This window comes from Microchirus variegatus, assembly GCF_963457635.1.
Source record: "Microchirus variegatus genome assembly, chromosome: 8".
Lineage (NCBI taxonomy): Eukaryota > Metazoa > Chordata > Actinopteri > Pleuronectiformes > Soleidae > Microchirus > Microchirus variegatus.
In genome coordinates this window covers 15,728,547-15,800,635 of record NC_139809.1, presented here as the reverse complement: position 1 = coordinate 15,800,635, position 72,089 = coordinate 15,728,547, and the positions used below count along the sequence as shown (strand labels likewise).

General features: G+C 41.6%; 3 protein-coding genes across 3 annotated transcripts; 2 read left to right on the top strand and 1 right to left on the bottom strand.

The window, feature by feature from the left end:
* Positions 1 to 18,654: 18,654 nt before the first annotated feature.
* ankrd34c (ankyrin repeat domain 34C) lies at positions 18,655 to 20,250 on the top strand (the record flags this gene model as incomplete). Its single annotated transcript, XM_083894434.1, has 1 exon — positions 18,655 to 20,250. The coding sequence occupies one exon, from the start codon at positions 18,655 to 18,657 to the stop codon at positions 20,248 to 20,250; it is 1,596 nt and encodes a 531-aa protein (XP_083750560.1).
* A 9,738-nt stretch (positions 20,251 to 29,988) lies between these two features.
* idh2 (isocitrate dehydrogenase (NADP(+)) 2) lies at positions 29,989 to 43,970 on the top strand. The gene is made up of 11 exons (XM_083893822.1): positions 29,989 to 30,199; positions 38,090 to 38,181; positions 38,509 to 38,674; positions 38,955 to 39,115; positions 39,216 to 39,359; positions 39,822 to 39,958; positions 40,059 to 40,210; positions 40,367 to 40,479; positions 41,004 to 41,101; positions 41,201 to 41,293; positions 43,498 to 43,970. Exons 1-11 carry the CDS (start codon positions 30,082 to 30,084, stop codon positions 43,580 to 43,582), a joined length of 1,359 nt encoding a protein of 452 aa, XP_083749948.1. The 5' UTR covers positions 29,989 to 30,081; the 3' UTR covers positions 43,583 to 43,970.
* Positions 43,971 to 45,251: 1,281 nt separating this feature from the next.
* On the bottom strand, positions 45,252 to 49,916 carry znf710a (zinc finger protein 710a; the record flags this gene model as incomplete). Its single annotated transcript, XM_083893800.1, has 5 exons — positions 45,252 to 45,659; positions 46,718 to 46,892; positions 46,981 to 47,172; positions 47,754 to 49,247; positions 49,755 to 49,916. The coding sequence occupies 5 exons, from the start codon at positions 49,914 to 49,916 to the stop codon at positions 45,490 to 45,492; spliced, it is 2,193 nt and encodes a 730-aa protein (XP_083749926.1). The 3' UTR covers positions 45,252 to 45,489.
* Positions 49,917 to 72,089: the final 22,173 nt, after the last annotated feature.

Below are 72,089 nucleotides of genomic sequence, written 5' to 3'. Positions count from 1 at the left end.
TGTGTCGCGGCGCACCTGGGTAATGACATGCACACTGAACCTTTTGATCAGCGCTAATGACACCGCGCGCCGTTGTCCGCTCAGCATTCACGCCGAGCGCCGGCTGAATAGAGAGCAGCATCTCAGGTTCAGTCTGAGGACAACACGGCTGCCAGAAAAGAGGAATTATGTAACAGTAAACAGACACATCACGACTTTTCTTAACTTGAATGTGTTGCTATGGCGTTGCTATATCACTGTAAATACATTTTGATGTATTTAAAGATGTGGATATGGTAATGAATGAGCACCTTTACAAATATATATATATATATTTGTACGGCAGACGACACAAACGAGCACAGATTCGTCGTCGTCTTCTTCTTCTAACCTCACATTAGGAGGAGGTGCGGGAGCAGACGAGTCATGCGTTGGAAAACATCCCAGCAGCTCGCTGTGTGTGTGTGTGTCTGCATCTCCATAGGAAGTGTGCAAAATAAACAGAGCACAATAGAGACAACAACAAAGGAATAAGGGGAGTTACAACCTAGTTATGATATAACACAATATTGACAATGACAATAAAGAAATCTTGAATCTTTGTGACTTCCAAGAGATTACAGAAATCACAGTGGATGAAAAAAATCTGTGGCACCAGATGGAGCTGGATTGAGTCTAATAAACATGTGTCGGAACTTTTTCATAGTCTCTATATTTAGGTTGTGGCAATCCACCATCGGTTTATGAACTGGCATTTTGAAGCCTCATAATCTCCATCTGCTGTCAATCAGTCCGTCAATAGTTATGTACGAAAGAATGTACTGTAAAGGCAAGAATGTCTGTCTGTCTGGCTGTGCATGTCTTCATTGCATAACTGTCCAACGGGTAGCTGAAGTGGTTTGGATGAGAAATTAAAGAGATAATGTAGATATGTAACAGATATATTGATAAAAGTGCCATTTCCGCCCCTTTATACCCCCTAAAAAATCTCACATCTGACAAATGGTTTGCTTGACAGGCTTCAAACTTGGTAGGCGACTTACTAAGGGATCCAGTATCTGCTGTGCCAATGTTGAGACAGTTTGGATTAGAAATTTAACAGATATCTGTAGATATGTAACACATATCGATAAAAGTGTAGTTTCCGCCCTTTTAATCCCCCTAAAATCACATATGTGACAAACGGTTTGCTTGACAGGCTTCAAACTTGGTAGGCGACTTACTAAGGGATCCAGTATCTGCTGCACCAATGTTGACACAGTTTGGATTAGAAATTAAAGAGATATCTGTAGATATGTAACAGATATATCGATAAAAGTGCCATTACCGCCACTTTTTACCCCTAAAAAAATTTATCTAACAAATGGTTTGCTTGACAGACTTCAAACTTGGTAGGCGACTTACTAAGGGAGTCAGTATCTGCTGCGCCAATGTTGACACTGTTTGGATAAGAAATTAAAGAGATATCTGTAGATATGTAACAGATATATCGATAAAAGTGCAGTTTCTGCCCTTTCTACCCCCTAAAATCACATATGTGACAAACGGTTTGCTTGACAGGCTTCAAACTTGGTAGGCGACTTACTAAGGAAGCCAGTGTCTGCTGAGCCAATGTTGACACAGTTTGGATTAGAAATTAAAGAGATATCTGTAGATATGTAACAGATATATCGATAAAAGTGCAGTTTCTGCCCTTTCTACCCCCTAAAATCACATATCTGACAAACCATATGATTGCCAGGCTTCAAACTTGGTAAGCAACTTACTAAGGAAGCCAGTGTCTGCTGAGCCAATGTTGACATTGATTGGATTAGAAATTAAAGAAATATTGGTACTGCACTTTAGTGAAATCACAACTTGATTGCCCATCATGAAACAACTACTACAATAAAACACAATATTATAATTTAGTTTCCAACTGGAAGTAGCCACGTGTAGAACGACTCAGACTAACTAGACTATTACGAACCAACACAGTCACCCACTGATAGCCAATCAAGAATAGGTTCCCAGGCTCCATGCCCAAAGACTAAATCACTACATTTTAATAGTCTACGGTCACGACCATAAACAGCAAACATGAGGGTGTGCAGTTGGTGAGAATAAGTGAGCTCATCAGACCTCTGTAGCCCACTCCAAATCTCTGCTCAAGGCTCAGCGTAAAAAAATCACCCACTGAAGTGTTGGAGGTTAAGTCGTACTGTGAGCAATGAAGTACCACATGATCATGTGCACTCAACGGCCTCTTAATTAGGCTCACAGGACGACACGGAGGACACGGGGCCAGACGTGTGGCACCTGGTGTGGTCCTCTGCTTTTGGACTTCTTTAAAACCCGGGTTGTAAGAACTAAAGTGGTTATTTGAGAAGATATTTTTACTCAGAGAGCTGTCTCTCGCTGGATATGATTTTTCTTTTTTTTATCAGTGTGAAAATCTAAGTAGATCTACAGGCTTCAAACTTGGTAGGTGACTTCCTAAGGAAGCCAGTGTCTGCTGTGCCAACATTGACACTGTTTGGATTAGAAATTAAAGAAATATCTGTACATATGTAAGAGATATATCGATAAAAGTGCAATTTCTACCCTATTTTTAACCATCTAAAATCACATATCTGACAAACGGTTTGCTTGACGGGTTTCAAAATTGGTAGGTGACTTCCTAAGGGAGCCAGTGTCTGCTGAGCCAACGTTGACACTGTTTGGATAAGAAATTAAAGTGATATCTGTACATATGTAATAGATATATCATTAAAAGTGCAGTTTCCGGCCTTTTTTACCCCCTAAAAATCACATATCTAACAAACGGTTTGATTGACATGCTTCAAAATTGGTAGGTGACTTACTCAGGGAGTCAGTGTCTGCTGAGCCAACATTGACACTGTTTGGATAAGAAATTAAAGAGATATCTGCAGGTTGTGTGGTTACAACATGGTCTTGTGTGCATTATTTAAATGGAACGACGCTCAAAAGACTCGAATCCTGTGATTACTAACAATGACTGACATTCCAGGGCACGCATGTGTGCTTTGGAAAGACAGAAATTAGTCGGTGAGTAAAAAAATGTGTTGTGAAAGATGGTTTGACTGAATCTCAAGCTGCTGCTGCTGCTGTTGCTGCTTCAAACAGTGATCTCCCTCCAAGATGTGGAGAGCTGTGAGGCAAAGATAACTGGTTCTTATCTGGATCTGCTCAGTCAGGTATGAAAGCTGCTGGCCCAGGGGAGCATGAGCGAGGATGTCGGTGTGTTGTTCTCTCGCGGCGCATCGGGAGCCGGCTCTGCACCGCGGATTGGAATTTTCGCCTTCCCCATTTTTTTACTTTGATAATGTCGTCCTTTGCGTCCACCTACTGTTCCGGTGCTTTTGAATTAAAAATCAGACAGATTTAAACGCCGTGTCTCCTCGTCGCCGCTGACTCCGTGCCGTGAGTCAACAGCAGGACACACAAGACAGGCTGCTCAGCCAACTGTGTCAGATAAACCTCTCAGATTTAGAGTAAGCAAGTACGTGAGGATGAGCAGGTGGTACTACACACCAGGATGGTGACTTGTTTATATATATACCTATAAATATATACATATATATATATATATATATATATGTAAATATGAATATATATAGATATATATATATCTATATATATATATATACGTAAATATAAATATATATATATATATATATATGTATTCTGGTTAACAGATCATTTTATTACTTGACATGGAGCAGTGGTTCTCGAGTAGCACCTCAGAGAAAATATTGACCTCTTGAAGTAACACCGTTTTAGCCAGTCAGCTTTGGACTTTGGCTTTCACAAGAGGCAGATTCATTACCAATCATGATCATTTGCTCCTCTTCCTCAAATATCACTGGCCGGAAAAAGGCGAACGTGACGTCATGTCTACGTGACTCCCCATCGTTAAAATTAGTCTCTAAAGTAACGTTAAACTTTAAAAACAGAGGCACACGTACGCAGTACACAGGTGCGCTGGTTATTTGTAGCGCTGCTCTATTCATTTGATAAACGGCGCTAAAGGAGCTAACGCAGCTAATGGAGCTAACTGGCAAACGGTGCCTGGATTCGTTGACATTGACTCCGTTAACCGCCGCTAACACATTAGCCTGTAGACGAATGTGGTGTCATGTTTGAGTGACTCCCGATTGTTTAAATGAGTCTCTAAAGTAACGCTAAATGTTAAAATCAGAGGCACACATACGCAGCACACAGGTACGCTGGTTATTTGTAGTGCTGCTCTTTTCCGTTTAATAAACAGCGCTAGCGCCGCTAAGGGAGCTAACGCAGCTAATGGAGCAAACTGGTAAACGGTGCCTGGATTCGTTGACATTGGCTCCGTTAACCACCGCTAACACATTAGCCTGTAGACAAACGTGACGTCATGTTTACGTGACTCCCGATCGTTAAAATTAGTCTCTAAAGTAATGCTAAACTTTAAAAACAGAGGCACTTATACACAGTACACAGGTACGCTGGTTATTTGTAGCGCTGCTCTTTTCGTTTAATAAACGACGCTAAAGGAGCTAACGCAGCTAATGGAGCGAACTGGTAAACGGTGCCTGGACTCGTTGACTTTGACACCGTTAACCGCCGCTAACACATTAGCAAGCCCAGCACTAGTTAAAGGTTAAATAATACACTTTAAACCTTCCTGTATATGCTACGTAATGGGGCCTATAACCTGACGTGCGCTCATTGCTAAAGCGATGAGTTCCTGTTGTGTGTGCCAATCTGGAATCACGTGAAAACAAAAGTGCCAAACATCAATGCGATGATGACGATGATGATGATGATTTAACGTAGTAAGGTTTTACACAGATATGCGTCTGCAGCAGCAGACTCTGCCGCCTGCGGTGTTCACAGCCGAGCCAGACGAACTTGGAAATTCACTCAGCGTGACAGCTTTCATTGTCTCAGCCGTGTCTTTCTTACAGCACACAGCAATAATTACAGACTCATGTGTGTGTGTGTGTGTGTGTGTGTGTGTGTGTGTGTGTGTGTGTGTGTGTGTGTGTGTGTGTGTGTGTGTGTGTGTCCTCTCTGGTACCGACCAAGCTCTTATTGCCACGTCCCAACACAGTGGATCAGACTGAGCTACGACAGATGCGTCATCCGATCAGGAACCACTGAGAACAATCATCTCTCTGATGAACACTCATCGGCCTTATGTTGTCAGGAGCAGGATCACGGCTAAATGGATTTATTAGAGGAGATATATATATATATATATATATATGTGTGTGTGTGAAGGTGTGATTCAGCTGATTCACTGGCTCGGGTTATTAATTATTGCCCAGCAGAGCACGATTCAGCCTTAAATTAATAGGTGGTGATGTGCATAGTATGGAGCCTCAGATCTATTGTTAGTTCTAGCACCTAGAGAGGAGTCATTCTGGCTGATCCTGTTTGATCCTGTCACGTCTGATTCTGCAGATGATCCTTAAGGACATGCAGGAAAGGGTTTTTTTTTTACGTCACCGACGACAACGACGGCAGCTCTCGCTCTCTCTCTCTCTGGCTCTTTCTCCACCTTGTGCTGCAGAGGAGGTGTATTTTGGTCAGAGTGTCTCATGGTGTCAAAGACGTCACAGCCTTCACGGGTGTGAACCTCCGCGAGCGCGAGCGGAGTGAAGCTCGCTAACTCACTGTCAGAAACTCCACATCCAAACTTCTGACACACGCGGCGCTCTGAGGCGCCATCAAAAGGCACATCTGCACTTCCTGCCAATTAACTGCACTGTAAACAATACACTATATACTGTAAATATATATATATATAAAAAGAGGACATCGTTTCACAGTTTTTAAAGGGGAAATAAGTAGTTTAAAGTGCCATCTAGAGGAGAGGCTGAAATTTACAACAAAGACCTGCTGCTCTGCTCACCCCCTCCCTTCCCTGAGCGCTACGGTATCCTCAGCTGGTCAAATGTCGTCCTCGTCGTCTTTCTCCGTGTCAGCAGATGAGGTTCGTGAGGTGAGGGAGAGGGCGAGCTACCGCGGCCGTAGCAGACGAAGCGGAGAGCGAGGAGGCGGGACTTCCGCTACAAGTAAATAGACGCTTGTTTTGTTCTCTCGCGTTTGTCCTTACAGGCTCCGGTAGAAACATGGCGTCTCGCTGCTAACAGTGGCTATGCAACCGCGGTCCGCGGTCATGTTATTTTACATGACTTTTTGAAACACTACGAAAATGAAACAAAAATTATTATACAGCGACTAGACAATGCAGGAGCACATAATATGTATAAAAAGGTGGATTTTGGGTTATATAAACCCATAAATACTACATATTGTACCTTTAAGTGAAGCCCAGGAAGTAGAAGTAGCACTTGTTGCTCAATTTTCTTGAGTAATCATTTTCTCTGACGAGTCAATCGTCTCCATTTCTAATTGTGTGTGTTTTTGTTTGTCCAATTCAACTCCAACACATCTGAAACGACAAAAAATAAATAGAGAACGACTTAAAAATGTGGATATAAAACCACGCTGATGACGCATTAGCGCACTTTGCACGACTTTAGCTACGCAACCTTTTGTGGTGATCGGAGAAATTCCGACGGTTTCCGGAAGCTGAGAATTTGCACGTCACAGCCATTCACATTCCATTTTTTATGGAATGTTTTTGACAAAGAGACATTGAGAAACTCAAAAAAAAAATTATTGTAAATATGTTTTACACTGTTAAAATGTCTGTTGTCCGTGCACAATTGCAAAGTTTTTCTTGTTTTTCTTTATTTTAAATCATTAAAACAGTATTTTAACGTGCAGTAAATTGTAAATACCTGCCAGATATTGGAGGTTATTCTGGAAAAATGGGCAAAACGCCCTTTTATCCAAACCAATTTTATTCATAAAGCACTTACAACATGAAATGGAAATAACATCAAGAACTTAAACGGGTGTCGAAGAGGTGAGTTCTAGGAAGAGATTTTTTTTATTTTTTAAAACATGCAGGGAAACAGCAAAAACAACAATTGTATCAAGATATAAATTTTCAAAATTTCGGTGAAGGGGGAAATAAATCATTAAATCGAATGATGTCAAAGGCTCCGTACTCCTGATTTGCAGATCCCCTGCCCGTATATCGACGTCTGTGTCCTTCGGTTCCAGGGTTTTTATCGGATATGTGATAGCACGGGGAGCTACTGCTCTCGGGGTTCAAACATGTTTTGATTTGGTGCTGTGAACAGAGAGTGTGACAGACCCCGGCACAACATCAATTTTACCTCTAATTACTTTTGTAGTCAGGGGCTCCAGCTGGACAGAATCTAAAGCAACTGCCTGAGGAAAACACAGGAGGAGGTAGACGCGAGGAGAGATCGGCTAACGCTAACAACACTGTCACCTGTGGACATAACTTGAACACTTGATTAGCGACGAGCCATTAAGGCTCCTCCTATTTCCCCCGATATCCAAATAAAGACGTAAAAAATGTGGATATAAACCCATGCTGATGACACTCTGCGTGACTTTAGCTACACTCCTATTTCTCCAATATCCAATTAAAGTCGTTAAAAATGTGGATATAAAACCATGCTAACGACACTTTGCGTGACTAGTTATGCAATGTTTTGTGCTATCGGAGAAATCTCTCTGGAAGCTGAGAAGTTGCATGTCACACCCAAATTTCTACTTGTGCTGTTTCAGGAAACAGTTTTTAGAGCGTTGTTAGCGCTAGCTATTCGTGCTGTTTCAGTGTGTTTTTTAGAAGCGAGGAGAGAGTGGCTAACGCTAACAACACTGTCACCTGTGGACATAACTTGACCACTTGATTAGCGACAAACTATTAAGGCGCCTCCTATTTCCCACGATATCCAATTAAAGACGTAAAAATGTGGATATAAAACCACACTGACAACACTTTGCATGACTTTCGCCACGCGCCTACTGTTTATCCAATATCCAACTAAAGACCTAAAAATGTGGATATAAAACCATGCTAGCGACACTTTGCGTTACTTTAGCTACGCAACACTTTGTGCTAGCGGAGAAAATCCTACGGTTTATGGAAGCTGAGAAGTTGCACATCACAGCCACATTTCTGCTCGTGCTGTTTCAGTGAGAGTGCGGCTAACGCTAACAACACTGTCATCCGTGGACATGACTTGACCACTTGATTATCGACTAACCATTAAGGCGCCTCCTATATACCCCGATATCCAATTAAAGGCTTCTCAACAACTCCTAATAATAAGTGGTCGGCGTCGAGCTGTTAAGCAACCAATTCTGCGGCTTCATTAGGAGGAAGAGCGTGGAGCTTAAAACAGAAAAACAATCCCAGCAGCCGAGGACATCAAAGTGCCCACTCTGCAAAATGAGTAACAAACTCCTTATTAGACATGCACCGATCTCCTAGGATACGGCCAACATGTACACAATGGTCATCCGTGGAGAAACTGTGGCCCTGTATAATGCTCTTGAATAATGTTCTCGTTCAGGCGCAGGTGTCGCTTTGCACGAGTGAGACGCGAGAGAACAGAGCGAGTGACGAAGGAGTGAAGCCATTTTTTTAAGGGAATTCAAAGTTGTGTTATAGGCAGGTTTTAAAGCCGCACTGGAGGCTTTCTCCTAAATCTGCCGAGGTAGGAGGGCGGGCAGGCATCGTCGCAGCTCTGTGTGCGCGAGAGAGGAAGCAGCGGGGTTCGTGCCAGTTCATCGCTGTCGCAGCCCACACATTCGCTTGATACAATCGCAGAGACACCAAATGCCATGAGAATGTCAAACTTGGTCTTTAAAGAGACAACGATGCAGCACAGGAGGAGGAAATGCACGGAGGAAAAAAAAAAACAGAGGATGTGTGTGAAGAAGAAGAAGAAGAAGAAGAAATCAAAACCTCTCTCTCTGTCGAAAAATACTAATGCAGTTGTTGAGATGGGAGCGATGGGCAGGAAACTAACACATCTCCCCCGTGAGTTAATTGTCGCAAAACGTTGCTCGGGTGGATTTCTTTCTCTTTTTTTTACGAAGCATCAAACGTCGTCCTCCTGTGTGACAGCGGCAGGTTTCTTTTTATAAAAGAGTTGTGTTTACACTTCTCAGTCAAAGGGGGAAGATCAATCAACAGAGATTTGACACAGTACTCATAATTATAACACGTTAACGGCAGTTAACAGCGTCAACGTTAACGCCCGTTAGCATGACGCGTTTGCATGACGACTGTCCCGTGACGCCATGTTTACGTGACTCTCGATTGTTAAAATGAGTCTCTAAAGTAACGCTAAACTTTTTTTAAAAAACAGAGGCACACATACGCAGTGCACTGGTATGCTAGTTATTTGTAGCGCTGCTCTTTTCGTTTAATAAACAGACCGCACCAGTTGGACTGTAGGCGCGCTAACAGAGCTAACGCAGCGAACAGAGCTAACTGCTAAAACGGTGCCTGGATTCTGGTGCCACGGTGCGTAAACGTGACCTCACACTTGTCTTTTTTCCAGTCAGTCATCATAGAATTGCATCATGCGCTAACGTGTGCTTTATACGTGTGCTAACGTGCTTATACGTGCATTAACTTTGACTTTTGTTAATGTGCCCAGCACTAATTTTAACCCTTTAAAATTACGCCAAGCGTGCGTATCGCAGAAGGCACACATTTTCGCAAGTGCACGCTGCACCACCGTAATTGAGAGATGCAAAGTGCTAACGGATAAATTCCAGCGGTTTCTGAAAGCTAAGCAGTCGCACGTCAAAGAACAACATTTTTAGTTATTACGGTAATTTCACTCGCACTGTTGTGAAATGACGTCTTTGTCACCAGTTCTGTTTCTTTCTAAATAAAAAATGTGTTTTTTTCTTTATTTTAAACTTTTAATACACCGTTTGAACGTGCGGTAAATTGTAAATAACTGCCAGATATTGAAAGTTTTGCTGGAGAAATGGGCAAAAACACTGAGTTTCAGGACATTTTTTTTGCCCCTTTTATCGTTAAATAAAGCAAAATACTTACATTTTGAGGATTATTTGTTAAAGCATTAGTGGTTCATTCTGTACCACTATCTTTGTACAGAAGCTCAAAATGGACAAATCTAACACTTTGGGCGGTGGGATTTTCATGTTTTTTTATACTACACTCTTAGAAATAAGGGTTCCAAAAGGGTTCTTCTACAAGGGCTGAGGTTCTACCTGGAACCATTTGCTTCTGAAAAACCCTTTCCCGAAGAGAGGGATTTTCAAGGGTTCTTGGTAACACTAATGGTTCCAGTAAGAACCATTTTGATCCAGAGAACCCTTTATAAAGGGGTTTAAAAGGGTTCTTGGTGGAACCCTCCAAAAGGGTTCCAGGTGGAACCTTTATAAAAAGGTTCTACCTAGAGCCAAAACGGGTTCTCCTATGAGGACTAGCCGAAGAACATTATATGGTTCTACTTAGCACTTTTATTTCTAAGAGTGTAGCTGTATCTCATTATACAGTTTGAATACACAACTTCACCCCTAGATGTCGCTAAATCCGGCACATGGGTACCATTAAAACCAGAAGTTTGATCTTCAGTTAGCGGATTGTTGTACAACGACACTTGAAAGCAACTTGAGATAAGAACTTCAGTTGCTAACACGTACATTTAGATTTTACCAGAGTATTATGTCTTGGCTCCGGTTATTAGCCGTCGAGCCTGGTAATTGCATTTTTTTTTTTTTGTGTGTTCAAAATGGTCATAAATAGCCACAGTTTTACTTCATTAAGTGATGTATTTTTATTTTGTTACGCAGCCTCCCTCCTAAACTTCCTGTGTTTAAGTCATGAATGTCGTCTCCCTGACAGACGCCTTGCCCCACATCCACAGTTAACGGCGCGATAAAAAGGCTTTGAAAAAGCAACACAAAGGAAAAAGTGCGGTGGGATGGCGAGGGTTAAAGTCTAAAAATACGACGAGTCTGACACATCCGTACCTTCTCTTTTTTTTTTTTCTTCCCTTGGCTGTCATCGTCGTTGTTGAATTTCCCACCGTCCTCAGCTATAACGTGTGAGTGAAAGCAGACATTTTTATTCAGATAAGACATCGAGATGAAAGACACGGTGGCCACATCAGAGAGTACTGTCCCATATTAGTCATTTTATTTAAAAAAACAACAACTTTATTTTAAAGGCTCACATAATACCCATGACTACAGTGGGAAGCCGGCTCTGAATTTAATAGGCGCTGATAACTTTTGCGTGTACTTCGTCAGGGGTTTATTAATAGTCGCGGGCACTCGTCTGTTGAGTAAAAAATCTCATAATGCAAAAAGGAAAAAGAAGTGGGTTATATTTAGATGGAAGGGGGGAGGAAGAGCATCAGCTGCGCTGTAAGATATCTGAAAATGGAAACCGTTCCCTGGGGTGGTGGCGCTTTATTCGCTCCACTTTAATTATTTATTTCCCACCTTTAATGCAGCACCACCATCACCTCCGGCGGCAGCAGCAGCGTCACAGGGGCAAAGATCGCGTCGAATGAAGACTGCTGACATCCCAGTGACGCCCCTGTGTTAATGAATATGTGGGAAAAAAGCAGCGAGTTTTGTTCTCGGCCTGGTCCAGGTCTGTCCGTGATACAGGTGACTAAAAGCGGACATAGAACGGAAGTTCAAATTAACGCTGTTTTTTTGGTGTGTATCTGCGTCATTACCTTGTTTAAGAAGCCCTGAAGGTTCAAAACAAACAGTTCAGCCATTGCTGAGAACGCTGTGTTTTATTGTAATCTCGTGCTCAGCGAGATCCGGTCCAGTTACGTAAACATCGGTTCTCCTGAACAGCAGATCGTCCTGCTCCGGGCACTAGTCCGGGCACATCTGGTTGCATACATTGAACCGCAGAAGAAGAATAACGTCCGTTGTGGAGGTGTTTCACGAGCGACAGTGTCTTCTGACTCTGGGTCTGACTCCGGGTCAAAGTCATAAAAGGGACTGCGGCGGGGAGTCGTGAAGAAACTATTTTTAAACACTGTTAAAACAATGTTTTGATAATGAGTAGCAGTGCATCCACCGTTCCAGAGGGGGGAGCTGCGCTTCTGAGAGTTGACGTGCTGATTACGTCACTTCCAGGTATTGGCCAATCACAAGACAGTGGGGAAAACTGTCGTTGGCTGGCCAATTACAACACAGTTCTGTCTTCTGGAGGTGAGATTTCAGTCTGAAACAGCACGGCTGAGGAGAGCTTCAGTGAGGAGAGATTTCTATCAGCTCGTTTACAGCAACTAGGAGGTTTTTGACCATAAAAACAAGTTAATGTATGTAAGTAGACCGTTCAGGACCACTCTATGGGAGCTTTAACAACATTTTAAAAATGTCCACAGGTGGGTTTTACAGGTGCAAAAGTCATCTTTTTGAAATGATAATTGTACTTTTCTAAAATACCAAACATAGCCTTTATATGAAATGTGATGTTGAAAAACCTTTTTGAAGCCTCAATAAAACAGTTTGTGCCGCTGGAAATTCACAGCCCTCACCTGTAACCAGCTGTCAATCACTCTGACATCCACTCGTACTGCTTGTGCCGCCATTTATTATTTATGTTCCACCAAACCTTAACATAATATATCTAAAAGTCTGTGTTCTATTAAAGAAGCCCTGAAAGTGGCAAGCAAGACCATTTACTGACCTATTCAATCAAGTGAGAAGTAGACTCATTTTCACATAGACCCTAGATTTTATAGTCAACTCCCTTAAAGCTCATTTAATGTCATGTAAACATGTTAGTCCGACTATAATCGAAGCTAGTCTTAGTCAGACTAACATACCTGGATTCATAGTCTGATTACTCCAGCATGTATACGCCGAGTCAGACTGGAGTCGGACTTGCGTGTTCTACACATGCACCAAAATTACCTTCTCAGTCTTTGACCGGGAAGTAGAACAGGGTCTCTGCAGGTTTCAACAAATTTAAGACTTTTTAAGACTTTTTTAAGACCATAATGAATACAATTTAAGACCAATTTCAAATCCGTACTGGTAAAAAAAAGTACAAAAGACATGAAGGAAAATTGGAGCCACAATTCGTTGAATTTACAATTCAGCTTAGCTGTGGGCTTTCATTAAGTTTTCTCCGCTGCTATGCTAAGCTGTAACACACCGCGGCGCGCACAGTACACTAGCTAGTGGTGCTCGATAAAGTCTCACCGGGCAGCACAGGTGGACTACTTTAGTTCCACATTGTAGTTATAAATGTTATCCCATCCTCAAAAATAGAAACATTTCAAAGCGAGACTGAAGTTTATGCATGTTTTAAATAAAAGTAACGTTAATAGATTTTTAAGACCTTTCAAAATTGTATTTAAGACCTTTTTATGAGATTTTTTATGAGAATTTTACATTTTAAGGCCTTAAATTTACATATTAAGGCCTAATATGTCACAGAGACTCAGGAATAATGTTCATATAACAAACTGAACTCACCAACAACAACAGTACAGACAAAATATTTGCATTAAAAAATATATTTTGCAGACTGCAAATCATGTTTACGTTTTGAAATCATGTTTTGGCATTTGGCGCCACCTACCGCCGTCTACCAATCTTTGCAGTCAGTAGAGTCTCCGCTGCCGAGCAACCACCGGTTGCCAGTTACGTCAGAAAACGAAACCTAAAAGACCTCGGTATTTTGAATTTGAATGCAGTAACCGTTTTTGGCCACATTCTTACATATGGCACCTTTAAGACTTTTTTAGACCCCGCGGATACCCTGTAAGAAGGGGAAAACGGCGGCGGCCATCTTTCTTCGGACAGCACAGCAAACACGAGAGCCGTGCTCCATCTAATTTGCATCACGATAACTACCTATCCAATTACGATAACACGACCCACCTCGCCGTTAGCTATTCGTTCCACGCGCTAGCTTATAGAGAGATACAGCGCCACCTATGGAGGCGGAGCCAAGTTGTCCTATTGCCTGTCTTAGTCAGACTACGGCCTTCAGCTTGATCAAAATGCACATGTGAACCTACTGAGTGGATTGACTGTAGTGAAAAGTTACGCACTACAGCTTTAAACAGTAACAGACATGTGCTCACCTGGTTTGGGTTGAAAAGAAGGAATAAAAAAACAAGGTTCTGATATAAAAGCAGTCTTTTATTTATTTGTCCGTCCATGACCCAATCAAGGCAACTTGTGGAAAAATCAAAAATGACAGAATGAGTGACACGCTTGCCTTGACAGTGTGCGACGTGTGCTATTTCAGACAGCCACCTTTTCCATGTGCCTCATGCGCGTAAACAACATGTCTCCGGGGACCACGGGTGGGTGGGGGGGGGGTGGCCAGGCAATCACAGGTGAGAAATCACTGGGCAGCATTGACGACTGGGAGTCCTGAGACGTCAAGTGTTTGGACGGATGATAAAGTGATTACTCCCAGGCTCAGAGGGAGAGAGCAGGGGTCAGAGAACTAATGATTGAACACGGTGGCAGCGACGGCGGTGGAAGAGGAAGAGGAGAGGCTTATATATACTTATACATAACGGTTTTTTGGGTTGTTTTTTTTTTTACACCAGCATCAAAAAGTATTTGAATAAATGCCATAAAAGGCTCGCCGGTCCTCGGTGGAATGTTATGTGTCTGATTTACCTGTTCCTTGCAGGGCTGAGAACATCACTGTTCTCATTAGAAACTGCTTCAGTGCTGTCTCATAGCAACCTAAAAATAGAAATGTCCCTATTAGACTGTATAGCTGTGATGGCTGCTACCAGTGTTGGCCTCCTTAATCGTGCAGTAAATATATATACTCTATATATATATATATATATATATCTTTATATATATATATATATATAGGTGTGAAATTGATTTATTCTCTTGAGCGAGAGTGAAACATGTCAGAGAACCCAGGTGGTGAGGTAAGATGTGCATAAATGATGTGAAATTGATAATAATGAGGCTACAAAGGTAAATCATCAGCTTGTTTTTGTCTTTTTGGACATTTTCTTTTAAACGCCCCATTGCCTCCGTGTGGCATTTCCATGGCGAGAAGGAGGAGTAGCAGTGGCAGCAGCAGCAGCAGCAGCCGTGTGGATGCTTAACCAGGACAAATTCATTTTTATTTCTTTTATTTATTTAGTTTCTCACACACACACACACACACGCTTGAAGACGAATTGTCTCAGCTGTTGCCTTTCGGGGGCATTCGCAGAGGACGGCAAACACACTCGCTGTGACGCTCCTAACACTGGAGTGATGTAACGGTCATGGTGACGATATGTTGATATATATATTAGGATACATGTTTTTATATGCACCGACACTGTGCACCCAACTACCAGTTATTAGGTGTTAATATACAAAAAAAGATCCATAAACATTGAATCGGATATTAAAAAAAACCTAATCTCCTCCTCCTATGATACAAAAAAACATATAAATACTTCACTAAGCACATTTGACTATACATGTTATGTTGCTGTGCCTTTAAATATGTAAAACACTTTGTTGTTGTTGTGTTTTTGTTAAATAAATGTGCTCTCGAAGTAAAGTTGACTTGACTTTACAAGTCTCGATTTGGATTATTTGAATTGTTCTTTATTGCACATTACTGACACATATATCTAATTTATATCTTAAAGGTGCCATATGTAAGAATGTGGCCAGAAACAGTTACTACATTCAAATTCAAAATACAGAGGTCTTTTAGGTTTCGTTTTCCGACGTAACTGGCAACCCGTGGTTGCTCGGCAGCTGAGACTCTACTGAGTGCAATGATTGGTAGACGGCGGTAGGTGGCGCCACATGATGACAACATGATTTCAAAACATAAACATGATTTGCAGTCTGCAAAATATATATTTTTAATGCAAATATTTTGTCTGTACTGTTGTTGTTGGTGAGTTCAGTTTGTTATATGAACATTATTCCTGAGTCTCTGTGACATATTAGGAGGATTTTATGGCCGGTTGCTTTACATTTATTACATGATGCACTGAGTGAAAAGTTACGCACTACGGCTTTACACGGTCACTGTTTTTGTCCTGCAAACTGCAAATGACTTTTTACCTTTTTAAGTTCAATAAAGTTCTGAAATCAGTCTGATAGCGATAACAAAACCACAACCTTGAGTTTGTACTGATTCCTCACTCAGTGTGATTTATTATATTATTAAAATATAAATGTATTTTTTCAGCTGTGTCACTAATATTCTGCTCCTGACATGACATTTATATTTTTTTCTTACACATTCTTACACATACAGGTGTTTTGGATTGTTTCTAATTTGACATTTTTGACGTGGGCTATAGTAGAACCGATAGATAATAGATATGGAGGTCTACTTTCATACATTAACTTGTTTTTATGGTCAAAAACATCCTAGTTGCTGTAAACGAGCCGATAGAAATCTCTCCTCACTGAAGCTCTCCTCAGCCGCGATATTTCAGACTGAAATCTCGCCCCCAGAAGACAGAGTGTGTTGTGATTGGCCAGCCAGCGTAGAGCCTTCCCAACTGTCTTGTGATTGGCCAATACCCGGAAGTGACATAATCAGCACACCAGCTCTCAGAAGCGCAGCTCCCCCCTCTGGAACGGTGGATGCACTGCTACTCATTATCAAAACATTGTTTTAACAATGTTTAAAAATAGCTTCTTCACGACTCCCCGCCGCAGTCGCTTTTATGACTTTGACCCGGAGTCAGACCCAGAGTCAGAAGACACTGTCGCTCATGAAACACCTCCACAACGGACGTTATTCTTCTTCTGCGGTTCAATGTACACAACCAGATGTGCCCGGACTAGTGCCCGGAGCAGGACGATCCGTTGTTCAGGAGAACCGTTGTTTACGTAGCCGGACCGGGTTTTTTTCAGAGATCTCGCCAAACCCGAGATTACAATACAACACTACGTTCTCAGCAGTGGCTGAACTGTTTGTTTCGAACCTTCAGGGCTTCGTAAACAAGGTAATGACGCAGATACACAATAAAAAAACAGCGTTAATTGAAACTTCCGGTCTAGGTCCGCTTTAAATGTGAATATTTTCTTTGTTTCTTTGCTCCACGTAACAAAGAAATCCTTAAAAAGTCAAAAATATTTTTTGGTTTGAGGACAAAACAATCGGTCATTTCCAGGTTTGACATTTTATGGACCAAACGACTCATCAAATAATCGACCGATTAATCGATTATGGAAATAGTTGCAGCTCTGGATTATCGCATCAAAGTGATCCCGATACAAAGTATCAAATTGGGGCATGAATTTGAAGCCAGATATTCGCTGCTTTCATCTACAAATAATGCATAATTAAAACACACATAGAACATGTCCATGTCTTTGAGAGGTGGTCAACACTGGTTGCGTCCTGCTGTACATTCTGTGTCGATGTTTTTTTTTTTTTTTCTCCCTTCCCTTCATCAGACGCGATGTATTTTTGGCCGAACTCTGACGTCAAGAGAATACACGTTTCATTCAACAGGCAAGAAAGTAAGTTATTTATAACCCGCAGCAGCGTCTCCAGGTTGTGATCCTTGAGTGCGCAGTGAAAGAAATACTCCCCCATTGGACTGATGCTGGCGCGTGCATGTGTGTGTGTGTGCCATCCCTAAACAAAAGCCACTCACACACACCACACACACACACACACACACAGCTCGTGCATGCGTTATTAACGGTGCCACGGACGGAGTTACGCGTCCGTCTCCGTGGAATGGAACGAAACCTTGAACCCAGGACGCGTCGATGGAGAGAGAAATAGGGTGTTTTTTTGTTTTTGTTATTTTGTGTGTGCGAAGAAGAAGAAGAAGTGCAACAAACTTTGTCTGTTTTTTTATGTTTTTTTTTTTGTTTTTTTTGTTTTTTTAATCCTCGAGGACGCACTTTGAGCATGGGAACGCGCTCCTGCGACCAGGTGAGAGGATTGAAGTGCGTCTGAGAGAATGATGTGACAAGAAATGAAGATAAACGGTGATGATGGGGAAATTCGTGTCGTATCCTTTTTGCGTCACCGCGTGGTTTCTCCATCTTAAATGTTGAGGATTATCAACACAGATGTACAGCCTATACTTTATATGTATATGTACATATATACATTCCAGTATAAATAGGATTTTTCAAACGCAGAAATGACAGAGCAGCGCGTGCCATTTGTGATGGAGCGCGCGCCAAGTTCTCCCAAAGACAGCGACTCTTTCTTTATTTCTCATGATGTTATTTCTCATGATGTTATTTCTCATGTCGACACATGTTCAGTGTTGTATTTATTTATTTGGATTTCCCGAAAATCCACGACACGAGACGAGTGTGAGGCTGATTTTTACTCGTTTTTTTCTCAGTAAATATGACAGAAATGGAAGCTGTGGTTCATTCATCCACTTTTATTTTTAAATATTCCTGGTTGTATTTTTCTTGACGCCTGATCATCTATCATCAATAGTGTGTGTGAATGCTTGTGTGTGTGAGAATCTACAGGTGCTGTCTCGTGCATGCACACATGGCCATATATGATGTGCATCCTACATGGAGGCAGAAAGAAAATACATTTATTCCGCCTGTAACGCCTACATCTGACCTATTATATAATAATGCTTACATTTCCCTTATCATAAGTCTGTAATAGTGACTTACATTTGTGTGTGTGTTGATGCTGTGACAGGCTGCCACCTGGTGGCGGTGGTGGTGATTAAGGGAAAATAAAACATAGGAGAATGAAGAAATGTGGTTGTGAAATGACAACGTTTTTTTGTCGATTCCAGTGAGTTCGACGACCGACGAGATCCGAGCTGCGACATGGCCGACATACTGGAGCTGCGGACGGACGGGAACTCGCTCCTGAAGGCGGTGTGGCTGCGGCGCTTGAGACTCACGCGGCTCCTGCTGGAGGGTGGCGCCTACATCAACGAGAGCAACGAGCGCGGCGAGACGCCGCTCATGGTGGCGTGCATGTCCAGGCACGCGGACCAGCAGAGCGTCAGCAAGTCCAAGCTGGTCAAGTACCTGCTGGACAACCAGGCCGACCCCAACATCCAGGACAAGACGGGCAAGACGGCGCTGATGCACGCCTGCATCCACAAGGTCGGACACGAGGTGGTGGATCACCTGCTGAGCAACGGCGCCGACCCCAGCCTGGAGGACAAGAGCGGCGCCTCGGCGCTCGTCTACGCCATCAACGCGGACGAGAAGGAGACGCTGAAGCTGCTCTTGGACGCGTGCAAAGCCAAGGGGAAGGAGGTGATCATCATCACCACGGACAAGTCGCCGTCGGGCACCAAAACGACCAAACAATATCTCAACGTGCCGCCGTCGCCAGAGCTGGACGAGAGGCCCTCGCCGATGTTCTGCACCTCGCCATCGGACATCGAGGTCACCGCGTCGCCCGCTCCGGAGCAAGAGCAACAAAACACCGTCTTCAGTTTCCAGTCCAAGCTGAAGACTTCCGCGTCAGCGTCGAAGCTCTCCAGCGGGCCCACGTCGCCGACGCGGCGGACCGCCAACCCCAAACGTGCGCGTTTGCCTCAGCTGAAGAGGCTGCAGTCGGAGCCTTGGGGGCTGATCGCGCCGTCCGTCCTGGCCGCAGCCGCCGCCGCCGCCCATGAGGAGGCGAAGAAGTCCAGCTCCGACGACGACGTCGTCACGGGGGTGAACGGACTCTCGCTGAGCAAGAGGTCGGTTCTGTCTCGACAGAACAGCGTGGACGGGAAGGAGAGCTTCCTCCCGATCGTAGGCGAGCAGGCCTGCAAGGTCGCGACCTCGTTGCCGGGCCCGCCGACGTCTAAAGCGCCGTACGAGAGGTCTCTGGGCCAGCACCAGCCGCTGGCGCGGCGCAGCACCGTGCCCACGGAGCAGGAGAACAGCGGCTGCGCCGGCGGAGCGGCCAGCCTCAGGGACACGGTGCAACGGCGACGCCTGGGGAACGACCATTACGACTCGGACTCGCAGCTCTACTCCGACTCCGCCCTGCTGGACTCTCCGAAGGTCCCCGTGGAGCGGAGGAAGCTGAACACGTCCCCGCTCGCCATGCTGACCAGCTCCAAAGAGTCTCTCGACAGCAACGCCAGCACATCGTCGCCCAGCACGGCGCGCAGGCGAGCGCCGGGCCTCCTGGAGCGGCGAGGCTCCGGCACGCTGCTGCTGGACCACATCTCGCACACCCGGCCGGGCCACCTGCCGCCGCTCAACGTCAACCCCAACCCTCCCATCCCGGACATCGGGGTCAGTTGCAAGGCCTCGTCGCCCCTGGCCACAGGTATTCGGTCCATCGCTCCGGTAGCACCAAACACACCAAAGAGAGGCAGCCTCAAGTGCAAGAAGAAGCTCGTCCGACGGCACTCTATGCAAGTGGAGCAGATGAAGCAGCTTTCGGATTTCGAGGAGCTGGCTCATTAGGATCGGGGACGGCGATTATGCAGCATATTCCTCGTACGGAGCAGAAGTGGCCACATCATAAAATTGTCAGGAAGTTACGTCACCACATAGGTTCAGTTCACTCTCTCACAGCCATCTAGATGTTGAGAAATGTCCTTTAGATTATATATATAATCTAAATTATAGCGTGTGTGTGTGTGTACGTGTGTGTCTTGAAACTGAGCAATATAGATAGATTTCCTCCCCGTGTGTTTTCAACCAACCTTTTAAAGGTCCACTTTGTAAGATTTAGCAGGGTTTAAATTGAACACGCTGCCCTTAACCCTTTAAGGTACGCACCAAGAAAAAAGCAAAGGAAAATTTATTTTTTTTGCGTTTTTTTATTATTTTTTATGTATTTATTTATTTACTTATGATAACAATAACGACTATCAATATTTACTTGTTTTTAAATTAGTCCCTACAGTATTTCAGATACAGGCCTCTACCAAACGGTTGAGATGTCTGTTCATAATAAGCCTGGTTTGCATAATTCATTAAGTGTTAGTGAGTTCAGCTTGATGCATTTTTCAATGAGATATAGTGACTTAAAGGGTGGTCGACCAAAATGGTGGGGTAGTATCTTAAAGGGTAAACTATGTTTATTTTTGTTACCTTTATTTAACCACGAAAGCCTCACTGAGATTCAAAAAAAAAAAAAAAGCTCTTTCACATTAAAAAGGGATATACAGGTGAGACGGAATATATATATATATATATATATAGAAGCAGTCAGATTTACACACAGACGTATCGTATTCATAGTGTTCATGAAATATTCACCCAAAGGAGAATAAAAATACAGAGTCATAAAATATTGAAATGTACACCCATAAAAATTTATGTGTGATTCAGTTGCAGCCAGATACGCGAGTTCAAAGTCAATCTGATAACATTCTTTTGACACCAGGATATATATATATATATGTACATATATATAAATATATATATATGTACATATATATATACAATCATTCATTCTCTAGCGCTTTTATCCTCCACAATTGAAAAAGGTGAAAGGCGGTCGTGGACAGATGGCCAATCCATCACAGGGACTCAAATTATATAGATTTTCAAATTATTCCAAGCGAATGGAGCTGCAATGTCCAATATTTATTAATAATGAAAAAGAACAAGAGAAAGTGGTGATATTTGTAGCTTCCGATTAAGCCTTTTTTTTTAGATATTTACTTTCATACTTTCTGCGTTTTCGTGTCCGTGGTAGAGCTGCTTTGTGCATACACGCGGTTCTGTTCATGCTAAAACGAGGCTAATCTAGTGATCCAGGTGTTCACCTTGTTGTTGTTGTTTATTTTATTTTACACATTTACGGCACATTTTCCACGACACACGTTTCAGCGCAGCTCGACTTGACTTTTTTTGTTTTTCTGTTAGCGATAGCATACCCCGGTACCTGGTACTCTGACGGTGTTCCAAGCTAGCTAGCTGAGGCGATACGAAATGTGAGGCTGTATATCAGTTAAAAAAGACTTAACAAATCCTGAAAAAACATCCTGAACAACATAATCTCCAACATTTAACAAAATCTCTGTGAGTCTGGTGTATTTTAGCAACAACAGCTAAATCTGAAAACCACCGATCGCAACCGCTGAGACGCGTTATGACCCCCTTCCGCCCTTCCACCATATTTTAGTTCAGAGTGCTGAATGATTTTGTGAATTATATGTAAATATGATTCAGTTACACCGAAAACAACCGCTTTACTAGTCGCCAGTTACTAGTTTGTGTGCGTGACGCGTTAAAAAAGACGTAGCAGCAGTTTCATGCTAGCCATGCTATGATAACTCTGCTCACTACAGTAATGGAAAACGAACCAAAAGTTCAAGTTGAGACGTGTTGTTCCGTGCCGGGGACTGTATTGTGGAAAATCACCATAAGTTGCTCAAAGGTGGCTACCAGCACACTTCCTCATATAACCGCAAGCTAGTTTCCATGGATACAGTCTTTTTCCCATTGTGTGACCAAAACAAGAAAGCGCCACCATCTGGACCACAGGAAGCACAATCACACTTCCAATTGGAATGGAAGTACGCACGCGTTTCCTGTTCGTCCATGTAGGGTACGTCACGTATGTCACACTGACACCGTCTGACCTCTGACCTCGAAAAGTACGACCTGGCCTTTAGGCAAAGATCATGTTTTACATAAGGCTGCCGTGTTTCCATAGCAACTCGAACTCGCAAAGTTCAAATATTAGTGCTGGGCACTATAAACGCATGATGCGTTTCCATGACAACTGACCGGAAATCAGACCGTTTAGTTGGACTGTAGCGCTTTAGCGCTAACAGGCACTCAAGGAGCTAACGGAGTTAACTGGTAAAACGGTGCCTGGACTACGCTGCCACGGCACTTAAACATGACACATTAACACATGATGCGTTTCCATGGCGACTGACCGGAAAAGACGTGCGCAACGTCATGTTTACGTGACTCCCGATTGTTAAAATGAGTCTCTAAAGTAACGCTAAACTGTAAAAGCAGAGGCACACATACGCAGTAATCAGGTACCCTGGTTATTTGTAGCGTTGCTCTTTTTTGTTTAATAAACAGACCGCTCCAGTTGGACTGTAGGCGCGCTAAAGGAGCTAACGCAGCTAGCGGAGCTAACTGGTAAATGGTGCCTGTAAAAACATGAAAAACATGCGTCTTTTTCCGGTCAGTTGTCATGGAACCAAGAGATCTCTGGGTTTAACCTGCATGTTTGCGTTAGCGTCTGTCGTCTCGCCACTAGATGTCGCTAACTGTTACACACTGGACCTTTTTCCCGCATTAGCCGTATATACAGGACAAAGTCACAGTTTTGAATGTAAACGCCAAGACACCTCTTTAGAAACTATAGCTCTCTTTACAGTGACACATGTAATGTGTCGGGAACACAGGGTCCATTTTTATCGTAGCCAGCCCGGCCACTTTGGGTGCACTTTGTCCATAATGTAATTTAACACTATTATTATTAATGGACGCGTATTGAAGAAAAATTTATTTAAAAAAAAAAAAAAAAACCTTGTGATGCACTTGTCTAAGATGTAGCTTTGAGTAATAGAACATTTGACTGTTTGTAGCAAAATGTGTACAAAGTGCCTTCAAGACAAAAAAAAGAAAGCGAGAGAGAGCGGACGTTAACTCATGATGATGTAACCAAAATGTGTTTTTATGTCGGTGTTTCAATGAAAACGTGGTACGTGTGTGTGTGTGTGTGTGTGTGTGTGTGTGTGTGTGTGTGTGTGTGTGTGTGTGTGTGTGTGTGTGTGTGTGAGTGAATGAACTTCTTGCCTTAAGAAACAGGTAAACCACTATGGGCTATGTGTCACAGCACTTTAATGCTAAAAAAAGAGAAGAAGAAGTTGCTATTAACAGTGTTAAAATTTATATATATATGGAAAACAAAATATATATATATAGACTTTCAAAGCACATTCAAGGTAAAAAAAAAACGCTGAATGACATTTGACCCCCCCCCCCCCCCTCGGTCACATTGGTGAAACAATTTAAAAAATGTCATTTCACGCTAACGGCAATCAAACACTTAAAGATCACACAGCTTCCATGTACCTTACCTGTGAAGCCTTGCTTCTGTTTAGGGAGTCGAAAATATTACAAAAAAAAAACATAATTTAATCGATAGTATTTTTGCTAGTAGTTTTGTTGTATATTCTGAATAAATGTCTATAACTTGTGAATTTCCTTTGTTTGTTTATTTGTTTGTTTGTGTTCACACAGACACACACAGCTCATTAGAAGGATCACCGGTTATTTCCTCAGGCTCTCTCTCTCTCTCTCTCTCTCTCTCTCTCTCGTAATCCGTTTGTGCTGAGATGATGGGCAAACATCAGCACTGTCACTGTGATTATGTCACACACACACACACACACACACACACACACACACACGTCTTGGCAGCTCCATCATCCTGACCCTGCAGGGGCGCTTGTTCAGAGGCGTGCGCGCACGCTCGTGCACGTGTGTTGTAATCAGCGAGTAATTTAGTGTTACACACACGACTCAGCCTGTTCCTGCTGTGCTGATTTAGTCACAGGAACACGTTATTGTGATGGAAGACTGATGCAGCTCTGTCATTCAGATGATATAACGCTCAGATGATACAGACTGTATCGTCTGACTTCCTGGTGCAATTTTTTGAATGGTGTCAAACACATTGTTTCTGGTTGTATTCCAACACAGATTGATAAATAATCATAAATATTCATTATATCATTGTAAAACAAAGGTATTCCAGAATTATTTATATATATATATATATATATATATATATATATGTTATTAACTCTTCTCAATTTAGTATATATTTCTACACAATACAGGAATTAGCCGCTGTTTCGTTTGCATCCATTGGCTTCTTCGTTATTAATCCATCGGTTTATTTGATGGTCAACACGACGCGCACTTAAATATTCGTCTTAAAATGTGTATAATTTCAGTGTTATGCAATTTAAGTGCTTTAAATGCTGCTCCAATTACATTTTCTTTACAATTTCAAGAGTTATACAAAGTAAATACAAATCATCATCAGAGATGGGATATAAACATTCCATTAAGTACTACACTATATTGTTATTGCGTTATATTTGCATATGGGGCATATGAAATAATGTACTTTTCAAACTTCCTTTAAAATTCTGACTATAAGATAGAGTCATATTTTGTCTGGAGATAAATGTATTTTCTTCTTTTGATGATAAAGGGTTTTGTTTTATAAATAAATCACACACGCTCATCAGCTTGAGCGTGTTTTGCTGCCCCCCAGTGGCCACTCTGAGGACATGCTGCACATGGAAAACTGTATTATGTGTTGAAATAAAGTTCACCACATGGTTTAGCCACAGTTATAGGCAAATTTGACCTTCATTTTTACTTTTTACCTTAATGATATAGGCTCATATTAAAAATGAATCATACTAATTTGATTGATGCATGGAAGGACTAGGCAATCCCTAAAGTTTCCCTAAAGTCATCATTATTAATATTAATCAGTTTTTCTTATTATTCTTATTTACAGATTAATTTATCATCATAAATTTTTTTTTTTATTGGACACTATTTATCAAAACAAACCCTTATTTTGAAATTCTATGAAATATCATCAGACTGGACCATACTTCCTGTACTAGTTTATTGAGTTTCTGATGCCTCAAAGAATCATCAAATTCTACATCTTTAGACTAAAATTAAAATAAATGATCCTGTACGTCTTTTTTTAAATATACAATTCTAGGATAAAATATTTAAAAATGTATCTTCACCTGCTCTGATGCTGTTTGATAATAAGGTTTAAGCTGAAGAAGAAGAAGACGACGTTTACAACCAAACGTCCAGCAGATGTCACCAAAGTCTCACCGACACAATCCGAGCGCCTTTATTTAAAACCAGTTTAGACACAAGACTGTGCTTCTTCTTCTTCTTCTTCTTCTTCTTCTTCTTCTTTTTCTTGTCTTTATACATCCACACTAACCAATCGAGTCTAAGAACAGAGCAGACTTTATATAGCATCAAATTACATCCTTAACTCTCCTACCTGCAAATTGCTGTTGCAGACAAAAGAAGAAAAACCCATCATCATCATCATCATCAGCAGCAGCAGCAGCAGCAGCAGCTTCAGAGCTAAGATGACAGTAATTATTAGAATCACACCCACAGATATAAATGAACGCCTGATCAGACTTGCACTGAAGCGTCTGACTCCAACGTGAACTTTGTCGGCGAATGCAAAAGTTTTAAAGCCTAAATATAGAAGGGTGACACCTGAGAGTGTGTGTGCGTGCCTGCGTGTGTTTACATCACACGTCCAAAGGTTAGCGCGGAAAGTAGAGACTTGTTATGTCATCGCCATTGTCTTCTGTCTCTGCACTAATTTACCGCTGCATGTGCAGGGGTCAAACATCACCTGACCTTCACTCAAACTTCTCACACAGCGTTCGTGTTCATTTATAGGTTTATTATTAACCCTTTAAGGTACGACTCAACCATTTGGTCGACCACACATTTCAAAGGTGAAGTAAGTAGTTTATAGTGCCATCTAGAGGAGAGGCTGAAATTTACAACAAAGAACTGCTCCTCTGCTCACCCCCTCCCTTCCCTGAGCGCTACGGTATCCTCAGCCGGTCAAATGTCGTCCTTGTCGTCTTTCTCCGTGTCAGCAGATGAGGTTCGTGAGGTGAGGGAGAGGGCGAGCTACCGCGGCCGTAGCAGACGAAGCGGAGAGAGAGGAGGCGGGACTTCTGCTTCAAGTAAAGCGACGCTTGATTTGTTCTCTCGCGTTTGTCTATACAGGCTCCAGTAGAAACATGGCGTCGTGGCAATGCAGTAGCGGCCCGCGACCATGTTATTTTACATGACTTTTTGAAACACTACGAAAATGAAACAACAACTATTATACAGCTACTAGACAATGAAGGAGCACATAATATGTATAAAAGAGTGGATTTTGGGTTATATAAACCCATAAATACTACACAGTGTCCCTTTAAGTCACTATATCTCAGTGTTAATATACTTAATATAACTTGTTCTGAAAATGTTGTACTTTTTGAATTATGCAAACCAGGTTTATTATGAACAGACATCTCAACCGTTTGGTAGAAGCCTGTATCTGAAATACTGTAGGGTGTAATTTAAAGGTGCCATATGTAAGAATGTGGCCAAAAACGGTTACTACACTCAAATTCAAAATACAGAGGTCTTTTAGGTTTCGTTTTCTGACGTAACTGGCAACCCGTGGTTGCTCGGCAGCTGAGACTCAACTGACTGCAATGATTGGTAGACTGTCGTTAGGTGGCGCCACATGCCAAAACATGATTTCATAACATAAACATGATTTGCAGTCTGCAAAATATATTTTTTAATGCAAATATTTTGTCTGTACTGTTGTTGTTGGTGAGTTCAGTTTGTTATATGTACATTATTCCTGAGTCTCTGTGACATATTAGGAGGATTTTATGGCCAGTTGCTTTAGATTTATTACATAATGCACCTGAATGTTGTACTATATGAATTATGCAAACCAGGTTTATTATGAACAGACGTCTCAACCGTTTGGTAGAGGCCTGTATCTGAAATACTGTAGGGTGTAATTTAAAAAAATAAAAATAATAATAATAATAATAAAAATTGATTGTCGTTATTGTTATCATAAGTAAATAATAATGCAAAGAAATATGTTTTCCTTTGCTTTTATTCTTGGTGCGTATCTTAAAGGGTTAATACGCTCTAATAAAAGGGTTTTCACTCCAGTCTGACATGTCCCAGTGCTTTAGAGGTGACCTGGTTGTCTTTCTTGTTGGATCAACACCAAACCCTGGTCATGTGACTGTGACTGTGCTACACACACACACACACACACACACACACATTTCCTCCATGTCTCTCTCTCTCTCCCAGTATGGTAACCACCTTCCCCTCTGCTAAAATTAGAAGAGAGCCCTCTGCCGAGACGTTTGGGAACATCCTGTACTGAGCTCTCATTGTCTCTGTCTGTTCATGTCGCTGCTTTTCAGCTTTATTAGAGCTCCCTCTGCCTTGGTTAAAAAAAGCTTGTTTTGGTATCATAATAGATTAGTTTGAGCAAACATTTCCACATGTTCACCATCATGCATTAGTAAATACATATTCACGCAGTCATCTGCCTAGCTACAATTGTAGCTAACTTTAACCTATCTTTTAGCTATCTGATAGATAGATAGATAGATAGATAGATAGATAGATAGATAGATAGATAGATAGATAGATAGATAGATAGATCACTTTTAGCTAACCTTAGCCTACATTTACACAAAACAAACAGCTATCTAGCTAGCTAGAATGTTAGCTAACGTGAACCTATCTTTTAGCTATTGGATAGATAGATAGACAGATAGATAGATAGATAGATAGATAGATAGATAGATAGATAGATAGATAGATAGATAGATAGATAGATAGATAGATAGATAGATAGATAGATAGATAGATAGATAGATAGATAGATAGATAGATAGATAGATAGATAGATAGATATTTAGTGCTTTTTAAAAATGCATTTAACTTGTTAAATCTGAATATCTTCTGCTTTCTTTACTGAATCGTCTTTATTTTGTGGACAAAAGAAGACACATTGTATTTTTTTGTAACAATGACTTTTTATTATTTTAATGAAGGAAATGATTTACAGATGAATCGATTATGAAAAAAAGCAATTGTTCGTTGCAGCCGTACATAACAAAAACTCCGAAACAGGGGGGGGGAGAAGAATTATAAAAACAGTTTGTAGAAATTAATATTGATCATATTCATATAAATATATTTCAGGGTTTACATCACCTCGTCGTTTCATTATTTCAAAAATGATTTAAGTCATCGTCTCATATATAGTCACCTTCTAAAAAGGACATTTTAACATTCATTGTCGTCTTTTCCCTCTTTCAGCACAACAAACACTCCACCCTCAACACAGTCGAGTCCTCTATAAATATTTCACTGTGCTGCTTCCTCCATGTAAGTTGATATTCTGTTTCCAGTGCGTTTTACCTGCTCTCTGTATTGTGACCCTTGACCTCAGCTCAGTTGTGTCTGCGGCACCTGACTCCAGCTCATTTATTTTTTACTTTTACCTTTATTTTATTTTTTTTACCAGGAAATCTCTTTTACAAGAGAGACAGAATCACAAAAACAACATTCCTACATTCCAACACTTGACGGACTGCAATTTGCACAGCTGAAAAATGTTTTTTTTAATAGTGTTTCTAATATTGCCTGTATAACCTGTGTGACAGTATAACTGCCCTGTGTGCCTTCGATCCCCCCAGAGACAAATAAAGTTTTTTGAAGTTACACATTCATAACATAGATAGTAAAAAAAAAGACTCCAACGACAGAATGTTCTTCTCAAAAACAATAAGTATCTCGGAATGACTTGAAATTTACCATCATAATAGTCGGCATCACCCTGAACAAGGATCAGTTGAAAATATTAGCACACCTCTTAAGGAATAATTTTAATATTTTTTTGAAATTCAGGAAATGATCCATTTGCCCTGATGCACATTGACAGTGAGCTGACTTTCTTCAAAAAAAAAAAAAAAGATCTCGGAACGACTTGAAATTTACCATCATAATAGTCGGCATCGCCCTGAACAAGGAGCCGTTGAAAATATTTGTAAACCTCTTATGGAATAATTTTAATGAATTTTTGAAATTCAGGAAATGATCCATTTGCCCTGATGCACTTTGACAGTGAGCTGACTTTCTTCTTCTTCAAAAAAAAAGTATCTTGGAATGACTTGAAATTTACCATCATAATAGTCAGCATCGCCCTGAACAAGGAGCCGTTGAAAATATTGGCAAACCTCTTATGGAATAATTTTAATGAATTTTTGAAATTCAGGAAATGATCCATTTCTGTCTTCATAATTAATTATTTTAAATGTATACAGTATCATAAATATACACACATATATATATATTAAAAATAAAACAAACTGGACAAAACAAAAAAGTATAGCAAATGAATGAAAACAAAAGAGAAAGTATCATAATCGGATTGAGTTACTCAGATTTAAGAGCCATAGTCTGATTACAGTGACCTCCTGTGACTCCCTGCTGTAAACTGCAGACCTGGCAGAGAGCGAGTGCGACTGTGACGTAAGCTCGGCGCGTCCCGCCGGGGAGGAGGGGAGAAGGGCGGCGCTGCAACTTGACTATATTGCTGGCTGCCTCGGAACACAGTGCCCTCTCTTTAGCTCCCGAGCTCCGTCGAGTGTGTGTCCACAGACAGCAGTTGTAATTTGCGCCCGCGGAGACATGGCTGGATACCTGAAAGTCATCAGCTCCCTGTCGAGGTCTGCCGCCGCTTTTTCCCGGAGCCCCGCGGTGCTTGCGCCGGCTGCTGCCCACTGCCAGACTTTACAACAAAGAAACTGTAAGTGGAGATGATGAGAACCGGTGTCCTCCGCGGCGTCGTTTAATGTCCTAAACACGCCGGTTTGTGCGCGAATAGAATGAAATGTGTGTTTTATTTCGACAACGGGTGTAATAACGCGCGACTGTGAACGGTTGAACGCGAGAAAGCAGCGGTTTAGCGGTAGCGTCAAGTCAAGCTAGCGCGGCTATGCTAGCATGCTGGGGATGCGCTGGAGCAGTGTAATGGCCGCAGAGGTTAAAAAACGATGCCGTCTTTCTAGTAACGGCGGAGGGAAGATAACACAGAATGTGCCGGTGATGATGATGGGTGAAGATAATACCAAGGCGACCGTTATTGACGCGGAGAGGAGGAGTTGGCAAAAACAATAAGACGAAGTAGAAGCGTCTATTGTCTCGCTTCAATAAATTAAGGGTGTTTTTGGTCACATAAATGAATGAAAGGTGCCCTGTCTGGAAACATACGAGGACATTAATGCTGCAGGATGATATAAAATATAGGGTTTGGGGGTAAAAAAACATGCATGAGTGTTTTTTCTTAAAAAAACAACAAAAAATGAATAATCTGTTACAGCCGTTGAGAATCCACGTCACCTCGGCGGTGTGTGCAGAAATCTGCGGTGCTCCAGTTCTGCACGCATGAAGTCATTAATTCGACGCTGACTGGGGCCGAGAAAAGTTCTTCCAAGGTCAGCCGCCGCATACGAGACTCCGCTATACCGAGCAATGGCTGCCGCCTGTAACTGTGTGTCCTGTCCTACATCAAATATGTTCCATCTGGTTCTTCATCCTCTCTGCAGCCAAGAGCTCTGACAGTTAACTGTAGCACACTACGTGTCATTTGAAGCCCTTTTTTCTTGCCTCTTAATATGTGTTTTTCTTTGTGTTTTTATGCTATTACCAGGGAGGCATTAGCTTGTTTTATGCTTTGGGGCAGGAATCCAGATAGATGACGTGTTCAATGCAGATATTATTAGCTATAAGTTCTTGCAGAGCTGGGCAACAATCTAAAAAGTACCTATATCATGAGTGAGTGAGTTTCTAGCAGTCATGCTTGAGTAACTCTGGTATGTATCTCACCCCCCGAAAAATGACTGGTTGAAGGTGAAGTTACTTTTTTGTAATATTACTTAAGTTAAAGTTGTAAAGTATATGGCATTTACTGTACTTGAGTACATTTTAGTCCTGACCTATATGTGTCCTTGTGCAAGACACTTAACCCCTGAAGTGTAAAGTAGCTCAGGGCTAGAAATGTGCTATATAAATACAACCATGATTCTTCTTCTTCTGATTTTATTTGGTAGTAACAAATAGAGTTTGAGTGAAAGTTGTATTTGTACTTCATTACAACACTGGTTTCTAGATGGGTTAAATGTCACTTTCTTTCTTCAAGTGTATATAGTTTTATGTCCGTAAACAAGTCCAGAACCAAAGAAAACTAGTTTCGACCATGATAATTGTGTACTTCGCGGATATTTCGTCCATGTGAACCAAACTAGCACAACCAGTTGCAGCAGTGGGTCAGTTGAAGGTCAACCCTGACTGATTGAACCAACATGTCGTCATGTCAACGGGTATGTGTCGGACTACAGTCGATGTTTGCAGTAAAACATTAAAGGCGCCATATGTAAGAATGTGGCCAAAAACGGTTACTACACTCAAATTCAAAATACTGAGGTCTTCTAGGTTTCGCTTTCTCCGCCATTGTAGCTCAGTCGTAACTAGGTGGCGCCACATACCAAAACATGATTTCTAAACATGATTTGCGGTCCGCAAAATATTTTTTTAATGCAAATACTTTGGCTGTACTGTTGTTGGTGAGTTCAGTATGTTGTATGAACATTATTCCTGAGTCTCTGTGACATATTAGGAGGATTTTATAGCCAGTTACTTTAGATTTATTACATAATGCACCTTTCATTACTGCATGGCTTTAGTTCAGAATAATCTATAATATGTATCCTGCTGTAAAACTTCCAGCCAGGAGTGAATCGCCTATGACCTGATATTTGATATCCCAAATTGTAGAAACCGGAAACTCGAATATTCAGTCGAAGAAAATGCTGCATTTCCAGCCACTGCTGTTAAAGTGACATCTAATGGTGAGACTGCAGATCGCAACAAAACCCCATCTTTCCACACATGCCCTGTCTTGATTGTCCATTCAGGCCATTTCTATAGAAACATGGCAACATGCCAGCCTCCGTTACGTAGGGCCCTATGATTTCCGTGTTAACGGAATCGCGGACGGAATCGCGGAATTGGCCAATAAAAACGGAATCTAATGTTAAACGCGGAATATCGCGGAAATTGACATAATGTGACTGAAATGCTGTCATCGTGAGGAGAAGGAACGTTTGTCTGGAGAAATGTTCCGGGGAACGCTCATTCGTGGCACCACCCGTGCATCTCCTCACAAACACTCACCCGGCCAGGGTTTCCCCCAGTGCGTGTTGCTTGTTTATTTACTTTATATACACTTTTTTTTTCTAAACCGCGGAACAAGCGCGATGCGCCCGCATGTAACCGGCGAGCGTCCCCTTGTCCAGGTGCCGATTGAAACCCAAGTCACACCATCAAATACGCCATTATTACGGTTATATTGTTATTGTCAATAAAGATGTTATATTTAGGAATGCACCGATAATTCGGCGGCCTAAACACGGCGAGTAAACTGTGGAACATCGCCTATTAAATGCTGGAAAGTCTCTGCGCAAAAGTGAAACTTATGAACTCCCCGCGACTTTCACTTCACACCAGAGAACATTCTCTCTCTTTGAACAGTTAACTAAAGACATCAGCTCATCTGATGCATCTGTTATTCCCTTAATTGCAGAGTTGTAGGGGTAATATTGCGTGTAGAGAAACGATCCAGTCGGATACGGAGAAGCGCACGGCGCAGGAGAGGGAGAACAGTACAGCGCAGGGGCGGTGCGCAGAAATCCGTCTACACCAGATGAGGGGGCACTACCACTTTTTTATTTATGTTAATTATTTTACTTTTAAATGTGACCAGCATTGCATGGCTTGTTTTAAGATTCACTGGCATTTACTTAATTAGGATTTAACTTAAGTCAAAACAATTGAACAATTGAGAAGTCAGTGGATTCAAGAAGAAAGTTGCATTTCAGTGGACATTTTATTCACTGACACAAAAAGCACACATTCTATGGTGGTAAAGTAAGTATAAAAGGATAAAAAAACAGAATAAAAAAAAATAAAACGGAAAAAACGGAATTCTAAAACATTAAAACGGAAAAAACGGAATTTGGAAAAAAATAAAACGGAATTTGGAAAAAAATAAAACGGATTTCATAGGGCCCTAGTTACGTGAGCCTCCATTCCGAAAGTACAATTTAAAATGGCTTATTGTAAGGCTGTGATGGGCGTCTTTAAATCCTTAATAAATATCGCACACACAGTGGATCTCTATGTATCAAACTTTAAAGTCACCACGGATGAGGAATAAGAAGCGGCATCTTTATGGTGTAAAGAAACACCTTTTATTGTCATTATTGTGCTAATGTTGGCGCCAACAAAATAACTCCTATTCTTTAAATGAGGTCTAAAGTGCGCGTTCTACACGTTTGCAGTTAAACACTAACCCGTGGCTTCTATTCCAAGTCATCTTGGATGCGTGTGCTGCTCCAGACATCTAGTAATAATGGTTTAATCTCAGTCCAAAAGCAAGTTAACATTTGTTTATTTTATTGCCGTCGTAAGTGACTCGATCGCTGTCGGCACCTCTGCGCCGCAAATTACCCGCCCTTAAAATTTCATACTGCTTGTAAAACTGGCCAACGTGCTGTTTCCTGGCTGTGGATTTTACAGAGGAGAGAACAAAATCCCCCGACCGTCGCATAAACTCCGAAGCCTTATTGGGATCTTTTTATGTCTGAGGATGAATTAATTCACAAGCTGGATGTAGTCGTTTTGTTTACCTGGAGAAAATTGACGGTTTTTGACCGTCTGCGGCGATGAAAGTTAACCACAGAGAATCAAAAGGCTGTTCTTATCAACAATGTATTTTTGTAGCGTTAAATGTCCATTGATGTTTCACCCACTGGCAATTTGGCTTCATCTCGGTACTTAACCAATAATCTCGCACTCCTATGCTTGTCGTGAACACCCTGTACCGCACTTGGAGTGCTTGGTCTTATTGTCAGTTTGCTTTTAATTATCATGCCATTTCTAAAAAAAAAGTTGTATTTGTTTTAGATGAATTCTTGTAGAGCTGGTTGAGTTACGAGTTCAAGCATTAAATCAACACAAAGTAATGTAAAGTAATGTTTTCATACTCAAAGCAGGGCATAAATAGGTATCACATGGCTTCCTGTTTGAAGATATTTTCAACACCCGGTTCTAAATGAGGTGAAATCTGTGCACTTTTCCACTCGTGTGTTTAGTACTTTTGTAAGTGGAGACCACTTTGGTAAGATAACCCTGCTGCTGTCACGCTCTGTCTCTAACTAACAATGCAATAAAGGCGACAAACACAATCCTGCAGACCTTTCCCCCAATGATGTGCTGGACCGGCCCACTTGACTTTTGTTTCACACCATTCCTCAGCTTCCAGTGTGTAAACACTGAAGACTGAACACTGTATATAACTTTCTCAGTTCCCAGCCCCTCTTCTGTGATAGCATGGCCCACATTTCAGCAGATTTAGGTTAGACCGGTCAGGAAAGGAGGTTAATGACTTATCCTCGTTGCACCGCGACTGCAGCAAAGCCTCAACTGTCCCAGTAGTAGATCTGGCACGTCATCTTTTACTCAAAAATATAACTTCCGTTCATTAAAATGCCCTGGTTATCTTGCTTTTGTTATACAGCTGTGCCAGCTGTGGATATTGACACCATAGACCATATGGCTGGTGTCAACGTTTAATGTTGTGATCTCACACACATTTTTTCGCAGTTTCAGTCATACTAAATTGGTGGCCTGCCATTGGTTTGACATTCCAGTCATGTACAGCTGATTTAGTATTCAATATTCAATATAATGTCTTTGATAATGGACAGTTTTTGTCAGGGCTGTCCATTTTTTACCTGAAATTCAGATATCCTTGATAACCTGGGTGGTAAAGTTCAAACTCAAACCTTTTAAAAACCCAATTCAGTTTGATATATTTGGCCTACAAGTGCTTCAAGCTATTTGAACTAATTGCCAAGTTGCCTCCAGAGTGAACAATCGTGCTATTTCTTCGTTCTTTTTCTATATTCTACATTTGCATAGATGGCAAAGTTACAGGAAAAAAATGTCTGATTTGCAAGAAATATCTGTATATTCGACATGTAGCGCACAGTGGGAGAATTGAGCAAAAGCAGCTAACAATTTTCGTTAGCCATTGAATGTTTGGTTGTTTTGTTGTTTGTCGCCATTTTTATATGGTGTCAAATACACACTTCCGTTCAAAAGTTTGGGCTCACCTATACAATTTGTTGGTGTTTCCCATTAAAAGTCACACTTTTATTCATCAAAAGAGTTGCAAAATGAATAGAAAATATAGTCAAGACATTGACAAGATTAGCAATAATGATTTTTAGTCAAAATAACAACCAGCAAAACTGTTTTCAGCTGTGCTAACATCATTGCACAAGGGTTTTCAAGGGTTTTCTAATCATCCAATAGTCTTCTAACACCATTAGCAAACACAATGTACCATTAGAACACTGGAAATGAACTTCTATACACCTATGTACATATTCCATTAGAAACCAGACGTTTGCAGCTAGAATAGTCGTTTACCACATTAACAATGTACAGAGTGTTTATTTCTGATTCATTTAATGTTAGATTAATTGAAAAAAAAGCAATTTTCCATCAAATATAAGGACTTTCCTAAGTGACCCCAAACCTTTGAACGGTAGTGCAGATGTCATTTTTCTTTGCCGATATTCAGTAATGCGTTTTAAACTCCATATCTACCGGTGTATCCCTAAATTACACCCCCATCCTGCCCGTTTTATTGTGTCATTTTATTGTTACAAAGGTCACAACTTTGCTGCGGTGTTATTTCCAGCACGTCATGTGATCGCTCGTGAGTAGCTGCAGGAGCTTGTGTGTCATGTTTGAGGAACAGCTCAATGGCTGTTGAGACAGGTGCTCGGACAGTGTTTTTAGGAAACCCTGCTTAGATGAAGTGCCCTTTATAAACATTCAGAGTTTTGATCTTTGATTATATTCATGAAAAACACACACACACACAATGTAGGTTTATTTTGTGTTTATTATGGGAAGGCACCGGGGGAGGGCTTTAACTTTGGCTGGGATTACTGAGCGTCACTTGATCCTTTTGCACCTCCCCCTGTACTTTTCTATTCACTGCAAAGATCTTGCTGGCAGGACAAGCACACTGGGCTCAAAGAGAGAGAGAGAATTCACTAATGATTAGAGATGCCAATCTTTGTCAAAGAATTTTGGAAGCAAGGACAGGAAAGCATTTTCATACCATAGGTGGAAAAAAGCACTTACATTTGAACAGTTTATAAAAATACCAACTTGAATGAAAAGCAATGCATTTCAAATAGTGCTGGGCGCACTAACGCATGACGACTGATGGGGCTGAACGATATATTGCTATCGTATCGATATCGAGATATGAACATTCAAGATATTAATTTCGAAAAAGCGACGATATAAACGATATAGATTATCCCCCGCGCTCGCCCTGCATGTACAGCTCTGGCAGTCACAATACACATCTTTCTTACGATTGCCCTTGAATGCACCACTACGGCCAGCCAACCACAAACCGTATTCCATGCTTGCTGTGGATCGACAGCTGAAGCAAACCAATGACAAACATAGGAGGGCGGGAGGGAGACGGAGACTGACACACACGACATACAGTGGGGAAAATAAAAAAAAAAGTGACATGAGTGCGGAAGATAATGAGGCCGGTGGCGATTTTGTGCCAAAACATAAATCATCGATCATTTCGCCACAACCACGGACCTGTGGTCAAGCCGGACAACCGAACCGTACATCAGTGTAACATTTCATTTTATTACGACAAACTCCGAACTCAAGACCTGCTGTGGTGCGTGTGACGTCATGTTTACGTGCCGCAACACCAGAGTCCATGCACCGTTAACCAGTTAGCTCCGTTAGCTGCATTAGCTCTTTTTAGTGCCAGTTAGCGCACCTACAGTGAAACTGGAGGGGTCTGTTTATGAAATGAAAGGAACAGCGCTACAAATAACCAGCGTACCTGTGCCTCTGTTTTTAAAGTTTAGCGTTACTTTAGAAACTAATTTTAACAATACGGAGTCACGTAAACATGACGTGTCACACGCGTCTTTTCCCGGTCAGTCTTCATGGAAACGTGCCATGCGTTAACGTGAGTTAATGTGGGCGCCGTTAACGTGCCCAGCACTAATTTAAAAATAAACGGGAATGCCCGTTGCTAATGGGTATGCTTCAGATTAAAACTTAACAGCAGTTAATTAAAAGCAAAGTAACAAAGTAGTAGTGTAGTGTTGTGTGGACTTCTTGGTAACTGGTTGTGAAGCAGCCTTAGCATCAGGTGCTCTTTTTGTTTGTATCGCATGCATGGACGCAATTTTCTCAGGAGTGCCGTATTTCCCCGAGCTGCAAAAAAACATGTCCATAAATATGTTAAATATTAGGAGCTGTGAGAAAAGCCAAAGGTTGAAGCCTAAGTGCAACGATATCTCAAGGTATTCCAAATATAATAGACGTGATTTGATGCTAGAGAAACGGTAAAAAGGAAACGTTTCCTGTACTCTGCTATCAAGGCAAGCTGCACCTTGTGTTGCAGAGTTAGTTATGACTGTTCCTGGGACAAATCACCAATTTTATGTGAATTAAAATCCATGAAAAGGCTTTTTTTGTACATTAACCCTTTCCTCGCTTGTGTGACCGACAGATGCCGACAAACGCATCAAGGTGTCCCAGCCGGTGGTGGAGATGGACGGAGACGAGATGACCAGGATCATCTGGGAGTTCATCAAAGAGAAGGTGACACAGATTTAGACCAAGGAACCTTTTTTTTTTATTTTAAAAAGCAAGACAGAGGACAAGCAGTGGAGCAGCACTTAGCCCAGCCCTTGACCTGTCCCAAGATTGGGCTGCCAGTCGCAGATAAAAACATGTCACGAACACGTTAATGTGAAAGGAGGCTAATGTGGAAGATAGTGAATGAACGGTTTGGGGGAGGGGCCTCTCTGATACTACAGTCAGTCACTTGCTGATAGCCCCCAGGCCAGAACAGATGGTTGTGTTTGCCCGTGGGAAAAAAACATGACTGAAACAAGTTATACAATTTTTTTTTTTGTGTTCCTCAAGCTCATCCTTTCCAATGTGGACGTCGAGCTGAAGTACTACGACCTGGGCCTGCCCTACCGCGACCAGACCGACGACCAGGTCACCATCGACTCGGCGCTGGCCACCAAGAAGTACAACGTGGCGGTGAAGTGCGCCACCATCACACCCGACGAAGAGCGAGTAGTAGGTGAGCGAACGCACGATGTTCCGTTTCACACCCTCTGCCGCCCACACCGGGCAGTGTACGTGCGAGTTTAGTTGAACTTTGATAAAGCCATAATTCAGAGTCCAATCACAAGATTAGATAATCATTAACCCTTTATCCAGCACTAGAAATCAGTCCTGTCCAGTTTATTATTCAGGCCCTGATACTGAAAAATAAAGGGTTTGTCTTCATCGTGACTGACGGTGTTCGTCGAGATGAGCGGCCATGCAAGTAAATACCTATGCTTTTTTAAATACTCAAGAGTTCAGCCTGAAGAAGATGTGGAAAAGCCCTAATGGAACCATCAGGAACATCCTGGGCGGCACCGTGTTCCGCGAGCCGATCACCTGCAAGAACATTCCCAGGCTCGTACCCGGCTGGACGCAGCCCATCACCATCGGCAGACACGCCTTTGGCGACCAAGTGAGTCTCCCGATACGTTGTTATGGTCGCAGTTTTTTTTTACGATTAACACGTGAATTTCTTGACGTTAAAATGAAATTGCCGTGTTTCTTTTCCACAGTACAGAGCAACAGACTTTGTTGTGGACCAGCCCGGCAAATTCAAGATGATCTTCACGCCGACTGATGGCAGCGCAGGCAAGGAGTGGGAGGTCTATGACTTCCCCGCTGGTGGCTGTGGAATGGGCATGTACAACACGGATGAGGTGAGTGTGTAAATCTGGAGATTATTTAATCCTTAACAACCAGCTAAGCCATTTTGGAAAATTCACTTGAAGACAAATTATTATTATTATCCATAGTGCTATAAAAATCATCCTCTGAATAAAAAAAACTATAAAAGATCTTTTTGCTAATAAAGTTCTTCAGGTTTCAGTTTCAGAAAGACTTTCAGACCTTTTCTTTTGATGTGTCGTTTTAAAGATTTCCATAAACCTGATGCCACTATTTGTTCTTAAATCCACCCCAATGCATTTTATAAAAAGATATAAACGAGTGGAATCCTCTGCTGTGCTACTGGTTTGTTTGCTAACGTCAGTCAGAGCTCAGAGGTCGTCGTAGATGACACGGAGAACTTGTCAAAAGAAAGGTTGTTGACCTGGATTCTGCTGATAAAACCCACAGCAAACTCATGGATTGCTTGTGTATGTGTGTTTTTTTGTCGTCAGTCTATCTCAGGCTTTGCTCACAGCTGCTTCCAGTACGCCATTGGTAAGAAGTGGCCACTTTACATGAGCACAAAGAACACCATTCTGAAAGCCTACGACGGTAGATTCAAGGACATTTTCCAGGACATCTTTGAGAAGTGAGTAACACTTGCTTTAGTTCTGTTTTTTTGTTTTGTTTTGTTTTTTAAATAGTTTACAAGTGTTGCTAAATTTTTTCTTCCTCTTGTTTTTCTACAGGAACTACAAGCCTGAATTTGACAAACTGAAGATCTGGTACGAGCACAGGCTCATCGACGACATGGTCGCCCAGGTGCTCAAGTCCTCCGGAGCGTTTGTGTGGGCTTGCAAGAACTACGACGGAGACGTTCAGTCTGATATTGTCGCACAGGGTGAGATGTTTGGAAAACACTTCTGCCTTTTCTTAAGAAATAATATTCTGAAACATGTAAGACCCTTGCTTGGTTGTTGTTGTTGTTGTTGTTGTTGTTGTTTTGGATCTCTTGTGGGTTGATGCTGAGTAAGCAGTTGTATATTCCTTCTTGTAGGATTCGGCTCTCTGGGACTGATGACATCGGTTCTCGTGTGCCCCGACGGCAAGACCATCGAGGCCGAGGCCGCCCACGGCACAGTGACCCGGCACTTCCGCGAGCACCAGAAGGTTTGTAGTAAAGCTGCAATCTGTTGGGTTGTTAGCTGCAGAAAAAACTGGACCTGCCTGAGTCCAGTTGCCTACAGCCAACTACTGAAGATGACCGCTGAATGACTGAGAACCTCCAGACAGGCTATTTTTGGAGTGATACTGCCATCATGTGGTGAAAATGAAGAGTGCGCATACATGGCTGTGACTAGTATAGAATGAACACTACTAGAAGGCTATTGGATGATTAGAAAACCCTTGAAAACCCTTGTGCAATGATGTTCGCACAGCTGCAAACAGTTTTGCTGGTTCTTTATTTTGACTAAAAATCATTATTTCTAATCTTGTCAATGTCTTGACGATATTTTCTATTCATTTTGCAACTCTTTTGATGAATAAAAGTGTGACTTTTAATGGAAAATGCAAAAAATAATTGTATAGGTGACCCCAAACTTTTGAACGATAATGTAATATTCATTATATTCAGAAAGAAAAGGCTTAAACATTACCATCAACTGTATTTTTATTTATTCTTTTTTTTTTAGGGAAGGCCGACGAGCACCAACCCCATCGCCAGCATTTTCGCCTGGACCCGAGGCCTGGAGCATCGCGGCAAACTCGACGGCAACCCTGACCTCATCAAGTAAGACTTGAGTCTTAATGTCGTGAAATAACAAACTCTGTGACGCTTTGAAACATGGATTTACTAATTGTGTGTGTGTTTGTTGTTGTTCTTTCGCAGGTTTTCCCAGACACTGGAGAGAGTGTGCGTAGAGACGGTCGAGAGCGGCACAATGACCAAGGATCTGGCCGGCTGCATCCACGGCCTGCCCAAGTGAGTTCACGTCTCGGTTAACACGAGTGACTTCTCTCACTTACACTGTACTTAAGATCTATAATCAGCAGCAAGTTTCCACCACTACTCAATGAGCTGGAAACATCTCAAGGTGGTTCATTTGTGGCGTGCGTGTCGTGATATTCTGTAAACAATTGCTGAGATGTAAATTTTTCTTGTCAATCTAGTATGTTGTGGCTGATTTAACTTCCTTTTTAACATGTAAATATTGAATTATTTAAAAATAAGTCGGCAGTAATTGAAGAAAACCAAAAAAAAAAGGGTGCTGGGAACGTTAACAGCATTAGCTTTAAACGTTGGCGCATGCCGCGATTCCATGATGACTGACTGGAAAAAGACTCCGCGTGATGTCATCTTTGCGTGACTCCCGATTTGTTAAAAGTTGTCTCTAAAGCAACGCTAAAGTTTAAAAACAGAGGCACACATACGCAGTACACAGGTACGCTGGTCATTCGTAGCGATGCTCTTTTAGTTTAATAAACAGACCGCTCCAGTTCGACCGTAGGCGTGCTAACGGTGCTACAGGAGCTAACGGAGCTAACTCGTAAGCGGTGCCTGGACTCCAGTGCCGCGGTACGTAAACGTGGTGTCACCCATGTCTTATTCCGGGTCGCAGTACATTAACACATGCTGCGACGTCTGTTAATGCAAAGAAAGAAAAAAAAGGGCTAATGTGAACATACCTATAGTTTCATCTTATCACGAAGTTAAATTAAGAGTCATTTTAATAAACTTCTTATGGGGGGGGTTATATTAGTTTGAGTAGATATTCTTTAAATCTGTCAATAACACAAACATTAGTTGCAGGTGTGTGTGTGTGTGTGTTAGCTTGTTAATGGCACCGGAACTAATGTATTGTTTTGTTAGCGTTTACCTGCAAAATCCTTTCATCAAACCTCACGAGAAAAACACTCGAATCAGACAAACTCTGATAGAAAATGGCAGATTCGCTGTGAGACGGCCTTCGTTCTCCAGCTGGTGTCTCACGCTTAACACAAAAGAGTCGTTTTTCGTTGACGTCTGAACAGATTTACATAATTAACCGACGTCACGGACGTTCGGTCCGAGAGGAGAGTTTATTTATCCGATTAAGTTAACGGAATATTACACCGTTATGTGCATTTTTTGGCGGGGAAAAAATATATATGAACAAATGCACGGAAATGAGGAACAAACTACAGCGACTGTTCGTCTCTAGATCCAGGTACTGAGCAAAGATTTTTTTATTATTATTATTTAACATTCACTGGAAGGTGGGATAGCCCATAATGTAAGGTAATATGCACTGGATCACCTGTTGGTTGCAATTGCACGTTTATTGTAATATTTGGTAATACTTAAGATTAGGGAACACGTATTCACCTTTTAACTAGGCGCATACTAACCCTATTGGTAATCATTAAGCACATATTAACACCTTATTCTCCCTCTATTAAAACATGAATTAAGATTTTTCCAACATAATGGTACGTTTACTAATAAAGGGCTAGTATGCTACTTATATGCATGCTAGTAAGCACCTAGTTAATGGTGAATATTTGTTCCCTAATCTTAAGAGTAACCTAATATTTTATCCATTAAGATGTTGTTGAACGCACTATTCACCACTAGATTAATTTAAAATTCAGGATCTGTCTTTATTGTATTTTTGTTAAAAACAGATTTGAAAGACAAACACACGACGTACTGCAAAAGCTGTCTATTTCTTTGTATTAGAATATGGAGTAGTTGATACTCGAGCTGCAACTAATGATTATTTTTTTTACATAAAATGTCAGAAAACGTAAAAAAATGTCGATCGGTGTTTGTTTCCTTGTTAAATGGAGCAAAGAAACCAGAAGATATTCACATTTAAGAAGCTGAAATGATCAGAAATCGTGTTTTAATTAATACATTTAGTAATCGATAATTGTTTCAGCTCCAGTTGATACTTCATTTTTTTTTTTTTTTTTTTTAAATCACACCATAAATATTGAATTGAAGCTCGACTTTAACAAAACAATCACAATGCAGTGTCACAAACTTTGAAATGAGATATTTTCCCCCAAAATTGTTCATTTATAACCCTAATTTTGAAGCTTTATCTAACAAAATAGACAAATGCGATAAAGATATCCATGTTTTTTTTTCCGTGTTCTATAATCTAAATTATTAAATCGCGTCCCGTCTTTTCTCTTTTCCAGCGTCAAACTGAACGAGCATTACGTCAACACGACGGACTTCCTCGACGCCATCAAGACAAATCTGGAAAAAGCCCTCGGCAAGTGAAGGACTTTAAAAAAGAAGAAATAATAGAGTTAACCTGGAGATGGCGACGGTGCGCGTGTCTCTCCTGTGTTTTTGTACCTCATTTTTAACTTAAAAAAGAAAAAAGGTCAATGAATCCACTTGCATTTCATCTGAAGGAAAAAGAAAAAAGAAGAAATAGTACTATTTATAACAGGATGTAGAGTTGTGTTTAGTTTAGTATAAAGCGCTCGATATGTCGCGTCGGCTCACGCCTCCCCTCACGATCACGGTCTCCTTATTTTGCAAGGTTTTATTTTTGTAATGTGAAAAATTACTGTATTCAGTTACTGTGTAAAATGCCTCGGGGCCCTAGGACTGAAGCCTGTGTCAAACGCACTCAACAATAAATCCCTTGTTTGACCCATTATTTCCTGTTTTTTTCCTCCTCCTTTTTTGGGACAAATAAATAAGCTCAGGCACCGTTTGTTAGCGGTAAATAAATTTATTATTTTACAGTATTGTCTGGTACACAACATTGTACGTACAATTCTATCCACAGTATCTCCACACTAATACAGAAAACCCCCACGGGAAAAAAAAAATTGCATTCATTTTCTTTATTTTATTTTTAATGCATTTTATATCAACGACCGCAAAAGTTTTGAATAGATTTTTGGGGGGCATTCCCCCCCCCCCCCCCCCCCCCAAAAAAAAATCATTTTCCGTGAGGTCCGTGGCCCCCTGTCACATGTTGGGAGGTTGTCGTTCATCACTTGAGACCAGCGTACAGCATGATGGATGACACGTTCCCGGGCACTTAATATTTCTGTCCCGAGATTTTTTTTGGGGGGACAAATCTCGCTCGGATTTGTCCGTCGAAAAAGAAGAAGCTACAAATGTGAATGCTGCAGTCTTGTCTCGTAAAAAAAAACCTGGATGTATGGGAGGGGAAATCGTCGTCGATTTAGAGAGAGAGCTGTACCATATAGTCCTCTCTCTCTCTGGTAATCTTTTAAAGAGATCTACAGATGAGTGGGAGTGGGGAGTGGGGGGGTAACCTGAATGTAATTTCACAAGTTCTTCAAACCGGGCACCGAGGAAAAAAAAATCCAATGTCCCAGCTCTACACAGCATCGAAGAGGAGACTTGACGTTTCCTGTAGCTGCTACATTTGATCCAATTCTTTGGTGGAAAAAGTGGATTTTTTTTAACCATTTATAACACACACACACACACAAAAATAAAAGGGCAAAGTGAATTTCCTTGTCTTTAGTATCTTAAAAACATTCCACAGAAACAAATACATTCATTAGACTAGAGATCGATACAGGGGAAACCTTTCAAAATAAGGTTTCGACACAGTGGTCCTGATCGCGAGTACCAGCCGACGTACACGAGGACTGATGCATTCTTTACATTAATATACAGTAAAAGACACGGATTGACGAATCCAACGGTCATTTCGACCACAGTTTATGAATCGAAGCTTTTGGCGGGGGGGGGCGAAAATGGGAGTTTGTTCACGCCCCGCGCTCTGAATGACTTAAGTGCACTATAATAACATTGTAATAGCTAAAAAATAAAATGTGCTTGTCCAATTTCGGCTCAGATGACGTTCTGGTATATAACTAGCGACATATATAGGTATTTTTTAATATAGATTTTTTTCTATTTTCAGTCCTCCTCCGCCTTTCCTCAAATATAATCTATGTAGTCAGTAGATTTGCAGATTTTTCGAGATGAAAAAAAATGTGCGGATAAAAAAGTTATACATTTTTTCAAAATTTTGGTAGCGCTACGAACTATTCCAGTGCATACGGATGTGCGGGTTTTTGCCGGGGGTCCTTTTTCCGTTGCCCGTGAAGAACAACAAAAGCACTTTAACAGCAAAAAGAAAATGTTCATTAGTTCACGCGTGTGTTCAGTTTGCGTCGTCTTTGAATAATTCATGCCGTGCTGAAACGCCCCGCGCCCTTCCCATAGGTGCTGTAATATTCCATTTGAGTTAGCTTAGCGATGTCGGGCGTGTTGTTGTTGTTGGCGCGGTTCTCTCGCTCGCTGAATTCAAAGCTCTCCTCTTCGTAGTCGTCTTGTCCCTCGGTGTCTTGGGGGGGTTCTGAAGAAGAAGAAGATAATATGATCCCGCGCTGTCCTCAAAACACACACACATAGAAAGACACATGGCCTCGCTAAGGGCAGCCAGTTGATCTCTGCGCCTCCTCCTCCTGCCTCAATATCATTCCTCACTGATAGACAGCCATGTCTAATCCAGCCACTTCCAGATTTACTAAACACACAGGGAGGCAGACAGACATCAAAACACTTGGCCGCTAGCTTACAACGTAGCATGCTGAGTCAAAGTACATTAGCGACAATGACGTGACACACGAAAACCTCTCTGGGAAATTTGCCACGCACAACTCGGAACTTGTCATCAAGGATTTTCATCCATCACGGTGGTCTAACTGTGTCACATTCAGCCGAGTTTATTGGCACAAATGAAATGTATGTTTGTATAACTGCTAGCCTTGTGCCGCCATGTTTCTACAGCAGCCTGAAATGACAAAATAGCCGTGTTGTGTGTTTTTTGAAGTGGAAGTTTGTGGTGTGTGATGCAGGAATCCAAGATGGCTGCCACTCCTGTCGAAAATTAACAACATCCTGCTGCTGCTTTCACTGTTAATTGCACTTCTCTTTTTTTGTGTAGCATAATAGTACTGTTTTAGTTTTTAACCATGGACATGTTGCTACGCTGCTTGTGTAGAGCTAAATACTGCGTAGAGCTAAATACGGCGATGCTAACAGTCTGTACATATACATGCACAGTTCCATCGAGCTAAGGCCGTAGTCTGACTAAGACGAGCAGTCGGACATTCTTGCATGTGGAGGAGAGCGTATACATACAGGAGTAATCGGACTATGAATCGCATTATGCAGGTATTTTAGTTCGACTAAGACTAACTTGATTTTAGTCAGACTAGCGTGTTTACATGACATTAAGAAGACCATAATATTGTCTTAGTCTGACTAAAATTGGACTTTTAAGACGCATGTAAACATCCTAAATTATAGTTTACTTCCATGGCATGTCCTGACTTTCTGCCTTCTGTTGTAAACGGAATGCATCATTACAACACAAACGGGGGGGGGGAAAAACAACAAGAAGCTATTCACCTTGCCCGTCTATGGAGGTGTCCATAATTCCGTGTTTGACCTTCATGTGTCGACTGAGGTTGCCCTTCAGGTTGAACTTGCTGGTGCAGTAAGGGCACTTGAAGGGCTTGCTGCCGGCGTGGAGATGCATGTGTCCGAGCAGGTTGTACATTCTGTTGAACGACTTTCCGCACACCTGCGGAAAACAAACAAGAGCGCAGCGGTCAGTTATGGCGTCTTGTGTTCGGACTTGTTGTTGTCCGTTAGCTGCTCCGCTCACTCACCTTGCATTTGAAAGGCTTGACCGGCAGATGGACAATCATATGCGTTTTAAGGGTTTGCTTCTGGACGAAGGTCTTGAAGCAGACGTGGCACTGGAAGGGCCGCACGCTGGCGTGGATTAGCATGTGTCTCTTCAGGTTGGCGGACAGCGTGAACTCCCTGGCACAGACGTCACACTTGAATTCCTTCATACCCTGCAGAGAGATTAAAGTCATGTTTTAATGGCCTTACTTTTAATTTGCGTAAACATATGCTTAAGAGGAAAAGTGAGGAGGAGGAGAAGGAAACGGCAGTCAAGCTTTTGATCTACATGAGCCTCCCTCCAAGTGTTGAAAGCTGGTTGTTTCATTAATTATCTACCTTTTTATATAACTTTAATATTCCACAGAAGCAAATGCCTTAAATACATGTGTGCTCCTGTAGAATAAAGCAAACTATAAAATGAAATGAAGAGAGCGAGCGGGACCACAGTGATTCAACAAAGGAACTAGCTCTGCAGATGACACGACAAAAAAAAAACAACAAAGTGGGGGTTGAGTCACATATACAAAAAGAACTCCAGGGCCTTTGATGGCCTTGTTTACAAAGCAACCGAGTTTTAGAAGGGGAATGAAAAAAGGCTGAATTCAAACTGAACTACCCCTGCTTTTCTAAATCGCTTGTCGCATTTATTTTCTATTTTTAAATTAAAGGTTCTGTCCACATTTGATCGGTAGACAAAGGCACACATTTGGGTCTTGGTACCTTTAACGCGAGGGAGTGCGCTGAACTGTACCTTGTGAGTTAGAGCGTGTTGTCTGAGATGGTGGATCTGGACGAACTCCATGCCACACTCGGGGCAAACGTAGGGCCGCACGTTCTGGTGCTTCATCAGGTGGTTCTGCAGCTGGCTGCGGTAGGCAAAGGACTTGTGGCACTCGGTGCACTGGTACGTGGTGGGGCCCTGGTGGCTGGCGAGGTGGCGTTTCAGGTGTGCGTAGGTGGGGAACTCCAGGCCGCACTGCGTGCAGACGTGGCACTGGCCGTTCTCGTGTTTGTTCTCGTGCGTCCGCAGCTCGCTGGGGTAGGCGAAGCCGCGGCCGCAGAAGCGACAGCTGTACGGCTTGACGTCCGAATGCTGCAGCATGTGCCTCTTCAGGTGGCTGGTCTGCGTGAAGGCTTTCTCGCAAACCGTGCACTTGTGCGGCCTGGTTCCCTGGTGCGTGAGCAGGTGGGTCTGGAGATGGCTCGGCTGCTTGAATAGCTTTCCGCAGTGTAGACATTCGTGAGGCTTTATTCCGTTGTGGCCCAGGATGTGAGTCACCAGGTTGTACTTGGACGTGTACGACTTCTCGCACATGCGGCACTTCCAGCGCTTCAGACCCTCGCCCACGTCCACGCAGTACGACTCGTCGATCTGGACGTTGATGTCCAGCCGGTCGATCTGCATCCGCCTGGCGAGACCCTCCGGGTCAGACCACAACATGGCCTGGCCGTTCTCCTCGTACTCTCCCGGCAGTGACATGTCGGCAGCCTCATACCCTGCCTCATTAGGTTCATAATAGCGATTCTCTAGAGGACTCCCATTCTCTCCAGTCGTCTTGAGGTTTAGCGCCTCTTCCTCTTCTTCTTCTACTGCTGCTGCCCCCTCCTCGTCTTTCCGCTCTCTGTCTCTACCAGTGTTGTCTTCCCCTTCCTGTTCTGGTTGTCCGTCTGCTTTTGGACCGGGTGTATCTCTCACACATGAGACACAGTTTCCACAGGCCTGCTCCTCTTTCAGAGACCTTTTTTGGGTCACTGGATCTTCTGATTTTCCCGGACTGTGTCTGCAGGAAGGAGGGGAGTCAGACTCGAGCCTTTCACCTTTAACTTGAGCCTGTAGATGTGTCGCTTTCTGATGGGGAGTCTGCGACTCTTCATTGTTCCTGGGCCTTTTGGTCCGCCCGATGCGGGGCCCGGGTCGTCGTCTCTCGCTGCAGTGGGGCTGGGGCTCCGGCTCCTCGGCGGGCTCCGGCAGGTAGTCTCCGTTGGCGCCTATCAGCTGGTCGGCATACTCGTACTCCATCGCTTCGGAGGGCGGCGGCAGCGGCGGCTGACACTCCCTGGTCTCGCCGGTGTAAAAGCCGTTCGGGGCAATCGTGGCCCCGAATATTTCATTCTGGGAGATGAGACCGAGCACAGCTGCCTGAGCCAGAGATAGCACCACCACAGGCTCGGTCTGCGTGCCCACATCCACTTGGCTCTCAGTCATCTTAGGGTAGGCTCGCACCAATCGACTGCTCTCCTCCTCCTGGAAGAAAAACATACAACGTTAATATACTGTTCTGATGTTGCAAAACTCTGTGCCGTTTTGTGGCCCCATTTTCCCTATTGTAGATTCATGATATTTGGCGTCATCATTGTAGCAAATAAAAGGTTTTGTGCGGCCAACAACATCGAAACGACCATGTTATTTAGTTCGAAAGACTCAGGGACACCAGCGTCTGTACAATCTTCTCTCCTCGGCCTCCAAACCTAGTGTTTTTCAGGACCCGCTGCACTCGGACTACGCCTTGTTTCTTTCGCTCTGTGAATCCACACGCAACATTAGATCTAGATGATAAGACAGATCTGTGCTATAGCCTAGCACACCCCCACCCCACTACCACCCCCACCCCCCGCTGCTTCCTTCCTTGACAGGCTTTTAGAATAATAAAGGACACAACAAGGGATGCAGGTTCCAGCCAGGAAGTAAGACTTCCGTGGACTGTCCTCTGCACTTCCTGTGGGGGGGTCCCCCGGTGCAGCGTTGGCCGACCAAAGTGTCGGGCTCATCGCTGAAGCTGTCACTATATCTGTCCCATTCATGAAGGACTTCATAACGCCTGCTACACTGGGCTTCCTTAAAAAAGATGATGTATGCCCCGGCCAGCCTCGGTCTCATATCCATAACAGACATTCGATTGAGCTTGCAGCTCATTCTGTATTCTAGACGGATGCATACGACTCTAACGCTAATGCAATTGTATGCTTCAGAAGTGTTTTTTTGGGGGGGGGGGTCTCCTACATCTCGCATGTTTACGCTGCCTGTAAAAGGGGAAGAGTGAAACTTTGAGGAAGAATATTGTGTGTGTGGTAAAGCAGAAGTGAGTATTGCAGGTTGTTTCTCAGCGTGAACCTTGACAACAAGAAGAAGAAGAAGAAGAAGAAGAAGAAGAAGAAGGAAAAATGTATAGAAAGAAGGTGGTTTCCTTTCAGACTTTGGTCTTCAGTCTGTGCCATACAAGCAAGCACTGCTTCTCTTTTCTGAGCGAGTACAAAGGCGAAAAAGAAAGGAGTGGATGCAGAAAGGAGAGAAAAGGGGGAGAGGAGATAGTGATATTGCAGGAATAAAGGTGTGTGTGTGTGTGTGTGGGAGAGAGAGAGAGAGGGGAGTAGACCTGGATGCCCTGATAACCACGTCATTTATAATTACTGCTTTTAAAGTAGTCAGACAGAGACAGACTGTGTGTGTGTGTGTGTGTGTGTGTGTGTGTGTGTGTTTGTGAGGAAAGAAAAGGAAAGAGACTGGGTGTGTGTGTGTGTTTGAAAGCATGTGTGTGAGAAAAGAGAGGGAGGGAGGGAGAGAAGGAGAAAAGAGCTGTGGGCGGGGGAGGGAGACAGAGAGAGAGAGAAATGAGATGGAGGGGCTGAAAGATAAAGAAAGAGGGGAGGGAGGTGGAGGAGGGAAGGGGAACGAGAGATTGAGTGAGCGTGTGAGAGAAAGGAAAAGGAGTGGGAGGAGGGTGGTGGTGGTGGGGGGGGGTGTGGAGAGAGACAGAAAGACAGAGTGAGTGAGAGAGAAAAGAGGGGAAGGAGGGTAGTGGTGGTGGAGGAGGGGGGGAGAGAAGAAGAAAAAAGCACAGCAAAATGAAAGGCTGACAAAATGAAAGAGAAAAAGACAAATGACAAGGAGACAGGGAAGGTAGGGGAGGAGGGAGGAGAGAGTCCGTACTTTCACATTTAAAGTTGTGCGAGTGAAAGACACCTAAGGACAAACAATTAGAGCAGGAGCCCCGAAACAACACAACAACAACACAAACTCTTCTTCTTCTTCTTCTCTTTACAGAGATGTAGTGAAGAAACACACACAGGAACATGAAAGTGTAAATAACCCCCCCCACAAACAACCTGTGCAAGAGCAAAGTGACCAAACCAAACCCATGTAAACACCCAACACTGCCCCCACAACACATCTGCCTACATCTGTGCGACTCACCACATTGTTCCTGGAGTGATGTTTGAGGTGTGTCAGGGATCTCATCCTTCAGGAGAAATGAGTGGAGCTCACGGAGGAAAAAAGAGAAGAATCCACCTCCTATTTATATCTGAGGAGAGAGCGAGAGAGAGGAGAGAGAGAGGGAGTGGGGCGGTCCCACAGCTCATCCTCCTCCTCCTACTGTTGCTGTTATCAGAACTGACTGTGCCTCTGCCTGCACCCCCCCCCCCCCCCCCACCACCACCTCCCCCTCCACACACACAAACACACACACGTGCACACGCACAGCATCACCCCATTTTCTTTCTCTTCCTTCCTCCCACCCTCTCTTTCCCATCTCACTTCTCTTTCTGTCTTACACACACAGACACACACACACACACACTCGTCTTATCTTCCTTTCTCACTACATACAATCCAGCATGACCCTTCAACACGCATTTTCTCTTCTGGAGCGCTCGGCGAAAAAAACACCAGCTCTATCTCCTTCTTGATCGCACTTCGTACTTTGCATTTCCGTTATTGTCTTTTTCTCTCCCCCCCCCCCCCCCCCCACACACACACACCACCACCTCCTCTTCTCCACCTCCTCCTCTTGAGCATGTGCTCAGATGCATAAACAATTACAAAAAAAAGAAAGAAAGAAGAGAAAATCTAATAAGCACAGTTGCTCCTCGCACGTGCACGCATAGGTGTTTTCATATATGGAAATGCACGCGCACTCACTTTCACAACACACACTATATGGGGTGGAGGTGTCAGTGTCAGTGCAGCACAGACAGATAATGTCTGAGAAAAATGCCTCCAAATTTTTAACTTTCCACACAGAGGAAGAGAAGATAGAGAGAAGAGGAAAAAGAGAGAGAGAGTTTGCTGCCATTATTTCTAAGATTCAAACTAATTAACTATTGAGACAGCCTGAAGTATAAACTGTCTGAGAAATTCAGAGGAGGCAAAAAAAACCAGAAAGAAAGAAAGAAAAATGAGTGACAAAAGAAAAGAGAAGGAGAAAAAAGCAGTTAGAGAAGGACGGAGGGAGGGAGGGAGGGAGGGAGGGAGGGAGGGGGGAAGAATAAGGAAGAAAGAAGCAGAAGGAGGGAGGGAGTGAAGCTGAGTGGAGGAGGAGGAGGGGAGGAGGTGAGAGAGACAGAAAGAAAAAGGGAGAGAGGAAAGAGAGCCGGGGGTGGGGGGAGGGAAGAATAGAATGCAGCAAAAAAAGGGAGGAAGAAGGGAAAGGAGAGACGGGAAGGGAGGGAGGAGGAGGAGGGGGGTAGCATAAGAAAGGATGTGGCAAAAGAAAGAGAAAGAAAGAATAAAAGAAGAGTGGAGGAGGAGGGGGGTGGGGATGGGAAGAGAGATAGAGGGAGGGAGGAGGGGGGGAAGAAGAGAAGAAGAAAAAAGAGAGAAGAAAAAAAGGGGGGATGGTGGAGTGTGAAAATAAAAAAGAAGAGTCCATCAGCAAGAGAAAAGAGGAGGAGGAGGGAGGGGGGTAGAATCAAGGAGAGGAAGAGGAGGAGGAGGAGGGTGAGAGCAAAGGGAATGGAGAGAGAGGAAAGGAGATAGAGAGAGAGAGAGAGACGGAGAGAGTGAGGAAAAGGAAAAACAGCAAGGGAAGACATTAACTATTGAACTTCCAGGTTTCTTCTTCTTCTTCTTCTTTCTTGTTTTTTGAGTGTGTGTGTGTGTGTGTGCGTGTGTGTGCGTGTGCGCGTGCGTACGTGCACGCTCCAAGTTATGAGTTGAAGATGATCCTGATCATTAGACAGGTATTCACACACCAGTGCTTACCTTTACTTTTAACTAGTAAACAGAAAAGTGTGTGTGTGTATGTGTGTGTGTGTATGTGTGTGTGTGTGTGTGTGTGTGTGTGTGTGTGTGTGTGTGTGTGTGTGTGTGTGTGTGTGTGTGTGTGTGTGTGTGTGTGTGTGTGTGTGTGTGTGTGTGTGTGGACACATGACAATGGTAATTGTAAGACAGAGGACTCTGCATAAACATTTCCTTCACTAAATAACAGGAAAGGGCAAACCTTGAAAACCTTGATCAATCATCAGCGGCTCGGAGAAGCTGGGAGAATGAGAAAAGATAGAGAGAGAGAGGAGGAGGAGGAGGAGGAGATAGGGAATGAGAGTGGGGTGGTGGAAGGAGAAAGAGATTGAGTGAGTGAGGGGGAGAGATAGCAGGAAGTGGAGGGAGAGAGAGAGAGAGAGAAAATAGAAGGAGAGCGAGGGGGGAAGAAACAAAGAGATAAGAGGCTGAAAAGACAAAGAAACCACATGGAAGAAACAACAAGGGACACGTACATAAAACAACACAGAACTAGCCTATGGGGAGAAGGAAAAAGACACAGACAACAAAAGTTTTTTTTTTCTTTTTTTTATTTAAGGGAGGGGGAAGAGAGAAGAAGAAGAAGAAGAAAAACACTGGCTTCTTTCCAGGCCCTGAATCTTCATAACAGCAAAAACCTGCTCACTTGTCCGTTCACTTCCTGTCAGTGAGTGTGTGAGTGTTAAGGCCACATTATACTTCTCCGACTGCGTATGCGTTATCCGTCTGCGTCACCACGGAGACGCCTCGAGCATTTATACTTCTGCGTCGTGGTGACGGACACTCGCTGCAATTTCCCGCCCGATCAGTAGGGGTCGCTGCGCAAGGTTGTTGTGCTTCTGGCTACAGTGAGCAATGGCGTCCGAGAAAGAAAGACTGTTGTTGTTGAAACAGTGGCCTTTTCTCACTTTTCTGTGTGACGGAACGCAGTTTTAAGATAATTTGAGGCGAGAAATTGGCCATTTAGGGTCTAAACGTGTGCTGTGTGTGTTAAGATATGACGTATTTATAGTTCGGCAGCGGCGTTATCGGCGGGGATCAGCTCCGCCTCTGTCAGGACGCCCGGAGCGCACTGAGAGCCGGCACAGAGCAGCTTAGCTCAGCCTGTCCTGAGGACCAATCGCAGCTTTTGCCGTCTCCGTAGTCCCTTGACGGAGTGACGGACACTTAAAAAATATTTCGTGCTGACGGAGACGACGCAGAGGCTCTTCGACAGTCTCTGCGTCGACGCAGAGTCTCTACGTAGCCTACGCAGAGCACTTTACGCAGAAGTATAAATTGGGCTTAACTAGCATCACCTTTGTTGATTTGTACACACGCATTTTTACGATTCTATATGTGCATCAAAAGATTAGGGAAGGAAGTGACGTTTGTGAAGTGACACACACTTAAAAAACACACACTTTCACTTCCTCTCTGTCCTGGAACAAAACACTTCTGACACGAGGGGGTTGTCGTCCATTTGACTTTTGTCAGTTTCTAACTCCCCCGGGCCTCTGTGTGTGTGTGTGTGTATCTATGGGTGTACGGCGTCACGTTGCTGTAGGTCAAAGTTGTACCTTTTCTTTATTTTTTGGAGGATGAGAGGAAGTCGGAAACGGCGGCGTCAACGTAAACGCATGACCTGTTTTCCGTCAAGACTGACCGGAAAAAAAGACGCGCGTCATGACTTCATGTTTAACGGAGTCCATGTAGCGTTTACCAGTTAGCTCCGTTAGCTCCTTTAGCGATGGGTTAGCGCGCCTACAGTCGCAACTGGAGCGGTCTGTTAAATAAGCAGCATGTCGCAACTTGGAGTGTCGTCACTGGAAGAGTCACGCACGTGACGTTCGACACGAGAATCGAAGTGAACAATGCCGAATTGTAGATTCAAGTTAAATAGACTTAAATAATCCTGAATGCATGCGTTAAATCTCCAATATTTAGCAAAGGAAATGTCTAAAGTGTCAACATTAGTGCACGTTAACGGCGTCAACATTAACACATGCCGCGTTTCCATGCGACGACTGACCGGAAAAAGATGCGCGTGATGTGATGTTTACGCGGTGCCGCGGCACCGGAGTCCAGGCACCATTTACCAGTTAGCTGCGTTAGCTCTTCAGCGCTATTAGCCTACAGTCGAACTGGAGCGGTCTGTTTATCAAACGAGAAAAGAGCAGCGCTAACAAAGAAGCGTACCTGTGTACTGCCTATGTGTGCCTCTGTTTTTAAAGTTTAGCGTTACTTTAGCGACTCATTTTAACAACTGGGAGTCATGTAAACATGACCTCACGAGCCACTTTTCTGGTCTGTCGTCATGTGTTAATGTGTCATGTTTACGCGCCGCAGCAGCGGAGTCCAGGCACCATTTACCAGTTAGCTCCTTTAGCGCCGTTAGTGCGCCTTCAGTCGAAATGGGAGCAGTCTGTTTATGAAACGAAAAGAGCAGCGCTAACAAATAACCAGCGTACCTTTGTACTGCGTATGTGTGCCTCTGTTTTTAAAGTTTAGCGTTACTTTAGAGACTAATTTTAACAACTGGGAGTCATGTAAACATGGCATCACACGTGCCTTTTCCAAGGTCAGTCATCATGGAAACGCGCCATGCGTTAATGTGTCATGTTTACGTGCCGTGGCAGTGGAGTCCAGGCACGGTTTACCGGTTAGCTCCATTAGCTCCGTTAGCACCGTTAGCGCTCCTACAGTCGAACTTGAATGGTCTGTTTATTAAACAAAAAGAGCTGTGCTTACTTTAGGGACTCATTTTAACAAATTGGGAGTCACGTAAACATGACGTCATTCTTTTTCCGGTCAGTCGTCATAGAAATGTGTCGTAGAAACGCGTCTAGCACTACTTTCTTTAGTGAGTGTATGTTAGTCTCACACCCATTTTCACTGTTGTTGCTTCATCCAGTAACAGACAGACAGACAGACAGACAGATGCTGCATACAGTGTCTTCACTCTGGCTGTGTGTGATACCGTGCTGTGCTGCGGTGATGGCTATAATTCAACATCCCCTTTTCACTGTCAGGCAAAACTGGAATACCATGGCAGGTTTGTGTACGCGGTTGTTATAGAGCACAGTGTTCAGGTGAGGATTTTTTCTCTCTGCTGATCAGAAAGCGAGGAGGAGAGAAGAATAAATAAATAAAAGAATAAAAGGAAAGAAGATGGAGGGGTGAGGAAGGAATTTTCTTTTCTGATCAGAAAGCAAGAAATTGGTGAGGAAAGGGAGGAAGGTGAGGAGGGTTCCAGCCCTGATTGGCCACATAAGAGCCTAACTAGCGTTGGTGTTAACAACTGGTGTGTGCTGACCAGACTTTAAAAAAGAGAATCTCCCCTATAAACCAGGAGGATGCAATAGTCCAGCTCATGTGTGGAAGCAACCGACGATAAGATAAGATAGTCCTTTATTATTAGTTCCACAACAGAAAAATGGATGTTCTCTTAACCAGGAACTGAGGATAATAAATGATATATTCACTTATTAAAGGTGTGTTGAATGTAAGACATTTAAAACGCTATATTACAGTAAGTCGTGTGTCATGACCAGGGCTTGTTAGATGATAGAGATTACTCACAATTTCCATTTTAAATTCTAGAATAAAGGCCTCAGTGTACCTTTCAAAAATGTCTCGACCAGAGGAGGTGAAAAGTGACGATTTTTAGTAGTGATATAAAGTAGTGATAACTTTGCGGAATTCACAAAATTAGACAGTTTTTCCTTGACTTTTTGTTCCTAAAAACGAGTCGCGCGAACTTTGAACTGTGATGTATTTCACAAATGACACACATAGCCTCTGTTTTTAATCTATGCCACTGTTTCCCAACCATTTTATAGCAAATTACCTCCTGATAAAATCATCCTCCTCTTCCTCACATATATTTTAAACACTGGTATAGTGGCATTGGATTAAGATAGATTGAAGCTGCATTATGTAATAAATCTAAAGCATCTGGCCATAAAATCCTCCTAATATGTCACAGAGACTCAGGAATAATGTTCATATAACAAACTGAACTCACCAACAACAACAATACAGACAAAATATTTGCATTAAAATTTTTTTTTTGCAGACTGCAACCTACCGCCATCTACCAATCATTGCAGTCAGTATTTTCTCAGTTACCGAGCAACCAGGGGTTGCCAGTTACGTCAGAAAACGAAACCTAAAAGACCTCGGTATTTTGAATTTGAATGTAGTAACCGTTTTTGGCCACATTCTTACATATGGCGCCTTTAAGAATGGATTAAGAAGGCGACTGTTATTATTTGTGTTTGTTGTTATTTGTTTCATTTTCTACGCATTTTCTACCATCTCATACCCAGGTTTACATACAGTAGAACAGTATTTCCTGATTATCCACCAGAGGAAGCTCTCGTACCACTGGTGTCGCACGTGCCACAGTTTGAGAACCATGGATTTAGACAATAATACACAGCACACAAAAAGCATGTAAATGTAAAATGAAAACCCTTAAAAGTCCACAACAGTGTCTTCAGTCAACCACATGTGGACAAACCTGATTTAAAAGTAAACGTTATGCAGTCGAGGCCTCACACGGTTTCACGGTGATTGAATTTGTTCTTTTCTGTTTGCTGTTGTTTTCTTTGTTGTCCAAATTTAAATACATTTCAATACTTCTTTCTTAGCAGTGCAACAGCGTCGCATACATCATATTTCTATTTATTTAACTTCTTGAGCACAAGTGATGCAAATGAGCTAATCCTCGTCCTTTAACGTCTCGCTGCACGCTGTAAAACATCCCTCCAAACACAAATTGACATCTGATACGTGCGATAACCCGCATTTTATTTCCCCACCAAACTCTTTGTATTTCTTATACATTTAAGACGAAACAAAAACGTTCATATTTATTGATTTTTATCTCTCGTGCAGTACGTCCCTTTTTTTTGGTTGCTAATTAAAAACATGCAAATGAGCCCAGCATTTGAATAATCATGAAATGAATATTTAAATGAGCAAACAGGTACATTTGACGATACTTAGAACAGAACAAGTTAAGAGGAGAGATTAGATTACCAAGCTTCAAAACAAACAACAACACTGGCTAAGTTGCGTTTCCATTAGCATAGCACGGGGAAATATCGAAATATCAATATTTAACAGGATTCTGGTGTATTTAGCGAAAGCACTGACATCACAAACAAATATGTTTAATGAACTGATTCTAATGATTCCGTTACACTGAAAACAACTGTTTTACTAGTCACTAGTTTGTGTGTGTGTGTGTGTAAAACAACTTTCATGCAGCGGAGCAGTGATGACTCCGCCCACATTAAGTAAGCACTATTTTGTAGTGACACAACACCTAAACCGTGCTGCGTCGACGATTTTTTTCATAAAGAAACTCGTTGAAAATCTGCATTTGATGTTACACACAATTGCTTATTGAAGTAATCGAATATTCAGACACTATTATGGTATTATTTTTCCCTCTTTAACACAATTGGTTATTAACATGGTATAATATTACAATATTAGACTGCTGCTAAACCAACCAACAAGTGCAATATCCTGTGCTGCTGCTGTGAACTAAAACAGTATTTGTGTGTTTTTATCTTTTTATATTTCATATTTTTCAAAATTTTTCTACTCTCTAGTAGTATATTTGGTAACATTGTATTTGTGTTCATCTATATTTTTTATGGTCTATTTCTATTCTGAATGAATATACATAATAATGTACATATGCTAGCCTGCTGAAACAGCCATAAAATGTAGATTTGACAAAAAAACAAACCTAAAATTCAATTATGTCATTTTCCAGGAGAATGTGTAAAAATGACTGTTTTTAGTGTTATATATACAGTTTATATTCTTTTTTTAAGTAATTTACCACAATGGTTTGACAATAAATTACTGTATAATCTGCAGATTTTTTTAACCCTTTGCCAAAGACTGGGTCGGGGCCCATGGATGGGTCGCGGGAGTTTTTTTTTGGGTCCCCCAAACAAATTTACACTCTTTTCCCCCCACATTTTAGCTAAGATTTATGTCTATATGTTTCAAATAATGTGATGATTTGTTTGCTAATTCTTAGTGCTGGGCATGTTAAACATGTTAAAGCATTAACGGCGGTTAATGGCGTCAATGGCGTCAACGTTAACATGTTTCCAAGACCACTGGCCAGAAAAATATGCGTGACATAATTTTATCGTCACTCCCGATTGTTAAAACGAATCTGTAAAGTAACGCTAAAGTTTAAACTGTAACGCTAAACTTTCGACTGTCCGTGCACTAATGGCGCAAAAGCAGCTAACACAGCTAACGGAGCTAACTGGTAAACGGTGCCTGGACTCCAGTGCCGCGGCACGTAAACATGACGTCACAACCGTCTTTTTTCCGGTCAGTCGTCATTGGAAACACATCACGTCGTTAACACCGTTAACCACCTTAACGCACAATGCGTTTCCGTGACGACTGGCCGCAAAAAAAACCTGTGTGATGTCATCTTTACGTGACTCCCGATTATTAAAACGAGTCTCTAAAGTAACGCCAAACTTTAAACTGTAACGCTAAACTTTCGACTGTAGGTGCACTAATGGCGCAAAAGCAGCTAACGCAGCTAACGGAGCTAACTGGTAAACGGTGCCTGGACTCCGGTGTCTCGGCACGTAAACATGATGTCGCGGAAACGCGTCACGTTGCACGTATCCATGAAGACTGGCCCAGAAAAAGACGCGCGTGACGCCATGTTTACGTGACTCCCGATAGTTAAAATGAGTCTCTAAAGTAACGCTAAAATTTAAAAAACATATGGAATACACTGGTACGGTGTTTTTTTGTAGCGCTGCTCTTTTTGTCTGCTACAGTTCGACAAGCGCTAAAGGAGCTAACACAGCTAACATGTAATGTTAACATGTAAACACAATGTCACGCGCGTCTTTTTTCCGGTCAGTCACCCTGGAAACAAGTCATGCGTTATGTCGCGTTATGTGTGTTAGCATTGACTTCCAGCACTAGTCTATATGGCTAAAATAATGAGATGATTTTTTTACTCATATGGGTGTAAATTAGCCGCCATTATGCACAGATGTTGTGATCCGGGTCAGTCGCTAGTTTGTCGTCTACCGTTTCCACTCGTGTGGAAAGTTTCGGGAACATTTAACATCTTGTGTTGTGAACTTTCTTTTGAGTGGTTCGTCGTGGCGGCGGCGTGGATGTTTTAGCAGACCCGGCGTTAGCCCACACACCTTCTGTTATTTACAGTTGCTGGATCAGTGTCACCTCTGCACGGCATGCTGATATAATAGTAAGTCTGGAGCATGATTAGCTGCAGTAATTAAGCCTTCACCAACAACAAAAAAAAGAAAAGAAGAAGCACAGCAGGGCTTTTCATAAGCACAGAACAGACAATCATGGCAGCAGTGCAGATGGAATATAAGGGAATAAAAAGTGAGTATTTAAAAAAAATAAAATAAGCAGCCACACCCTGGTTTTTACTCACGCCTCCAGGTTCCCCCCCCCCCCCCACTAAGGTCAATAAGAACAGAGTGGACACAGAAACTGGATAAAAACAAATCATCACTATTGCCTCAGTCAAATAGACGCAAATAAACAAACGCACACTTCTTCTCTACTTATAAATTCACTTTTTTTCACATGTCGAGATGCAGAAATGGATACTGTCCACATGTCGTATCGGCGACTTAAATGGAAAAGACAGAATATTAGCGATGAAGTAGCTCTGCTTGCAGACAACATTGGAGAAAGAGGAGTGTGGGGAGAGAGAGAGAGAGAGAGAGAGAGAGAGAGAGAGAGAGAGAGAGAGAGAGAGAGAAAAAAGGAAAAAAGAAGACTGAATATAAAGGAGAAAAGACAGAGTTGAGGGAGGAGAGGAGAAGAGCATTCAGCAAGGAGGATATAAAAGGAACAGAGAGGGGGGCGAGGGAGTGAGACAGAGCGACGGAAGGAAAGAGAGGGAGAGAGAGAACATAAGAGGAGGAGGAGGAGGAGAGGGGGAGCATGGGAGAGCAAGAGAGAGGAGGAGAGAGAGATCAAGAGAAAGAGGGAGAAGGGAGGGGAGGGAGGGAGGGGGGGTGAGCGAGTGAGAGAAACAGAGACAGAGGACGAAAGAGAAAAGACAGTGAGGAGAGGAAAAAACAGAGAGGGGGAAGGGAGGAAGAGGGATGGCCACGAGAGACTCAAAAACCACAGAATATAGAAAAATAAATAAATAAAAAGACGACGACGACTGTGTGTCTGTAACTCTGTATATATGTATATATATATATATATATATATATATATAAATACAAATATGAATCCTAATGTATAGGCACATTGCACATTTATTCATCCATACAGCAGCAGGGTGCAGGTATAAAGGCATAGTCAACAGTGCAGGATCGGCCAAGTTCATTCAATAAGTCGGCAAACACAATGTCGGAGGGGGGAGAACTCATATCGTCTTATCAGGAATGCACTTTTTCATCGCAGGCGTGAGGTGGGAGAGGGGAAAAAAAAAATGTTTTTTTTTCTCCACACAGGTACTTTATCCTATTTTAGTCTGTGCTTATGTGATTCAGGTAAAAACGCATATATATAGTGTACGGAGAATCATGTTTAGATGGAGAAAACAGCCCCCCAAAAAATGGCCCCAGATTGGCTCTCAAGGTGAGGGGGCCCACGATGAACCCTGCAGAAGCCCATTATCACCAGAGGTCTCTGGAGTGGCGTCCATATGTAAGGCTGCAGCAGATAGTGGGGACGCGGCCGCTCCGACCCCTCTATACGGCCGCATGATGCCGCTCCTTTTGTACGATTCCTGCACCTCAGCGGTAACAAATTTCACTCGGAATTACTTTTTTCTTTCGTCCAAGTTTCATTCTTTTAAATCAAACCCCCTTTGTCTATCTCTTCTTTTGTACCTTCCTCCTGTTTCCATGGTTACCTCTCTCTCTCCGCTCTGTACACTATCTATCTCTTCCTCCGTTTTCTCTCCCTCACTCTGTTCTTATCTTTCTCATTTTGCTTTCATCTCTGCCTTCCCTTCCTCCTGCTTTATCCCACAACCCCTCCTCACTCTGCCGCTTTTATCTCTCTTCACTTTCATCTGTCTTTCACCTTTCTCTCCCCTTCAAGCCTGCCATTCCATCATGCTGGTTTTTTGGTTTTTCTTATACTTACGGAGAGAGAGAGAGAGAGAGAGAGAGAGAGAGAGAGGGAGAGAGAGGGGAAAGTTTTATCGGTTTCCCCCGTCAATTCTGCATTTTTAATCATTTCCAATTTATCCAGCCCACTCTCAATGCCATTGAGTCATGCATTAAATTGTCTTGGGCAGACTGTGTGTGTGTGTGTATGTGTGATGGAAAGCATAGGTGCAGGATAGTCTTTTACAATCAAACAGAAAGAGGAATGATTTCTGTCATGATATCTGGAGATTAACTGGGGGTTTTGTCTTGCAGAGCAGCAGCAGCAGCAGCAGCAGCAGCATCAGCCCTGTGCTTCTTCTGTAGCATTATTTTTTTTTTTACTCATTTCCATACGAGCCGATGCTCACAAACAGGTGCTTTTTTAATATTTTAGTATATGTTTCTTTTTTTTTATTTATTAACCCTCCGTAGTTCCTGGGATCATTCCTTTTTTAATTGTTAAGCCATTTTGCCTGTGTTGAATGAATATAGCTATTTTTTTTTTAAAAGTATGTTCATTTTTGGTCAACTTTAGAACTGTCATCTCAGTTTGTTAAACTAGCCTAAAATGGCTAAGTTACGCAAAAACTTCCTAATTTGTTCCTCGGGCCAAAAAACGCCACCTTCCCAGAAACGGCTGTAAAAACATAATATATTCATATTTTTTTCCACTTTAAATGATTCAGTCTTTTAAAGATACTTTAGCCTAAAATATACATATCAAATATAAATCATATTTTTTGAAATTTTAACCCTTTCAAGGCCAGTTTGTTTTCACAACTCTAAAAAACTACAGTAATTTCCATAAAATACAATTAAAGGAGTATTTGTCAGCTGGTTTGCAGCAACTAGGAGGTTTTTGACCATAAAAAGAAGTTAATGTATGTAAGTAGACCTCCATAACACACATATATGTGCTTTTATTTGAGTTTAAACAGCTATAAGACAGCCATTGTAGAGGGCTGGGTTTGGGGTCGGGGTCGGGTTTAGGGCTAACCCTAAACAAAAATATATATATATGTACACATACAGTTCTGTGACTAGGACCACTCATTAAATTAGTCTAAAATGGCTAAGCTACGCAAAAACTTCCTAATTTGTTATTAGGGCCAAAAAACGCCACCTTCCCAGAAACGGCTGTAAAACAGCCATTGTAGAGGGTTGGGATTGGGTTTAGTGTTGGGGTTGGGGTTGGGTTTAGGGGTAACCCTAAACAGAAAAAAATAAAAAAATATATATATGTACACATACAGTTCTGTGACTAGGACCACTCAAAGGGAGCTTTAAATTAGCCTAAAATGGCTAAGCTACACAAAAACTTCCTAATTTGTTCCTAGTGGCAGAAAACGCCACCTTCCCAGAAAAAGCTGTAAAAACAGTATATATTAATTTTTTTCCCACTTTAAATGAGTCTTTTAAACCTACTTCAGCCTGAAATATACATATCAAATATGAATAATATTTTATATATTTTTTTCAAATTTAACCCTTTATAAGGCCAGTTTGTTTTCACAACTCCACTCCACAAAACTGCAATCATTTCCATAAAATACATGAAATAATGCATATTTCTTTATGTTAAGCGCCGTATTGAGCTGCTGCTGCTGCTTATCCGAGGTCAGTCCCCGCTGAGCGTGGAGCTCCTCGACGTGGCGCCTCGCCTCCTCTTAAGGTATCCTGTCATTTCTCTGCCATGATGAAGACATCCACAAATGCCCCCCTTAACGCACCTCAGTCCTGGAGATAATTGTATTCGTGCGGGGGTTTCTAACGCGTCACCCCCAGCGTGCGACGCCGTATCACAACAAACGGCTTAAAGCACAAACGGGGCCCAAAAAAAAAAAAACGTGGCCCTGTTGATATGATATTTAACAGAGTGATCATGTCTGTTGGCCTTACACCAAGTCACTGTATGGGTTGTCATCCATGCACACAGGAGGGGGGGGGGGGGAGTGCGTCTTCAAGTCAGTGACAAACTCATTCCAAGAGACACTGCATGTGGTGTGGGAGGAAGTTTTGTTCTGCAGCTTTGACTGAAACTAACCTCCCCTCCTCCTCCTCCTCCTCCTCCTCCTCCTCCTCCCCTCGCCTTCCCCTTAAAGTACCACAACTATTCAGAAAAGAGAATAAAGAAAACCTGAATAGAGGAAGAGAGAGAGAGAGAGAGAAATGGGGTCCCTAGGCGAGAAAGAATAGAAAAAAACAATGAAAGAAAACAGAGTGAAAAGCAGCCAAAGTGAAAGAGAAGGAGAAAGAAATGGGAAAGAAGGACAGACAGACAGACGGAGGGAGGGAGGGAGGGAGGGAAAAAAGACACAGAGCAATAGGAGCATAAAAGCATGGGAGATAAAAGCATTGCAAAAAAAAAAGAAGAAGAAGAAAAGAAAGCTCTTAAAGACAGGAGCATTTCAGTGGAAATATGTTCTGAGTAGAAAATGACGGCAGCAATACAGTCGACGAGAAACCAAGAGGGTTATTTGGGAAAATTTTATAATTGCATGCATGAAACACAAAAGATTCCGCTTTTGATTTGCGTTAAATATGAAAAAAAAATAAAATCCACATTTGATTAAGGGCCGCATCGGCGCTCTGTTCTTAATATAACTGTTTTCAGTTATATTAAGAAAGGAGCAAATAAAGCACAACAACAACAACAACAATGTTCTCTTCTTTCTTTGTTTGACGTATATTCAAACGTTTAAATTGAACTTCCTGCGTTTTTCCATCACTGTACTCATCATCCGTCTGTCTTCACTCACACAATAGTCACTGACAAAGGAAACAGATCGTATTTATCTCACAGAAAATCATTAACAGGATAAAGAATGTGCATTAATTGCAGGTAAACAGTTATTATCTTAATATGTGATATGAGTTGTCAATCCGGTCTGTTTTTTAAATAAGAAGAGGAAATGATTAAAGAGGGTTGTTGATATTTGAAAACTGAGAATTAAAAAATCTGAATACAGATATTTTTCAGTGTCAGAGCTCAGAGATGGAAATTGTGTCAAAAATGATTGAGGATTTTCATTTGAATTAAGAGAATGTGAGTCTTATTGTGGACTGACAGGATGTTGTTGTTTCTTCAACATTTAATTATTTTTTTATTTCATTTTATTTTATTGTTTTCATTGTTGCTGATATTCTGGCTTATTCAAGTAATTCAACAGTTCAGGCAAAACCTGTCACTTTTTCAGTCCGTTTTTGAGGATTTAAATTTTTTTTTATTTCGTTAAATATCATATCCATCATGTTATATGTATTTTATCACACTGTTTTTCAGTTTTCTTTCACACTCTTAAAGATACTTTAATAATAGACCGTAGCTGAGACTGAGGTACAGGACCAGTGCTAACATTTGACTGAGGTACAGGACCAGTGCTAGCATTTAACTGAGGTACAGAACCAGTGCTAACATTTAACTGAGGTACAGGACCAGTGCTAGCATTTAACTGAGGTACAGGACCAGTGCTAGCATTTAACTGAGGTACAGGACCAGTGCTAACATTTAACTGAGGTACAGGACCAGTGCTAGCATTTAACTGAGGTACAGGACCAGTGCTAACATTTGACTGAGGTACAGGACCAGTGCTAGCATTTAACTGAGGTACAGGACCAGTGCTAGCATTTAACTGAGGTACAGGACCAGTGCTAACATTTAACTGAGGTACAGGACCAGTGCTAGCATGTGACTGAGGTACAGGACCAGTGCTAGCATGTGACAGAGGTACAGAACCATGTGTTAGCATGTGACTGAGGTACAGTACGAGTGCTAACATTTGACTGAGGTACAGGACCAGTGCTAGCATGTGACTGAGGTACAGGACCAGTGATGGTGCTAAGTGTGACTGAGGTACAGGACCGGTGCTAACATCTCTGAGGTACAGGACCATGTGCTTGTGTGTCCTGCAGGAGGACGCACTTCTGTCCACTGGCACCAGTGTTCTCACGATGAAGAACCTGATAGCAGCTATCAGTAATACAATCTGTAATTGAAAACACTGACCTTCCAGCTTCACTCCAGCAAAGATGCACAACACAGACCTTAATAATTGTCTCCGTGCTGCTTTGGAATGGTGTAATGAGCAGATACGAGCGTCTTCAACACAGAGTACAGTATCAATATATGATTTACACAAACATACGTCAATACAACGGACACAAAAAACACCGTAAAGAGGATGTGTCATTCATATATTATACAGTAATATTTCATTTATAGTATTCATTCATGAAATTACACTAAATGTAGTGATCTATTTGGTCACTAGTATTCTCATAATTTCTATTTATTATCTCATAATTTCAACTTTTTTTTATCTCATAATTTCAATTTTTTTAATCTCATAATTATACTTTTTTTCCCCTCATAATTTCGACATTTTAATTTCATAATTTTGACTTTTTTTCTTCTGGAAACAGTCTTCCATGTCATCCTCACACATTCATTGAATCACATGCACCTTTACCACCGGGTCAGTAAAGAGGAGCTGCAGAACAAAGTAGAGACCGAGGAGAGGGGAAATGAAATAGTGATGGACCTCTCTGTAACACACACACACACACACACACATTGTACACCACAGGAGATTTGAGTATGCACAACACACACATTTATCTTCTGGACTGCGAGCTGAAGAGGAAAAGTGAGGCAGATCACGACAGCTCGGATTGAATCCTATTGTCTTAGAACTGTTTAATGTAGTGAATCCTCTCACTTATTGTTTTCCTCCCCTAAAACTGCCCGAGTAGGTAAATAAATAAATAAATAACTGATCGCACTGTAAAAATTCCCACCCTTGTTAGAAAAACATAAAGATAGCATCTAAAACTTCTGTTTTGATGTCTGATTTCAATAATGCAGGATGAGAGCGCCTCCAGGCTCTGTAGCAGTTTCAATTATCAAATGAGAATTTGGGATTTATAGTCATTAAATCACATCAATCAAATCGTGACCACTCTCAGCCCGTTTACGGGGCATTTTTTAATCACATTTGCTGTCATTTTGGTGCCATTTAGTTGCTGCAGGATACTTATTAGCACTAACTAGTAACTATTCTACAATTCCATCACATATTAATGATTTATTTGTTATCACGAAAGATGTGTTTGACCTCTGTGGTTGTGCTGCGGAGCGAGTTCACGTCGTACCGCGTGTGTTCACGTGAGATTTCAACGTCGCGTTTTCTGAAAACGCCTAAAAACACCAGCAGAATTCCTGTTCTTTGCCTGTAGTTTTTTAAAAAACAATACATCGGAGAAGGACTGAGCAACTCTTAACCGGGTTAAGGGTTGAAACATCCGTTGAAGGTTGGCCATAAATATCCGATCCAATCCAATCCAACTTTATTTGTAAAGCACTTTAAAACAACCACAGTGTACAGAAGAATACATAAATAAATCAATAAAGAGCATAGAAGCTCACAAGAGGCGATAAGATGCATCTGAAACAACTACTACTAAAAAAAAACCACAATAAAAACAGATGAAATCCTAAAGTGTAGCCAGCAAAACCAGCAAAATCCACCACTTCAGTCTTTATTTCATTAACATTTAAAAAGTTAAGAGCCATCCAGGCCTTTATGTCATCAAAACACCTAAGTGTGACGTTTGCTGTACATGGATGTAAAGCTGACAGTCGTCTGCATAGCAGTGGAGTGAAATGTCATAAATATAGAGGCAAAAGAGCTGAAGGTTGGGACCATTTTTACTTTTATATTATTGATTTTATGTTTCATACCGTTTATGTCGCTGTGTCTAAAGCACTTTGCTCAAACCTTGGTTGTTTTTTAAACGTGCGCTAGAAATAACATTGAGTTGACTTGACGAGGTGGAAAGTAACGAAACACATTTACTCAAGTTACTCTATTGAATACTTTTTTTTGTGTGTATTTTGTATTTTTAAGTACAATTTAAAATCAGGATGATTTTTGTATTTTACTTGAGTACGTATTGACTCAAGTATTGTACTTAGTTTAGTTTTAGAGTTTTAGATTTAGTTTTAGATTTCTGAGCCCATGTCATATTTCTACTACGCAAAGTAACTAAGTAACTTTTACTTTAAGTACATTTAAAATGAACTACTTTTACTTCTACTTGAGTAATATTTCTTCAAAGTATTGGTACAATATGTTACTACTTTTTCCACCTCTGGATGCCATCTGACAACATCTGTCAGATGTTCTTCTTCTTCTCGTTCTTCTTCTTCTTCTTCATCCTCTCCCTTGTGTCCTCTTCTGTTACACCAGCTGTCCTCATGTCCACCTTCTCCACCTCCATGAAACCGTCCTCTTTTTCCTCCTGTCCTGGCAGCACAGTCATTTTTTCACAGCAACAGAAATAGTTCATTTTTTATATATATATATATAAAACCATAATTAGACACTTCCATCAAGGTGCTTTCACAACATTTCAATTCAATTCAAAGCCTCACGAGCAGCATAGTTTGGTAACTATGTATATGCATAGTTACCAAACGATCATTAACCACTGGGATCACCAAAGGTCTCTGTTGCCTTTTTAAATACAGATTATTGGCTTTAATTAATATTTAACAGCTTCAAAAACTGAAAAAGAAAGAAACTGATTAACCAACTCTGACTTTTTATTGATTTTACTCTCTGTAGCAGTGATCATGGGATGGCGTGGTGTGCTACATATGTGACGTAGTGCTTCCTTATAGCGGCACTGTTATTCTGAGAGAGAGAGAGAGAGAGAGAGAGAGAGAGAGAGAGAGAGAGAGAGAGAGAGAGAGAGAGAGAGAGAGAGAGAGAGAGAGACCATTGGTTGAACAGGACAGATCTACCAACTCTCACCCACTGAGTGAAAGACGCATAAGAACTGGTTCAAACTCACCATCCCATCCCAGCCCCACATCACCCCCACTGTTCTATATGCCTCATGTGGATGTTGAAAATAGGAGACATGCAGCATATATGTTTATATATATATATATATATGTACTGTGCAAGGGTCTTGTTTTGTTTTTGTTTTAGAAGTATATATATACAGTATATATGGTATAATGACCAGACATTCGCATCCACAAAATATGGGAATAGCACGACCCTGACTGTTGTAGGTTTATATATATATACATATATGTATATATATATGTATATATATATAAACATATATAACAAATCTAAAAATCTCACTCTCTCTCTTTCTATATATATATATATATATATGTATATGTATATATATAGGTACATACAGTATATATATATAAAGTCTTGGATCTGTCATATTTGTTGTTTTTGAAGTGTATATATAATATACATTTTCTGGAAAACATCCACAAAATATGGGAATATATACATACTGTATATATATGTATATATATATATATATATACATATATATGTATATATATGTATACATTTATATGTATATATATATGGTCCTGGATCCGTCAGATTTGTTCTTTTTGAAGTTTATATACAATATCAATTTACTGGAAAACGTCCACAACGTATGGGAATATATACATACTATATATATATATATATGTGTGTGTGTGTGTATATATATATATATATATATAAAGTCTTGGATCCATCAAATTGGTTGTTTTTGCAGTGTATATACAATATCCATTTACTGGAAAACAGCCACAAAATATGGGAATATATACATACTGTATATATGTATATATATATAAATATAAATATAAATATAAATAAATAAATATATATATATATATATATATATATATATATATATATATATATATATATATATATATATATATATATGTTTGCTGTTTTAGAAGTAATATAATGACCTGACAGAATATGGGAATAGCATGACCCTGAATGTCTTACGTTTATATATATATATATATATATATATACACACACATACTATTTTTGGATCCAGTGTCCATAACCATCCGTCTGTGTCTTCAAAGTGATGAAGTGATGGACACAGAGTGTCTGTGTTTTTCCCGCTCAGGTCATGTGGTCACGTTTCCATGCTTCCATTTTTCTTTCTCGCGCTTGTTACGGCAACGAAGAGAAGGAGAGAGAGACAGAGACAGAGATGAGTGATTTGAAGGGTGCTGTATACACATAATAGGCTCCCTCCTTACAGATAAAAAAACAAACAAAAACACCCTCGTGCTTGAACGGGGATGATTAGTTGGAGCTGATACGGTCGTTACATGAATTTTTCTCCTTCTTCTTCTTTTTTTTGTCTACCCGTTTTGTTTAGATTCTTTTTTACAACTCTAAAGATGCTTATCCAGTACGACGTGCTGAGTCCTACACCTCGGCTCATTCTGCTCTTTTTTTTTTTTTTTTTTTTTTTTTTTTTTACAAACGAAGAATTCTGCCCTCTCTGATCTCGTCTGCTCAGGAAACTAAGAAACAAGCTTTTTTTTAACTCAAAGGCCACTTTATTAGGTACAGACACCTAATTAAGTGCCTCTCAGTGTGATCTTCTGCTGCTGTAGGGTCGCCTGCTTCAAGCTTCACTGTCTTCCCATATATATATATATATATATATATATATATATTATATACAGAGAGCATATATATGTTGTAATGAGTGGTTGTTAGTGTCATTTCAAACTACTCTGGTCATAATCCTCTGACCTCTGACATCATCATGGCTCCGTACAGAGAGAGAACGACCACTAACTGGATGTTTTTTTCTCCAGTAGATTAAATCGTCTTTCGTCCACATTCTCGCGCCTGGTTTGAACACGGGATTAGAGATTTGCAGGTGTACCTAATAAAGTGACCATGACATTAATCAGATTTGATTTCATACGCCACCAAATCACAGCATCGCATTATCTCAAGGCAGAAACTCTCAGATTACAGATTTAAACATTTTCTGTCGCTTTAATGAATTTGCTGAACTCGCAAAAATAATCCAGTAGATGTCACTGCTGCTCTGCTTTTTTTTTTTTTTTTTTTTTTTTTTTAAAGTGTGTATAGATTATAGAGCATTTCCTGTTTGAGGAGAATACAGGACTTTATTTACACAAAGTGAAGAAGAATAATCTTTTAAAGGAACATGAGATTGGTTTAATTCCTACAGACGAATATGTTCTGCATGTGAATATGAACTTAAACACAACAGCTGTGTGGGAAAGGACTGGAAATGGAAAGAGTGCCATCTTGTGGTGTGTATTTATTTATTATTTATTTACGGTTAACATAGTTCAGTTTATCATATCTGACAGAAAATGTAATAAAAAGAATGAAAACACACAACATGAGACACTCTTCTCTGGGATCATCGCAGCAGAAAAGGATGATGTGACAACAGAAAATGAAGCATATCTTGATAGAAAGTGCATTAAATATACTAAATTATGAAAAACAAGTTCACATATGATGGGAAAGCATGGAAAAAAGGAAGCTTCGGCACAAATTATGAGGGATGAAAAGGCCACGTCACTTTTTTCCTGAGGTATCGCAGCAGAACAGGAAGTGCAAACAGCCTACAGAGAACATAGTCAGTATTGTATAAAAGTACCTAAAAGGGATATTTGAGTAAAAGTATGAAGTATCTTAACAGAAAATATGTATTTTTTTTCCAATATGAAGAAAAAAGCTTCTGATTTCGTTGAGTGCAGGTGTTGTCATGAGGCCACTAGAGGGCGCCCAACCCATGTTTTCATGGCGTCATTCACTGCAGTCCCCTTTGAAATATTTTGGCTGCAGCATCAGATGCTCAGTTAAAAAAATAAAAAAACACAACCTTGCTATGATCTCACATATAAAAATACTTCTTTTTAATTACTATTATTATAATTATGGTTAATATGTTTTTTGTTTTTTTTTTCAATATCCATCAAAAAAGTAAAATAATGCACTTTTACTTGCTGAAGGTCACAGGAGCAGCAGAATGACGATGAATAATTCACAATTGAACTCAAGTAAATTAATTTTTTTCCTGTATTTTTAGATTTTAAAGT

Bases quoted from the DNA above. Each gene is read 5' to 3' on its own strand.
- idh2 (XM_083893822.1), top strand. From the start codon at position 30,082: ATGGCTGGATACCTGAAAGTCATCAGCTCCCTGTCGAGGTCTGCCGCC. The intron at 38,675-38,954 runs GTGAGCGAACGC...TAAATACTCAAG, and splicing joins CGACGAAGAGCGAGTAGTAG to AGTTCAGCCTGAAGAAGATG. The intron at 39,959-40,058 runs GTGAGTAACACT...GTTTTTCTACAG, and splicing joins TTCCAGGACATCTTTGAGAA to GAACTACAAGCCTGAATTTG.